The 66142-nt window shown below is 40.3% G+C and overlaps 3 protein-coding genes across 3 annotated transcripts; all 3 read left to right on the forward strand.

Annotated features, from left to right (window-relative positions):
• The first annotated feature begins 16660 nt into the window (after window positions 1-16660).
• Window positions 16661-28839, forward strand: LOC139354271 (GRB10-interacting GYF protein 2-like). The gene is made up of 6 exons (XM_070998491.1): window positions 16661-16719; window positions 16959-17217; window positions 17426-17858; window positions 27258-27439; window positions 28217-28649; window positions 28745-28839. Exons 1-6 carry the CDS (start codon window positions 16661-16663, stop codon window positions 28837-28839), a joined length of 1461 nt encoding a protein of 486 aa, XP_070854592.1.
• A 5781-nt stretch (window positions 28840-34620) lies between these two features.
• Window positions 34621-39425, forward strand: LOC139354272 (serine/arginine repetitive matrix protein 5-like). Its single transcript, XM_070998492.1, has 4 exons — window positions 34621-34679; window positions 36132-36517; window positions 38433-38475; window positions 38717-39425. The coding sequence occupies exons 1-4, from the start codon at window positions 34621-34623 to the stop codon at window positions 39423-39425; spliced, it is 1197 nt and encodes a 398-aa protein (XP_070854593.1).
• Window positions 39426-41383: 1958 nt separating this feature from the next.
• LOC139354273 (serine/arginine repetitive matrix protein 2-like) lies at window positions 41384-56649 on the forward strand. The gene is made up of 6 exons (XM_070998493.1): window positions 41384-41442; window positions 41684-41942; window positions 42269-42575; window positions 45851-45906; window positions 47886-48233; window positions 56239-56649. Exons 1-6 carry the CDS (start codon window positions 41384-41386, stop codon window positions 56647-56649), a joined length of 1440 nt encoding a protein of 479 aa, XP_070854594.1.
• The last annotated feature ends 9493 nt before the right edge of the window (window positions 56650-66142 follow it).

Raw genomic sequence — 66142 nt, forward strand, 5'->3', positions numbered from 1 at the left:
TGTGCATGTGTCCCTTTTATTGCGGTCAGGTAATTGACAGGTGCGCATGTTCGGGTAGCACTTGCTTGAATCCCTTTTATGACATGTTTATGACCCATTTGTGGAAAGGAGAGAATCTTAGACATTAATATGCTAATTGTCCCAAAACCCGCCTTTCCCTACTACTGTAATAGATTTCGAGTTATGACAAAAAGTTATTTTTTAAAACCACTTTTTGACTATTTTGTCAAAATTGAGTCAAACGATTTCTTTTTAAATTTCAAATCATATAGCCCTTGAGATTCCTCAACTTTTGATTTATAACACTTTTTGCCCTAAAAATTACCGTTTGGAAGATATTAAGAGATAAGAAGTGCAACTCGTTTCAGCCCCGTGTACAAAATATTTCATACTTATTGGAATAAGCAAGAAAAAAACCAATTTGATGAAAAATATTCTTATTAGATTTTTTAAACGGAAAATCTGTTATGGTTTTAGGGTCCTTTACTTGCATGAAGCTAATCGAAATAGGAAACTTGATCTATTTGTTCTACCACTTTGGAATAACCCGCTAGTTCTGCGGGAAATATAAGAAACGAAAGGTTTCTCTTGGAATCTGAAACTATACAGCCCTTGAGATTCCAAACATGTGCTATTAAAACAGGTAATTGAAGCGATAAAACTTGTTATTAAACAGTTTAATATTCATTGGGACGACTCCTAGTCTGATATCAAACAAAAACACCTCTTAAATTTCTGATATCAACAATTGTGACGAAAAATGATATTACATTCGATAAAATAAATAAGCTATATTAAATTTTTGTATTCGGCACGCTACAACAGAAAATTTACGTGTAGGTAAATAAATATTTACTATTGCGGGCCGAAATCATAAATTTAATATAGTTTATGAAACAAATTATAGCTTCGGTGTTTCTTGACATATTATCTTATGCTATTGGGAATAAAATTTTTTGTATTTTTAAGAATTTCGAATTAAATTTAAGAAAAAACGGATGACTCTAACATATAGCTGTCAAAGAAACGGTCAGAGAAATAATAAGATAAATAATTATTTTTAAAAAAATGTTGCTTTGTTGATTTTGATCGTATTTTCTTATATTCTGGGTATAGAATATTTTATCTGTTCAGAATTACGTATTTATTTTCACACAAAAATCTGACGACTATAATATTTTGCTGAATGAGGTGGTGTTGGGAATAACATGGACACAGGTGTTTAAATTATAAGGTAGGTATCCTACCTTATAATATACCCGTTTTTTCTATTTTAGATTACAGAAAAAACCATAACAAGGTTGCCACGAAGCTAGATAACAGGTAATATTGCAGTTACTACGCAATCCTTAAATTAGGTAATCAACATGTCCTTAAAATCAGGAATTGCCCGCCATCGAAAGGGTTATACGAAGGTTGATAGCAGGTATGATTCAAACCTATATATTGACTCGTAATCCCAATCCCCGGATTAGTCTGTAAAAACCAGTTGCCGAGTGACAACGTATACATTGTTGTGTGTATGTTTTATACTCAATTAATATAAACACATCGAAAGTGTATGGTGAAAAGTGAATGAAAATTCACCAAAAAGTATAAGGTAAAATGTGAATATAAGTCCATAAAAAACAAGGAAGAACGCTATAGTCGAGTACCTCGACTATCAGATACCCGTTACTCAAAGGGAAATTGAGATATGCAAGCAGCAAAGCGAAATTAAAATGCGCCACCTACCGGCGGTAGACAGATTTAAGCGTTGTGGGCGTTAGAGTGGGCGTGGCAAGATCATTCAAGATCATTACGAATATCTTTATAAAAATCTTCAGTTTTTATTGTATAGATAAATGAATCAGTATCCATATAATTTAAGAGTAACTTTTCCTGAAACTTTGGCTTCATATATTGATAGTGAAAATCATACATTTTCCATTTCGATAAGTCTAATACTGCAAATCCTAAATACATTGGCTTTTTAAATAGAACGGACAATCTTTTCATTTGAATTGCATAGAAATTATCATTTATTTTAGTTGCACTATGAAAATTGGATTTTGAAATAAAAGTTTTGGCACAATGTGCTTTTCGTCCAGTCTTCGAGCTATCCGGAGCTTCCCATGTACTAACAAGCTTAATATCGACCCTGAGCTCGGGATCTTCCATTGTTTTTCCGTAAACAGAATGTTCATTAATTTAAAAAATCTTTTTCAAAGTTATGTTTTTGCATTTTGCCTATGTAAAGTATTTAGATCAATGTAATTCTTTAACCAAGGCTTTTGTAAAAACTGAACATAGAGGTGTTCAGTTTCTTCTTCTTTTCCAATACTAACCCATTCTGTATACATTGTTGCAAATTCCGATAATGAATTACATAATTTTTCTTATTTCCCAGGTCAGCAATTAATTTTTTTACCTTATCCTCTTTTGAGGCCAGACAATTTGACGGACAAAATGGAAGATCATTATGAAGATCATGTAAACGGTATGGATATATTAAGTCCACTTCCAAAAAATAATCGTATTTGCTATCGATTGGAATATTATTAATATCAAAATTGTCTATGTCTGTGGTAGACATCCACTTAAAATCTTTATATGGTAAAGGTTGTGACATTGCCCAACCATACAAGTTATTCGCATCTACATACATTAAAAATGAAGACTCCTTCGAGGAATCATAATCTGACAAATATTTGTTATTTGCTTTTGTATATCTATGACAACATTGAACTAAACCACCTCGAATGCTACTTTGAATAAATCTATACATATCTATATCTGTCAGCAATTCAAGTTGAATATTTGTAGATTTCAACATTGCCTCCCAAGATAGACCTGGTGTCGTAAAATACTGAGCTGGGTCAAGTAAATAAATAAGCATACAAATTTTTCGGAAGTTTTCAAAAATGGCGGGTAAAAGAAATACATCTGTTTTTAAATATATTTCTAAATAATCTTTAAGAGTGGAACAAGAAAAATGCGACCAAACTTTAAGAGCTTGATCATAATCTTCCTGAGAGCATTCCCTTTCCGTTAAATTACTATAGAATGCTTCCCTTGGTGGGAGGGAAGTTTCCTCGAGTCTACTAGCGGAATCTAAATATTCATAGGGAAATATACCCTTCTTACGCATTAGTCGAAATTCTATATCATTACTGAAAAACGATTTTACAGTGTTCAATTGATCGTCAACTAAATTAGAAGCTAGGGTATCTAAACTTGATGGCATAAATCTATATGTATCGAGAAAACGAATTTCAAAACTTTTTCCACTTAAACTTTTTATTTTCTTTGAGACAGAAATATAGTTTTCCTTATTTATTGGTATTACGGAAATTTCACCGGGAATCTTTCCCAACTCTTGAATAAACAAATGACAGTCGTATTTCAAAAAATTATGAAAAAATACTGGTATGAATTTGTTAACTTTATAATCCAAGTTACACTTAGAGTGGGCTGCACCTCTAAAGCGACCTGTGAAATGACAATGATCTCTAACCCTATCAGTCCCTAAATCTTTCTGACAAATAGAAGAATTCAATGAATTATCAAATATTTTCTGGTCATCCAAAGTCATTCTCATAGGAACTATTTTGTTTTAGTAGTCATCACTCAATTTAGTTTAATTTTTTATCAATGAATCTACAAAACTTACTCCCGATTTATCTAGTCTAGAATCAAAAGCACACTTTATATAATACGCATATGATATTGGAATATGTTCATTAATATTAAATAATTTGGGGCTCACTTCAAGATTTTTCGGTTCCAGAATGCATTCAAAATCCGCGTAGACAACGAATGGAACTTGAAGCTGATGTTGAACCAATCCAATGTATTATTGTGGCATCTTTGAGACCTTTTTACTGCAGAGCGTTTTGTGTTTCAATGCAGCTTTCTCAGTTTTGAAAAATTTAAACACACATTGCAGAAATATTGCGCCCTCTTCTGATTTCCTCTCTGAGCAGTCATTAGTCTTTGAAAGAGAAATATATACAAATTATTTAATTGCTTAAAAGAGATAAAAATGAATAAAAGAATTTACCTTGAAATATTTTTAATGTACATGTACACAAACATCATATTGATATGAAGAGGCTTTTCCACTTCCGATCGAAAAAGTGGTCCAATTATTTCCCTCGTCTCTTCATTATACCCGAATACGTTTAAACTCATATGAGTATTCTTCTTTAAAAAATTTTTTATACATTTTATTTCAAGGGGGAAAGTCAACCCTGTGAAATCTAATATTATTTCATCCCTTATACGAATTATCTCCAGCGATATATCAATTTTATATGCCGAACATCTTTGCGGCCTGTTAACAATTTTCAAGGCAGAAATCAAAGCCCATTTAAAACAATAGTGATCATTTTCGTTACAAACGTTATATATTGCTTTTTTCGTTAAAAGGAAACGAGGTAGTGGTATGAAAGATGAACCAGCCATCGGTGTATAATGATTCACATTCGTTTCCAAGCGAATCAATTTTATAAGAGACCATCCACTATCTCTCTCTTGAAATTCTTGTGTTTTTGAAATTATTTGCATGGTATGTTCATGGAAGATGTTTTCTAAGTCAGAATCTTTGTTCATGATCGTCATTTTACTTTGAAAACTTTTCATATCAATTTCTTCAGATTCATCTTTAAAAAGTATATACTCTGCAAACAGTTCAAAGTTGACTTTTGCTGAAGTATAACTTTCTAACAGAATGCTGAGATGAGGTAGCAGGGACAATCCAGCTTCACTCAAGAAACTCTCAGGTAAGATCAAGTCCGATCCATCGTTTACATACATGTAATGTAGTATTCTTCCCTTGAATCCCTCAGAAATTTGTTTAACTCTTCCGTCAAGGGGTTGAGTTGCATTTCGCTTATGCAACTCCGAATGGACATGATTTGCCCACTTATTCTTTAGCAAGAAACACTTGCAGGATTGGACAAAACTGATTTTGGTTATTCATTTTATTTTATTCGTTTTGTTTAAATTCTTTTTTCACGATCACTTTTTCACTTTTACTTAAGTTGTGTTTGACGTAGCAGAGTATCCCACTTCAGGACTATTTTTGGAAGACTAACTATTGTCCTCGATCATTTATAGTGGGCGTGAACGATAATATTGAAGATGAGAGATGCATACTTAAGATTTTTTTAAATTTTAAAATAATATAGGCAACTCTAGTAGGTTACATCGACTATTCATTGGTTAGAAGAGATGATAAGTATTGATTTTGAAAAATATTTGATACAAGTGTAACCAATAGGACACCATCAAATCGATAAAGGAGACACAAAATCATAGAATAAAGGAGAGTGTTGGTTAGAAGAGGTCGCACATACTTTGCTGCAGGTGGGAAAGGAAAGGTCATTTTTAGACACACCATCATACTCAGGTAGCCAATAGGGGACAGTTTGGAAAAAATCATTTCGAGTTTGGGAAAAAACAAAGATTTTCATTTGTTGAATTTTGAGAATGCACATTTTTGGGTAAAAGAAGAGGAAATATCAAAGATTTTTCATTTGTAGAATTTCGAGAATGCATATTTTTGGGTAAAAGAAGAAGATGAAAACCTGTAGAAATTTCCTTATAAATCGAAAGGGTTATACGAAGGTTGATAGCAGGTATGATTCAAACCTATATATTGACTCGTAATCCCAATCCCCGGATTAGTCTGTAAAAACCAGTTGCCGAGTGACAACGTATACATTGTTGTGTGTATGTTTTATACTCAATTAATATAAACACATCGAAAGTGTATGGTGAAAAGTGAATGAAAATTCACCAAAAAGTATAAGGTAAAATGTGAATATAAGTCCATAAAAAACAAGGAAGAACGCTATAGTCGAGTACCTCGACTATCAGATACCCGTTACTCAAAGGGAAATTGAGATATGCAAGCAGCAAAGCGAAATTAAAATGCGCCACCTACCGGCGGTAGACAGATTTAAGCGTTGTGGGCGTTAGAGTGGGCGTGGCAAATTTATTTTTGGATCAATCGATAGGTATTGACGACACCAATACATATCAGTTAAAATTTTTTATCTAGCATGCAAATTGTGGGCGTCACAGGTTTTCGCGATTTGTGGGCGTTTAAGTGGGCGTGGCAAACTTTTTTTTAGGTCAATCGATAGGTATTGATGAGAACAATACATTTCAGTTAAAATTTTTTATCTAGCATCAAAACTGTAGGAGTTACAGTTTTGGGTGGTTTGTGGGCGTTAGAGTGGGCGTGGCAGTCTACTGAAACAAACTTGCGCTGCGTAAGAAGCTCAGGAATCTGTACGCCAAATCTCAATAGCCTAGCTCTCATAGTTTCCGAGATCTCAGCGTTCATCCGGACAGACAGACGGACAGACGGTCAGACGGACAGACGGACATGGCTAGATCGACTCGGCTAGTGATCCTGATCAAGAATATATATACTTTATGGGGTCGGAAACGCGTCCTTCTGCCTGTTACATACTTTCCGACGAATCTAGTATACCCTTTTACTCTACGAGTAACGGGTATAAATATAAGGTGAAAAGTGATCGCGCTAGGGACGCTGAAGCGCACGCAAGCGCCAGGTCGGATTCCGAAGAGCGACGACGACAGCAGGTGCAAAAGACTGCTGACCGTGCTACGTTCAGATCGGTCGAGGAAAATCGAGGACAAGAGTGCGCACGTGACGCTGTAGCGCGCGCAATAGTCAGGTCGGATTCCGAGGAGCGACGACGAGAGCAGTCTCGAAACACTGCTGATCATGCTACCTGGAGATCGATCTGGAAAAATCGAGGACCCGAGTGCGCACGGGACGCTGCAGCGCGCGCAATAGTCAGGTCGGATTCCGAGGTGCGACGACGAGAGCAGTCGCGAAACACTGTTGATCATACTACCTGGAGATCGGTCGAGGAAAATTGAGGACTCGAGCGCGCACTGGACGCTGCAGCGCACGCAAGCGCCAGGTCGAATTCGGAAGAGCACAGACGACAACAGTTGCTAAATACTGCTGTCCATGCTACGTGGAGATCGATCGAGGAAAATCGAGAGACCGAGCGCGCACGGGACGCTGCAGCTCGGGGTCGGGTTCCGAGGAGCGACGACGAGAGCAGTCGCGAAACACTGCTGATCATGCTACCTGGAGATCGATCGAGGAAAATAGAGGACCCGAGCGTTCACGGGACGCTGCAGCTCATAGGATCACTAGGAACAACCCTATCACTAAGACACAGGAGCAAAGGACCAGCACAGTGCATCATCGGAACATAAGACTTCAGCAAAGACTTCGGGATCAACAAATTCAAATTAAATAAAATGGAAATGAACGTGGTTTCCATCTCAGGTAATGGTTTGAATATACGTACTATTTCTTCTAAATACATGTCGTCAAGGCGTTTCCAAAGGTAAGATGTCTCTCTAATGGCTTCGACTTTCCAGAGATACCTGAATGCCTTAAAAACTTTACATATCTTGTGAAGCGCCTTATTTTACATCGAATTCCCTTCATGCGCAATATATCCCTTGGATATGGAAGGCAATGCGGAATAAGAGGCGCTGTAGAAAATGTTCCAATTTCAGTACCGGATACTGTAAGCGGACTTTCGCGCACCTTTGATTCGGCCCATGTAATCCAGGTTCATTTAAAAAGAATGTAAGAATATTCCCATAATTTAATGACGGAAACTATTCGACCCGCTCGGGTTATTCAAGCTGTCCGATACTTGGTTAAGACTGAGCTCTACAGAAAGCACAACATTTCTTTTGTATGGGATGCATACAAAGTTAGTTTTGGAAACCCTATGGGTGTATAAAGTAGCTTAAATTAGAAAACGTTTGTTCTACGACTTTTGGAAAAACTCGCTAGTTTAGCGGAAAATCAAAAAAAAACTAGATTTAAAATGCTTATAGTATCTAAACAACTAATGCTACAGAAACGTGCTATATATCTCTGATAAGATAATTTAATTTGCTAAATACCCTTCATATAGTAAAGTGTAAAGTGAATATAATAGATTTCGAGTTATGACAGTAAAGTTATTTTTTAAAACCACTTTTTGACTATTTTCTCAAAATTGAGTCAAACGATTTCTTTTTAAATTTCAAATCATATAGCCCTTGAGATTCTTCAACTTTTGATTTATAACACTTTTTGCCCTAAAAATTACCGTTTGGAAGATAAGAAGTGCAACTCGTTTCAGCTTTCATACTTATTGGAATAAGCAAGAAAAAAACCAATTTGATATATAGATATTCTTATTAGATTTTTTAAACGGAAAATCTGTTATGGTTTTAGTGTCCTTTACTTGCATGAAGCTAATCGGAATAGGAAACTTGATCTATTTGTTCTACCACTTTGGAATTACCCGGTAGTTCGGCGGGAAATATAAGAAACGACAGGTTTCTCTTGGATTCTGAAACTATACAGCCCTTGAGATTCCAAACTTGTGCTATTAAAACAGGTAATTGAAGCGATAAAACTTGTTATTAAACAGTTTAATATTCATGGGGACGACTCATAGTCATGGTATTGGGGTACTTAAGCTCTTGTGCAAAAAAAAACTTCTGATATCAAACAAAAACACCTCTTAAATTTCTGATATCAACAATTGTGACGAAAAATGATATTACATTCGATAAAATAAATAAGCTCTATTCAATTTTTGTATTCGGCACGCTACAACAGAAAATTTACGTGTAGGGAAATAAATATTTACTGTTGCGGGCCGAAATCATAAATTTAATATAGTTTATGAAACAAATTATAGCTTCGGTGTTTCTTGACATATTATCTTATGCTATTGGGCATAACATTTTTTGTATTTTTAAGAATTTCGAATTAAATTTAAGAAAAAACGGATGACTCTAACATATAGCTGTCAAAGAAACGGTCAGATAAATAATGATTTTTAAAAAAATGTTGCTTTGTTGATTTTGATAGTATTTTCTTTTATTCTGGGTATAGAATATTTTATCTTTTCAGAGTTACGAAATTATTTTCACACAAAAATCTGACGACTATAATATTTTGCTGAATGAGGTGGTGTTGGGACACGAATAACATGGACACAGGTGTTTAAATTATAAGGTAGGTATCCTTTAGCTGAGTAACGTGTATCTGATAGTCGAGATACTCGACTGTATCGTTTTTCCTTTCTTAACATATAACCTATATAAAACAAATTAAAAAAAAGGGAGAACGCTATAGTCGAGTACCTCGACTATCAGATACCCGTTACTCAGCTAAATGGAGATATGCAAGCAGCAAAGCGAGATTAAAATGCGCCACCTACCGGCGGTATACAGATTTAAGCGTTATGGGCGTTAGAGTGGGCGTGGCAAATTTTTTATCTAGCATGAAAATTGTGGGCGTCACAGGTTTTTGCGGTTTGTGGGCGTTAAAGTGGGCGTGGCAAACTTTTTTTGGGTCAATCGATAGGTATTGATGAGAACATTACATTTCAGTTCAAATTTTCTATCTAGCATCAAAACTGTAGGAGCCACAGTTTTGGGCGGTTTGTGGGCGTTAGAGTGGGCGTGGCAGTCTACTGAAACAAACTTGCGCTGCGTAAGAAGCTCAGGAATCTGCACGCCAAATCTCAATAGCCTAGCTCTCATAGTTTCCGAGATCTCAGCGTTCATCCGGACAGACGGACAGACGGACAGACAGACAGACGGACATGGCTAGATCGACTCGGCTGGTGATCCTGATCATGAATATATATACTTTATGGGGTCGGAAACGCTTCCTTCTGCCTGTTACATACTTTCCGACGAATCTAGTATACCCTTTTACTCTACGAGTAACGGGTATAACAAGGAAGAACGCTATAGTCGAGTACCTCGACTATCAGATACCCGTTACTCAAAGGGAAATGGAGATATGCAAGCAGCAAAGCGAGATTAAAATGCGCCACCTACCGGCGGTAGAAAGATTTAAGCGTTATGGGCGTTAGAGTGGGCGTGGCAAATTTTTTTTTGGATCAATCGATAGGTATCGACGACACCAATACATTTCAGTTAAAATTTTTTATCTAGCATGCAAATTGTGGGCGTCACAGGTTTTCGCGGTTTGTGGGCGTTAGAGTGGGCGTGGCAGTCTACTGAAACAAACTTGCGCTGCGTAAGAAGCTCAGGAATCTGTACGCCAAACCTCAATAGCCTAGCTCTCATAGTTTCCGAGATCTCAGCGTTCATCCGGACAGACGGACAGACGGACATGGCTAGATCGACTCGGCTAGTGATCCTGATCAAGAATATATATACTTTATGGGGTCAGAAACGCTTCCTTCTGCGTGTTACATACTTTCCGACGAATCTAGTATACCCTTTTACTCTACGAGTAACGGGTATAAAAATTATATCTTTGGTGTTTTTTAGCGTATAACCTCCTACGCTTGGAAATAACATTTTTTAATTAGTTCTGAATTTCGAATTAAATTTTATCAAAATCAAAAGACTATCACTGTGGACGGCAGTACACGTAGTGGCGAAGCGCGAGGGAGAGCGAGCCGCAGAATTTAAAATCTGCCATTGTGGTCCGATCGTAACGAGTGATACACCAATCGAAAGGTATCGCACTAACTAAGAAGATTGCATACCAAGACTTTCGAAATATATACTGTGTTTATGCAATGCCGAATTCACGCTTTCATTTCGCGATTTCAGCAGATTCGTGTGTGCATAAACGCCATTTCGTGAATTCGGCAACACACGAAAGTTGACTATGAATTCAACCTGAAAGCGTGAAATGGTCACAATTAAACTCCGGTAACTCTATATAATTATCGATCGATATAAATACATAAATACACCTTAATTTTAAGAAATTATTTTTTAATTCCGTGCCAATGGAAACTAGTTTTTATCTTTTATTTTGATGGTAGAAAAAATGTTATAGTGGCTTGCACACACTTTATCTTTAATACTAGCAAGATTAGTTCATGCGAATCGAAAAAAAAAATCGGTTTAATAATCGCTAACACCATTTTCCACCGGTCCGGCATCTCTGTCAGCTGTGTAAGTGTAAACGTAAAAATTTAGAGAATTGGAGCTGCTGGATACGGTGTGGATAAAGGCCGCCGGCTGTTTAGCTAGTTCTATTCTTACTGAGAAGACGCGTCGAATGACACCTCATTTGTTGAAATCCGATGTCCCGTTCAAAAGTAATTCAAACAAGAAAGGAAGTTAGCTTCGGCAAGCCGAAGCTTATATACCCTTGCAGCTATAATTATTAAATTTAAAAAAAATCAAAAAATTATATTCCCGAAAGTATAAGATAATATGTCAAAAAACACCGAAGCTATAATTTGTTTCATATTATTTTCCTACCAATTTTCCGATCGTTCCTATGGCAGCTATATGATATAGTCGTCCGATTCGAAATTCAGAACTAATTAAAAAATGTTATTTCCATGCGTTGGAGGTTATATGTTGAAAAACACCGAAACTATAATTTGTTTCATATTATTTTTCCACCAACTTTACGACCGTTCCTATGGCAGCTATATGATATAGTCTTCCGATTTTTATAAAATTAAATTCGAAATTCAAAACTAATTAAAAAATGTTATTTCCAAGCTCAGGAGGTTATATGCTAAAAAACACCAAAGATATATTTTTTTAAATTTGTTTTTCCTGTTATTCCTATGGGAGCTATAAGATATAGTTGTCTGATCCGGCTGGTTCCGATTTATATACTACCTGCAAAAGATATAAGACTTTTGGGAAAGTTTCAGCCCGATAGCTTTAAAACTGAGAGACTAGTTTGCGTAGAAACGGACGGACAGACGGACATGGCTAGATCGACTCGTCTAGTGATGCTGATCAAGAATATATATACTTTATGGGGTCGGAAACGTCTCCTTCACTGCGTTGCAAACTTGTGACTGAAATCATAAACCCTCTGCAAGGGTATAAAAACACCGAAGCTATAATTTGTTTCATATTATTTTCCCACAAATTCTACGATCGTTCCTATGGCAGCTATATGATATAGTCGTCCGATTTTGATAAAATTAAAATCGAAATTCAGAACTAATAAAAAAATGTTATTTCCAAGCGTAGGAGCTTATATGTTAAGGAACACCGAAGCTATAATTTGTTTCATATTATTTTCCCACCAATTTTACGATCGTTCCTATGGCAGCTATATGATATAGTCGTCCGATTTTGATAAAATTAAAATCGAAATTCAGAACTAATAAGAAATGTTATTTCCAAGCGTAGGAGGTTATATGTTAAAAAACACCGAAGCTATAATTTGTTTCATATTATTTTCCTACCAATTTTCCGATCGTTCCTATGGCAGCTATATGATATAGTCGTCCGATTTAGATAAAATTAAATTCGAAACTCAGAACTAATTAAAAAATGTTATTTCCAAGCGTTGGAGGTTATATGTTGAAAAACACCGAAGCTATAATTTGTTTCATATTATTTTTCCACCAATTTTACGTCCGTTCCTATGGCAGCTATATGATATAGTCTTCCGATTTTGATAAAATTAAATTTGAAATTCAAAACTAATTAAAAAATGTTATTTCCAAGCTTAGGAGGTTATATGCTAAAAAACACCAAAGATATAATTTTTTTAAATTTGTTTTTCCTATTATTCCTATGGGAGCTATAAGATATAGTTGTCCGATCCGGCTGGTTCCGACTTATATACTACCTGCAAAAGATATAAGACTTTTGGGAAAGTTTCAGCCCGATAGCTTTAAAACTGAGAGACTAGTTTGCGTAGAAACGGACGGACAGACGGACATGGCTAGATCGACTCGTCTAGTCATGCTGACCAAGAATATATATACTTTATGGGGTCGGAAACGTCTCCTTCACTGCGTTGCAAACTTCTGACTGAAATCAATATATCCTCTGCAAGGGTATAAAAACAAGATTTTCTTCTTCCCAAAATGAAAATGTTTGTCCCTTTGTTTGTGGGTTTGTATGGGATGCATACAAATTTAGTTTTGGAAACCCTATGGGTGTATAAAGTAGCTTAAATTAGAAAAAGTTTGTTCTACGACGTTTGGAAAAACCTGCTAGTTTAGCGGAAAATCAAAAAAAAGCTAGATTTAAAATGCTTATAGTATCTAAACAACTAATGCTATAGAAACGTGCTATATATCTCTGATAAGATAATTTAATTTGCTAAATACCCTTCATATAGTAAAGTTGTCTGAATGTAATAGATTTCGAGTTATGACAAAAAGTTATTTTTTAAAACCACTTTTTGAATATTTTTTCAAAATTGAGTCGAACGATTTCTTTTTAAATTTCAAATCATATAGCCCTTGAGATTTCTTAACTTTTGATATATAACACTTTTTGCCCTTTCAGCTCCGTATAAGAAATATTTCATACTTATTGGATTAAGCAATAAAAAAACCAATTTGTTGAAAAATATGTTACGTGGGCATATTAGTGCCCGAGTCCTGACAAGGACTTGGGCCGAGGGAGAGGCGTCCGATGTTCAGGCACCATTTGCCGGCATAAGCTACGTCGTATTCGGGTCGTGGGATCTTGGTAAGCCTCCTTCCTCTCCAACATAACGAGAATAAATATTGAAAGTGCCTGGAAAATAATATTAGTCATCACGTTCGTCAGTCATCAGTCCACACTGCCCAACAAGCTTAGCTGTCGCTTGATCGCAATACGATCGGGCTGTGTTTTGGCCATATTCCCTCCCCTTCACACATTCGTGTGCCAATGGATCGTCGCGGGCCGCGCAATACGATCCCCTATTGTCAAGGAACCGTGTTCCGACAAACTTACCCTCTTTTTAATCCTGGGCGATGAGATCTCGACGCTCCGGACCCTGGGCTTTGGGAGATTTTATAATTGGTTTATATACATATATACGTGCAAGACTTGAAGGCGGTTTACAAAAACAAAACACAAAAATTATGTTACACAAAAAAAATAACACTATCGCTGTATAGATATGTATGTATGCAAATGAAATTTGTCGTTAGTAGATGATTTAAAAAAATTTATTTTTTATTTTTAAAACTCGGGTGATAAACCTTTATTCTTAAACTCAATTAATACAAGACACTTTTTAAAAATTGTGAACCGATCGCGGTCTCGGATAAAATAGGACTTGCTCTTAATTCTAAAAAATTATCCAATGAACCTCGGCCAGAAGCTTTCATTTTCTTAAGCTTCCAGAACTTTAATTTTTGTTTAAAATAAAAGCTTATGCTGAAACTGTCGCATTTCGTTGTGAAATGAAATTATGCTGACCGATGCAATTTGATTGAAAATCGGAACGCAATATGTTCTGAACTTAGAACGCAATACTGTGGGCTTTGAACGGAAAAGTTTGGGCTTCGAACGGAAGCTTGTGTTTACTTTACGATTGGTTTATTTATCTTAGCAGGACGGTCAAGCGCGGCCCTCGAAGTGAATGGCAAAGGCAAAGGCAGAATCTTAAACAAAGGCAAAGGCAATGTCGCTGAAGGCAAGGGTAACATAGCTGAGATTGAATTCAAAAATTTGTTTATAAATTCCATAAGTGGAACCGTTTCACGGGTTGGATAACAAAGGCAAAGGCAATGTCGCTGAAGGCAAGGGTAACATAGCTGAGATTGAATTCAAAAATTTGTTTATAAATTCCATAAGTGGAACCGTTTCACGGGTTGGATAACTTGCATGCATCGTATGCGAGTTCCACTGCGGCGCACGTCGGTTCCAATGCTCGACTGGGGGCTGGTCGGTGCAGCTCCAATTTCTTGTTCAGCGTATGTAATTGGGGTTCTGTTTACACTTGCATTCAGAAATGCATGTACTCGCAAATTGTTTGTGGTTGTTTGTGGCGATTCACTTTTTGGTTTATAATATTGGAGTGCAATTTATTTATTATTATTTTATTGTTTCTATTGGCTTTTTGCTGCTTCACTTCACTGTATCTGCTTGGCTTATGCTCCAATGTGGGTCACCACTTTTTCCAGGACGTGATGTTGGTTGCGGCGTCTCTGAACCGAGCGCTTGTACATCTTAACCACCTTAAGGATCACTATAACCAGTATTAGTCCAGCTATGAGCTTCAGGGTCTTGTTGACATCTTGAATATCCTTCCTGTGGTCAACGATCTCTACGTGGTTAATCACATTGGCGGTGCTGTCGGCCACTTTGGAAGTTTCGCCGCCCGTCTTGGGGTCCTTAGGCCATACACTTGGATCACTAGTTCTTTTCGTCCTTCGGGATTTTGCAGGTTGACTTCCTCCAGATTGTGGTCGATCGCAGGACCGGTTATCGGGACTTTCTCCTGGGTGAAGTTGATCCTAGGGAAACGTCAAGACATCCTTCTGGACACCAGCCTTATTCCAGTCGTGGTCTGTGTTGATGGGAGTTGTACTTCTAGACCACTGTCAGGGAGAGATCAGAACAATTTCTGTCTTCCTTCTCTATTTGGCTGGGGTCTTTTATACCGGACTAGAGCTTTCGCTAGCTCCCCATATTGGAAGAGTTAACTAAGTGTTCCCACCTAGGGGTACTGTTTCTCTATTTCCCTATTTTAGGAGTCAACGGCCGGCTGGTGCACTTTGCCACCTTACTGGAGTATGGTTTCGAGCAGGTCGATCGTGGTTGTTGTTCTGGCCACGCGACACCCATGAGTTGCCGATTTGTTTTTGCTGCTTTGCCCTTATCAATCGGAGTGTGGTTAGTCATTAGGGGCCCCTGCCCTCAACTTATGGCATTTGTTTTGCCGGGGTTAATCTTGTATGGGGGAAGGGCGTACGTAACAAATATTCTTATTGGATTTTTTAAACGGAAAATCTGTTATGATTTTAGGGTCCTTTACTGCATGAAGCTAATCGAAATAGGAAACTTGATCTATTTGTTCTACCAATTTGGAATAACCCGCTAGTTCTGCGGGAAATATAAGAAACGACAGGTTTCTCTTGGAATCTGAAACTATACAGCCCTTGAGATTCCAAACTTGTGCTATTAAAACAGGTAATTGAAGCGATAAAACTTGTTATTAAAAAGTTTAATATTCATGGGGACGACTCCTAGTCATGGTATTGGGGTACTTAAACTCTTGTGCAAAAAAATTGTGAATCACTGATATAAAACAAAAACATCTCTTAAATTTCTGATATCAACAATTGTGACGAAAAATGATATTACATTCGATAAAATAAATAAGCTATATTAAATTTTTGTATTCAGCACGCTACAACAGAAAATTTACGTGTAGGTAAATAAATATTTACTGTTGCGGGCCGAAATCATAAATTTTATATAGTTTATGAAACAAATTATAGCTTCGGTGTTTCTTGACATATTATCTTATGCTATTGGAAATAAAATTTTTTGTATTTTTAAGAATTTCGAATTAAATTTAAGAAAAAACGGATGACTCTAACATATAGCTGTCAAAGAAACGGACAGAGAAATAATAAGATAAATAATTATTTTTAAAAAATGTTGCTTTGTTGATTTTGATCGTATTTTCTTATATTCTGGGTATAGAATATTTTATCTTTTCAGAATTACGAAATTATTTTTACACAAAAATTAGACGACTATAATATTAAGCGAATGGGGTGGTGTTGGGACACGAATAACATGAACACAGGTGTTTAAATTATAAGGTAGGTATCCTACCATGCCACGAAGCTAGATAACAGGTAATAATGCAGTTACTACGCAATCCTTAAATTAGGTAATCAACATGTCCTTCAAATCAGGAATTGCCCGCCATCGAAAGGGTTATACGAAGGTTGATAGGAGGTATGATTCAAACCTATATATTGACTCGTAATCCTAATCCCCGGATTAGTCTGTGAACCAGTTGCCGAGTGACAACGTATACATTGTAGTGTGTATGATTTATACTCAATTAATATAAACACACCGAAAGTGTAAGGTGAAAAGTGAATGAAAATCCACCAAAAAGTATAAGGTAAAATGTGAATATAAGTCCATAAAAAAATATAAGGTGAAAAGTGATTAAAAAATGATCGCGCTAGGGACGCTGAAGCGCACGCAAGGGCCAGGTCGAGTTCGGAAGAGCGACAACGACAGCAGGTGCAAAATACTGCTGACCATGCTACCTGGGAATCGATCGAGCAAAATCCAGGACTCGAGCGCGCACGGGACACTGCAGTGGACGCAAGCGCCAGGTCGGATTCCGAAGAGCGACGACGACAGCAGGTGCAAAAGACTGCTGACCGTGCTACGTTGAGATCGGTCGAGGAAAATCGAGGACAAGAGCGCGCACGGGACGCTGTAGCGCGCGCAATAGTCAGGTCGGATTCCGAGGAGCGACGACGAGAGCAGTCTCGAAACACTGCTGATCATGCTACCTGGAGATCGATCGGGAAAATCGAGGACCCGAGCGCGCACGGGACGCTGCAGCGCGCGCAATAGTCAGGTCGGATTCCGAGGAGCGAGGACGAGAGCAGTCGCGAAACACTGTTGATCATACTACCTGGAGATCGGTCGAGGAAAATTGAGGACTCGAGCGCGCACGGGACGCTGCAGCGCACGCAAGCGCCAGGTCGAAGTCGGAAGAGCACAGACGACAACAGTTGCTAAATACTGCTGTCCATGCTACGTGGAGATCGATCGAGGAAAATCGAGAGACCGAGCGCGCACGGGACGCTGCAGCTCGGGGTCGGGTTCCGAGGAGCGACGACGAGAGCAGTCGCGAAACACTGCTCATCATGCTACCTGGAGATCGATCGAGGAAAATAGAGGACCCGAGCGTTCACGGGACGCTTCAGCTCATAGGATCACTAGGAACAACCCTATCACTAGGACACAGGACCAAAGGACCAGCACAGTGCATCATCGGAACATAAGACTTCAGCAAAGACTTCGGGAACAACAAATACAGGAAATGGAAATGAACGTGGTTTCCATCTCAGGTAATGGTTTGAACATACGTACTATTTCTTCTAAATACATGTCGTCAAGGCGTTTCCAAAGGTAAGATGTCTCTCTAATGGCTTCGACTTTCCAGAGATACCTGAATGCCTTAAAAACTTTACATATCTTGTGGAGCGCCTTATTTTTCATCAAATTCCCTTCATGCGCAATATATCCCTCGGATATGGAAGGCAATGCGGAATAAGAGGCGCTGTAGAAAATGTTCCAATTTCAGTACCGGATACTGTAAGTGTACTTTCGCGCACCTTTAATTCGGCCCATGTAATCCAGGTTCATTTAAAAAGAATGTTAGAATATTCCCATAATTTAATAACGGAAACTATTGGACCCGCTCGGGTTATTCAAGCTGTCCGATACTTGGTTAAGACTGAGCTCTACAGAAAGCACAAATTTCTTTTGTATGGGATGCATACAAAGTTAGTTTTGTAAACCCTATGGGTGTATAAAGTAGCTTAAATTAGAAAACGTTTGTTCTACGACTTTTGGAAAAACCCGCTAGTTTAGCGGAAAATCAAAAAAAACTTAGTTTAAAATGCTTATAGTATTTAAACAACTAATGCTACAGAAACGTGCTATATATCTCTGATAAGATAATTTAATTTGCTAAATACCCTTCATATAGTAAAGTTGTCTGAATGTAATAGATTTCGAGTTTTGACAAAAAGTTATTTTTTAAAACCACTTGTTGACTATTTTCTCAAAATTGAGTCAAACGATTTCTTTTTAAATTTCAAATCATATAGCGCTTGAGATTCCTCAACTTTTTATATATAACACTATTTGCCCTAAAAATTACCGTTTGGAAGATATTAAGCGATAAGAAGTGCAACTCGTTTCAGCTCCGTATACGAAATATTTCATACTTATTGGAATAAGCAAGAAAAAACCAATTTGATGAAAAATATTCTTATTAGATTTTTTAAACGGAAAATCTGTTATGGTTTTAGGGTCCTTTACTTGCATGAAGCTAATCGAAACAGGAAACTTGATCTAAATGTTCTACCACTTTGGAATAACCCGCTAGTTCGGCGGGAAATATAAAAAACGACAGGTTTCTCTTGGAATCTAAAACTATACAGCCCTTGAGATTCAAAACTTGTGCTATTAAAACAGGTAATTGAAGCGATAAAACTTATTATTAAACAGTTTAATATTCATGGGACGACTCGTAGTCATGGTATTGGGGTACTTAAACTCTTGTGCAAAAAAAAACTTCTGATATCAAACAAAAACACCTCTTAAATTTCTGATATCAACAATTGTGACGAAAAATGATATTACATTCGATAAAATAAATAAGCTATATTAAATTTTTGTATTCGGCACGCTACAACACAAAATTTACGTGTAGGTAAATAAATATTTACTGTTGCGGGCCGAAATCATAAATTTAATATAGTTTATGAAACAAATTATAGCTTCGGTGTTTCTTGACATATTATCTTATGCTATTGGGCATAACATTTCTTGTATTTTTAAGAATTTCGAATTAAATTTAAGAAAAAACGGATGACCCTAACATATAGCTGTCAAAGAAACGGTCAGAGAAATAATAAGATAAATAATTATTTTTAAAAAAATGTTGCTTTGTTGATTTTGATCGTATTTTCTTATATTCTGGGTATAGAATATTTTATCTTTTCAGAATTACGAATGTTCAGGCCCACTGTCCGGCGAATCTGGACTGGCCCCGCTATCCAGCTGCACCAGCTGCACCGCTCTACCGCTCTCCCGCTCTCTCGCGCTCCCGCTCTCCTGCGCTGTTCCTAGCTCCCGCCATGAAGTCTCCGCTGCGCTTTGGAGCGCAGAGCGGAGCTTAGACTAAGTCAGTTCGATTTCTGAAGTTCAGTAGAATAAACCGCGGTCGTACCCCCGCCTACTTTTACCCAGTTAACTTTTGTGCACATTTATTTCCGACTAAGGGGCAAATACGCGTTCGAGTGGTTTCTCCCCTACAGCTTCATCAGCACCAGCAGCAAACCGCACCAGCAGCAAGCCACCGAAGCCCAGCGAACCAGCCCGCCGACGCCGGCCGTTTTCCCGCCGTCGCCTCCCACGCCATTCCACCAGCGCCACCACGGTACCCCGCTACCCCCCGGCGTACATTTTGGTCCTTCGAGCCGGATAAGATAAGTAAAGCTTTTCGTCTTATTAATTGCCGGTCTGCAGTCAGCCACTCGAAAATAATTCGTTTGACTTTCTGTACGATTTGTCTAAAATCCTAGTCCGATTAAATCCGACAACGGCAATTAAAAATTACTTCGCCATTTTTTTCTTCGATTTTCCTTTTGCTACGTGCGGCCATATTGCCAATTTTTTCCGACTCCTTTTTTAATTGCATTTGGCCGCTCATCCATACTTACATACACATATACAAAATCGAGAAAAAATTCCAAGCTTAGAAAAAATATTGTGCAAATATAAGCCAAGCATACAGTGAGAAGTATTAAATTTCTAGTGTTCTGCCAATTCAGGCCCCCAAAACTTTTCAAGATTTTTCTCTCTGTATATCCGCAGCCGCTAAAATACTTGCACATATTTTTTCGTTTTTCCAAATACAGTCCACACACAATAAATCGAAAACTTCCACAACAACACATACTCCGCCGGCAATAATTATTTAATAAATTTAAAACCGGCGAAAATTACATACATACAAATTACATACATACAAATATATTACATCCATACAAATATCTACATCCATACAAATATCTACATCCATACAAATATCTACATCCATACAAATATCTACATCCATACAAATATCTACATCCATACACATATCTACATACAGTCACATATAATTTTTAACTCCACCATCCCGTTCCGACTAATTAAAGTTTTCCGTCGGCCATCCGGTAAAAAATAATAAAATACAAAAATTACACCAACCGACGTGAAAATTTTTTTGGTCATTGTGTTTTATTTACCATCAAACTTTTTTAGTATTTTTTTGGTATTTGGTATTTACTCCGTAAAATTTATTTTATTTAAACGGGTAAAATACCAGCACTCCACTGCATGCATAGCATGCTCCGTCCACCATTTTTTTGGTATATTTTTAGTATTTTTATTATTAAATCAAATTAAAGCAATACTCCAATATTAAATAATCAACCGATCGCATCCTCCGACCAACAAATTTTGGTATTTTTTCTTCATTTAGAAGTTTAAATAAAGGCGAAAATATTACAATTACTCCACCGGGGACTATATATATACACATAGTTAATATTTTTCCCCCTCAATTTATCCAAACGCAAAAAAATACCAGCAAAAAATATACCAAACTTGATCCCAACCATAATACATATACCAAAAGGGTTAAATATTATAGTATTACTTCTCAACGGGTGATATTCGAACTCATCACTCACTGTTCCTAATCCGTATTATTGGGTTTAATTCCGCAAAGTAACCAGGTCGGTACTTGCTCCGATCCACTACTTTTTTGTCGACACCTCGTTCCACTGTTCCAGAAGTGGGCCAGGTTTCCTATTTATCCGACATAAACAAAGGCGAACAGATTCAGACCCAAATAAAGGTAATTTCTCTTTAAATGTCCGCTGGAAGTGATAACAACAATTTGTCTATTCCACCTGCCGTAGTCCCAGGCATATCCGTAGATCCGCCCACACCCGAACTAACTGCCAAGACCTCGTCGCCCCGAAAAAGGGTCACCCGTGCAAACGTCAAAATGGCACTAACACCTTCCCAGATCGCTCTAAGCAAATTTACTGAGGTCTCAGATCGGCTGAGTAAGTTTGAATCCAGAGCAAACACTCCTTCGCCGATCCCTCCTACTCTGTCTATGCTGAACATCCGCCGCGAAGAAATACGCGCGTTATGGGACCGCATCAAGGCAGAATACGATGAATGCACCGGGTGCATAGCAGAAGCCGGAGACGGTGCAGCTGATAGTTTGCCAGTTCTCAAGGCTAAATACGGCTACTGCTATTCCGTTTACGAGAGATGTGGGGCTCAGATCGCGGATATGATAGCCCAGGCTCCCCAAGTTCAAGCTGTTCCTACCCAGACTTACATTCCCTCTGGATGTCGGCTGCCTCCGTGCGATACCGAGGTTTTCACCGGAGATTATCTGCGGTGGCCGACCTTTAGGGATCTGTTTACGGCCATTTACATAAACAATCCAAGGCTGACGCCAGTCGAAAAATTGTTTCACCTAAATGCCAAAACAAGCGGCGATGCACACACGATAGTGTCAAACTCCCCCCTTACTAACGACGGCTTTCGCTCAGCTTGGGCTAACCTAACTGAGCGTTTCGAAAACAAGCGGTTGTTAGTAAATAGCCAATTGAAAATACTTTTCAATGTGCAGTCCGTTAATCAGGAATCTGGGTCAGCTATCCGTGAACTTCAACGTACCATCCAGGGTTGCCTTACGGCTTTAGAAATGTCCGGAATTGAAACAGAAAATTGGGATTGCCTCCTAGTGTACATGTGCTCCTCCAAGCTTCCTAAGCTCACGCTATCCTTGTGGGAACAGTCCCTGCACAACAAGGCAGAGATTCCGACGTGGCAGGAACTGAACGCCTTCCTTACTAAGCGTCACCGGACCTTAGAAGCCATAGACGACGTACGGCCGTCGGGATCGAGTCAATCTCTGCCAAAAACATCCGCCCCCACTGCAGCGCCTCGAAGAATAAATTCTTACGAGCCAAAAGGATGTGACCTTTGTAAGAAGGAAAACCATCCTGTCCGCACATGTGCACGGTTCCTCCAGATGACGGTCGACGAGCGTTCGGCATACATAAAGAGGAAGCAGCTGTGTCTAAACTGCTTCGCACGAGGGCACCAGCTGCGTGATTGTGAGAGCACTCATAGTTGCTTTACGTGCCGCGGCCGCCATCACACCTTACTACACAGAGGCAACTCCTCCCAATCGCCTTCGAATCCCGCCCCAAGACCCAGATCAAGACCAAGTACACCAGTTGCCACCGCTTCCCGGTCCACGGACTCTACAGTACAAAATTACTTCGCGACGGGGTATAGATCCGTCTTGCTGGGCACCGCCATAATTGACATATGTCACTTGGGGTCGAATTTTAAAGCTCGTGCCTTGATAGATTCACGATCAGAGGCAACCTTCATTTCTGAACGGCTGTTCAAACTAATTAAGTTGCCTCACCAGGTAATCCGAGCCCAAGTATCAGGCTTAAACCAGACAGTATCCGCTGAATCCAAAAGGCTCTGTCAGTTTACCATCCGTTCTCCGACCAGGCCTGGCTTGCAAATAAACACGACGGCCTATGTTCTTCCTCAATTAGCTAGAAACCTTCCATCTTGTCCGATTCCGCAACAGTTTCTACGGGATCTTCCCGAACTGTCACTAGCGGATCCAAAGTTCTACGAGAGTGCACAGATAGATATTCTGGTCGGGGCCGACATACTGCCATCCATTCTCCTAAGCGGCACCCGGCCGAATATTTGTGGCTCTCTCCTCGGGCAAGAAACCATTTTCGGGTGGATCCTAACAGGACCCGTTCCTGCTCCAAGGGAAAATCAGATTTCCGTTTTTTCCACACGAATCTCCCACACAGTTGACACGTCCCTGGATAGGCTTCTCACCAAATTTTGGGAGGTGGAGGATCTGCAAGTAAAAGTGACAAAATCTTCCGATTTGGCTTGTGAGGAAAATTTTCTCCGAACGACTACGAGAGACGATAACGGCAGGTATGTCGTAAGTCTTCCGTTTCGTGATCCTCAGAACGTAAAATCCGCCCTCGGTCACTCCAGATCTTCCGCGTTGTCGCAGTTCCTAAGAACCGAGCAACGCCTGAAGAGGGACTGTCAGCTGAAAGCCAAATACGACTCCGTGATTCAAGAGTATCTCGACCTCAATCACATGAAAGAGGTCCGTCCTACCCATAATTCTGCCAGTTATTACCTTCCGCATCATGCCGTGCTCAAGCCGGAAAGTACAACCACTAAGTTACGTGTGGTTTTCAATGCCTCCAGCCCTTCAGAGAATGGGGTCAGCTTAAATGATATCCTTCATGCTGGCCCAGTCTTACAGTCCGATCTAACTATCCAGATCCTGAAGTGGCGATATTTCCGATATGTCTACAGTGCCGATATCGAGAAAATGTATCGGCAGATATGGGTAGATCCGAAGCATTCCCCGTTCCAACGCATTTTATTCCGCAACAGCGAGGGGCACATTCGAGATTTCGAATTACAGACGGTAACTTTTGGAGTCAATTGCGCGCCATTCCTGGCCATTCGAGTCCTGCAACAGTTGGCAGCTGACGTGCAGCTCAGCCATCCAAGAGCGAGCAATGTCATTCGAAATAATATGTATGTAGACGATGTCCTTTCGGGAGCTGACTCCGCCGAGGACGCTAAGTCCATTGTTCGCGAGCTACAAAGTGCTCTAGATTCCGCGGGTTTCCACTGAGAAAATGGACCTCCAACAACAAAGAAATATTAGCTCATATCCAAAGCGATCATCTTCTGACAGCCGACTTCCTCGAGATCGACACTGAGAGCACAGCCAAAACTCTCGGCGTACGATGGAAGGCGACGTCCGATGAGTTCTTTTTCGTCCCACCAGATTTAGCAACGGAAATCTCCCACACGAAACGACAAGTCCTTTCCCAAATTGCCAAGCTATTTGATCCAGCAGGCTGGCTCGCTCCATTTGTTGTGTGTGCCAAAATCTTTATGCAAGAGATTTGGCTTCAGGATCTAGGTTGGGACGATAAACTTCCAATTGAGCTGTGCCAAAGGTGGAACAGCTTTCTCCAGAGCTATTCGGTCCTAGACCAGGTCAGAATACCCAGATGGGTTTCCTTCCGTCCAGAGTTCCGCGTAGAGCATCACGGATTCTGTGACGCCTCGCAAAAGGCATACGGTGCTGCGATCTATGTGCGCGTAGAAGTGGGCCATAAGACGATGGTGCACTTGCTCACGGCCAAGACGCGTGTGGCGCCAGTCAAAACGGTGTCCCTTCCCAGGCTGGAGTTATGTGGGGCTCTCCTTTTGTCCGAGATGGCCGAAGCCATTCTTTCAAATATGCGGAGGCTGACCTCAAAATTCCATTGTTGGACCGATTCCACGATTGTGCTAGCATGGTTAGCAAAACCAGCGTGCCATTGGACTACGTTCGTTGCCAACAGGGTGACGAAGATCACCGAGTCCACTGAGGCGGCCAATTGGTCGCACGTTCAATCCGAACATAATCCAGCTGATTTGGCTAGTCGAGGAGTTCCCCTTCAAGAGCTGGTGGATAACCCGCTTTGGTGGCATGGACCCACTTGGCTGCAACGTCCACGCGATCATTGGCCCAGCCAGGGAACCGACCTGCCGGTGACTGAGATCGAAAAGCGTGCCGTTAAAGTCCATGTGGCGTCTATGCCGTCAGAAGATTTCCTAGATCGCTTTTCCAATTTAGATAGAGCTTTTGCGGGTCCTCGCGTATGTCCATCGATTTGTCCAACGATGTCGAAGACAATCACCGCCTTCCGGGGTCCGTCTAGAGGCCCAGGACGTTGCCGCCGCGGAAGAACTCATGACGATTTGCACTCAGCGCAGGTATTTTTCTGAAGAATACCGCTGCTTGAGTCAGAAGCGTCCTGTGCCCGCGGCGAGTTCGATTCTCTCCCTGAACCCCTTTCTAGATAAGAAAGGGGTAATCAGGGCATGCGGCCGCGTAACGGCCTCCGACAGTTTGCGGTATGATGAACGACATCCGATAATCCTGCCGTACGAATGTGCACTCTCGCGGCTTCTGGTCAAATTCACGCATCTCATTACGTTGCATGGTGGCAACCAGTTAGTGGTGCGTCTCACTCGGTCCAGATACTGGGTTCCGAGAATAAAGAACTTGGTGAAGGCAGTGGTTAACTCCTGCAAGGTCTGCGTTATCCACAAAAAGAGATTGCAAGTCCAGATGATGGGAAGTTTTCCGAAAGAGCGAGTGTCCTTTTCCCGCCCGTTCACGTACACAGGGATGGACTACGCCGGCCCGTTTGACATAAAAAATTATACCGGAAGAGCTTGTCTCATTGCGAAAGGGTATGTGTTGGTTTTCGTTTGTTTTTCTACAAAGGCCATCCATCTAGAGCCTACATCCGACTTAACGACTGAAAAGTTTCTGGCCGCTTTCGCTCGTTTCGTCTCTAGAAGAGGGTGTCCTCGCCAAGTCCAATCCGACAATGGAAAGACCTTCGTCGGCGCCTCCACCGTGCTTTCCCGAGACTTCCTGCAAGCCGTTAAGGACTCTGTGACCGATGCCTATAGTCATCAGCAGCTCACCTGGCAATTCATTCCTCCTGGGGCACCCCATATGGGAGGCCTATGGGAAGCTGGTGTCAAGAGCTTCAAGACCTTGTTTTACAAGTCCACCGCTACGCGGAAGTACACCTTTGAAGAGCTGTCCGAAGCTTGTCTGAATTCCAGACCGCTATCTCCCATGTCCGAGGATCCAACTGATCTCTTAGCGTTGACACCAGGGCACTTTCTTGTTGGTGGACCTCTTCTATCCATAGTGGAACCTGAAGTAAAGGGCGAATCCAAGTCCATTCTGAACCGGTGGCAGCACTTAAAGTCTCTCCATCAACAATTCCGCACTCGATGGAAGGATGAGTACCTTAAGGAGCTCCACAAGCGCAACAAGTGGCAAGTCCCCACAGAAAATCTGCGTGTTGGCGATCTGGTCGTCATTAAGGATGACAATTTGCCCTCAAATGAGTGGCGACTCGGAAGAATAGACTCCGTTTTTCCGGGAGCCGATGGTAATGTCCGCGTAGTCGACATTCGTACGACACGCGGCATTGTCAAACGTCCAGTGACCAAGGTGGTTCTTCTTCCAAGAGAGCCGCCCAAAACTACCTCGTAACGAGCCGCGTTTCTTACACACCCTAGTCCGTAGCCATTATCCACGTCAGTGTTAATCAGCCCTGTTTGTTTTTTCCTTATCCACACTCTAAACAGGAAAATGGCTCCCCGTCCACGTAGCGCTCAGGCTCTGGATAGCAGACGTACTCGAGGTACTCAGTCCTACCGATGCCGAGTCTGCCGCGGAATCCATCCTCTTCGGAAGTGTCAGAGGTTCCTAAAGCTGAGCGCAGAGAAGCGGCTGCGGGCAGTGCTTATTAACAAGTACTGCGCGAGCTGTCTCGCACACGAGCACTCCACTGGGAGCTGTCGTAGCGGTTACCGGTGCAGAACGTGCAACCGGGATCATCACACGCTGCTGCACATGCATGACCTTGGTTCCCGGAAAAAGTCCGGCTCCAAGCAATAGTCCCGCTCCAAGCAACAGCCCGCTTCTCCGCAGCGTTCGCGCCGGCAAAATCCGCCAACTCGCCAAACGCCTGCTCCTCCACCGCGCTCAGCATCCTCGACACCAGCTCCGTCGCTCGCCGCACTCATCGATCCGTGCACCCCGACAAGCTCCATTGATGCATCCCTGGCCGCCGCGTTGCGTTTGCCGACAACGAACGTGGGCGACGAGAGCATATGCACGGCGACGATTCGTTCGAAGGTCGACGAGGCCATCAAGCTGGAGGTGGTCCTCAAGATCGAGCCGAACGTGCGCATCCGCACTCCCATCCGTGCGCTCAGTGAGAGCGTCGTCCAAAAATTTAAGAAGCAACCGCTCGCGGATGAGGTTTTCCACCGTCTCCGTTATTTTTTTGCAACGCTAGCGATTGCAAGGGGGGCGGAATGTTCAGGCCCACTGTCCGGCGAATCTGGACTGGCCCCGCTATCCAGCTGCACCAGCTGCACCGCTCTACCGCTCTCCCGCTCTCTCGCGCTCCCGCTCTCCTGCGCTGTTCCTAGCTCCCGCCATGAAGTCTCCGCTGCGCTTTGGAGCGCAGAGCGGAGCTTAGACTAAGTCAGTTCGATTTCTGAAGTTCAGCGCCAGGTCGAATTCGGAAGAGCGACAACGACAGCAGGTGCAAAATACTGCTGACCATGCTACCTGGGAATCGATCGAGCAAAATCCAGGACTCGAGCGCGCACGGGACACTGCAGTGGACGCAAGCGCCAGGTCGGATTCCGAAGAGCGACGACGACATCAGGTGCAAAAGACTGCTGACCGTGCTACGTTGAGATCGGTCGATGAAAATCGAGGACAAGAGCGCGCACGGGACGCTGTAGCGCGCGCAATAGTCGGGTCGGATTCCGAGGAGCGACGACGAGAGCAGTCTCGAAACACTGCTGATCATGCTACCTGGAGATCGATCGGGAAAAATCGAGGACCCGAGCGCGCACGGGACGCTGCAGCGCGCGCAATAGTCAGGTCGGATTCCGAGGAGCGAGGACGAGAGCAGTCGCGAAACACTGTTGATCATACTACCTGGAGATCGGTCGAGGAAAATTGAGGACTCGAGCGCGCACGGGACGCTGCAGCGCACGCAAGCGCCAGGTCGAATTCGGAAGAGCACAGACGACAACAGTTGCTAAATACTGCTGTCCATGCTACGTGGAGATCGATCGAGGAAAATCGAGAGACCGAGCGCGCACGGGACGCTGCAGCTCGGGGTCGGGTTCCGAGGAGCGACGACGAGAGCAGTCGCGAAACACTGCTGATCATGCTACCTGGAGATCGATCGAGGAAAATAGAGGACCCGAGCGTTCACGGGACGCTGCAGCTCATAGGATCACTAGGAACAACCCTATAACTAGGACACAGGAGCAAAGGACCAGCACAGTGCATCATCGGAACATAAGACTTCAGCAAAGACTTCGGGAACAACAAATTCAGGAAATGGAAATGAACGTGGTTTCCATCTCAGGTAATGTTTTGAACATACGTACTATTTCTTCTAAATACATGTCGTCAAGGCGTTTCCAAAGGTAAGATGTCTCTCTAATGGCTTCGACTTTCCAGAGATACCTGAATGCCTTAAAAACTTTACATATCTTGTGGAGCGCCTTATTTTTCATCAAATTCCCTTCATGCGCAATATATCCCTTGGATATTAAAGGCAATGCGGAATAAGAGGCGTTGTAGAAAATGTTCCAATTTCAGTACCGGATACTGTAAGCGTACTTTCGCGCACCTTTAATTCGGCCCATGTAATCCAGGTTCATTTAAAAAGAATGTTAGAATATTCCCATAATTTAATGACGGAAACTATTGGACCCGCTCGGGTTATTCAAGCTGTCCGATACTTGGTTAAGACTGAGCTCTACAGAAAGCACAACATTTCTTTTGTATGGGATGCATACAAAGTTAGTTTTGGAAACCCTATGGGTGTATAAAGTAGCTTAAATTAGAAAACGTTTGTTCTACGACTTTTGGAAAAACCCGCTAGTTTAGCGGAAAATCAAAAAAAAAACTTAGTTTAAAATGCTTATAGTATCTAAACAACTAATGCTACAGAAACGTGCTATATATCTCTGATAAGATAATTTAATTTGAAAAATACCCTTCATATAGTAAAGTTGTCTGAATGTAATAGATTTCGAGTTTTGACAAAAAGTTATTTCTTAAAACCACTTTTTGACTATTTTCTCAAAATTGAGTCAAACGATTTCTTTTTAAATTTCAAATCATATAGCCCTTGAGATTCCTCAACTTTTGATCTATAACACTATTTGCCCTAAAAATTACCGTTTGGAAGATATTAAGCGATAAGAAGTGCAACTCGTTTCAGCTCCGTATACGAAATATTTCATACTTATTGGAATAAGCAAGAAAAAACCAATTTGATGAAAAATATTCTTATTAGATTTTTTAAAAGGAAAATCTGTTATGATTTTAGGGTCCTTTACTTGCATGAAGCTAATCGAAATAGGAAACTTGATCTATTTGTTCTACCACTTTGGAATAACCCGCTAGTTCTGCGGGAAATATAAGAAACGACAGGTTTCTCCTGGAATCTGAAACTATACAGCCCTTGAGATTCCAAACTTGTGCTATTAAAACAGGTAATTGAAGCGATAAAACTTATTATTAAACAGTTTAATATTGATGGGACGACTCGTAGTCATGGTATTGGGGTACTTAAACTCTTGTGCAAAAAAAAACTTCTGATATCAAACAAAAACACCTCTTAAATTTCTGATATCAACAATTGTGACGAAAAATGATATTACATTCGATAAAATAAATAAGCTATATTAAATTTTTGTATTCGGCACGCTACAACACAAAATTTACGTGTAGGTATTTATGTGTATATTTACTGTTGCGGGCCGAAATCATAAATTTAATATAGTTTATGAAACAAATTATAGCTTCGGTGTTTCTTGACATATTATCTTATGCTATTGGGCATAACATTTTTTGTATTTTTAAGAATTTCGAATTAAATTTAAGAAAAAACGGATGACCCTAACATATAGCTGTCAAAGAAACGGTCAGAGAAATAATAAGATTAATAATTATTTTTAAAAAAATGTTGCTTTGTTGATTTTGATCGTATTTTCTTATATTCTGGGTATAGAATATTTTATCTTTTCAGAATTACGAAATTATTTTCACACAAAAATCTGACGACTATAATATTTTGCTGAATGGGGTGGTGTTGGGACACGAATAACATGGACACATGTGTTTAAATTATAAGGTATACCCTTATAATATACCCGTTTTTTCTATTTTAGATTACAGAAAAAACCATAACAAGGTTGCCACGAAGCTAGATAGCAGGTAATAATGCAGTTACTACGCAATCCTTAAATTAGGTAATCAACATGTCCTTAAAATCAGGAATTGCCCGCCATCGAAAGGGTTATACGAAGGTTGATAGCAGGTATGATTCAAACCTATATTTTGACTCGTAATCCTAATCCCCGGATTAGTCTGTGAAAACTAGTTGCCGAGTGACAACGTATACATTGTTGTGTGTATGTTTTATACTCAATTAATATAAACACACCGAAAGTGTAAGGTGAAAAGTGAATGAAAATCCACCAAAAAGTATAAGGTAAAATGTGAAAATAGGTCCATAAAAAAATATAAGGTGAAAAGTGATTAAAAAGTGATCGCGCTAGGGACGCTGAAGCGCTGAAGCGAACGATTTCTTTTTAAATTTCAAATCATATAGCCCTTGAGATTTCTTAACTTTTGATATATAACACTTTTTGCCCTTTCAGCTCCGTATAAGAAATATTTCATACCTATTGGATTAAGCAATAAAAAAACCAATTTGATGAAAAATATGTTACGTGGGCATATTAGTGCCCGAGTCCTGACAAGGACTTGGGCCGAGGGAGAGGCGTCCGATGTTCAGGCACCATTTGCCGGCATAAGCTACGTCGTATTCGGGTCGTGGGATCTTGGTAAGCCTCCTTCCTCTCCAACATAACGAGAATAAATATTGAAAGTGCCTGGAAAATAATATTAGTCATCACGTTCGTCAGTCATCAGTCCACACTGCCCAACAAGCTACGCTGTCGCTTGATCGCAATACGATCGGGCTGTGTTTTGGCCATATTCCCTCCCCTTCACACATTCGTGTGCCAATGGATCGTCGCGGGCCGCGCAATACGATCCCCTATTGTCAAGGTTGTCCGTCGAAAGTTATGTCATTGTTCTTGACCTACTCCACTCCTTGCGTCACCACACCCCTGTTGTTAGAGTTCTAGCACACCATGGTTTTGAATTCTTTTTCACATTATAAATTTATTAAATAATATTTATGTCGGCGTGTGCCGGTGTTGAATAACATAATATTTGCTACTTCATATAGGAATTAAATTAATTGACAATTATTGTTTTAGCGGAGAGTATAGATTTTACCACCTGTGAAGGTGTCTATTGTTTTTGCTAAAGCTTCTGATGTAATCATGGCGCACGGATATATATGTATATATGTATGTATAAGAAAAGGAACCGTGTTCCGACAAACTTACCCTCTTTTTAATCCTGGGCGATGAGATCTCGACGCTCCGGACCCTGGGCTTTGGGAGATTTTATAATTGGTTTATATACATATATACGTGCAAGGCTTGAAGGCGGTTTACAAAAACATAACACAAAAATTATGTTACACAAAAAAAATAACACTATTGCTGTATAGATATGTATGTAAGCAAATTAAATTTGTCGTTAGTAGATGATTTAAAAAAAATTATTTTTTTATTTTTAAAACTCGGGTGATAAACCTTTATTCTTAAACTCAATTAATACAAGACCCTTTTTAAAAATTGTGAACCGATCGCGGTCTCGGATAAAATAGGACTCGCTCTTAATTCTAAAAAATTATCCAATGAACCTCGGCCAGAAGCTTTCATTTTCTTAAGCTTCCAGAACTTTAATTTTTGTTTAAAATAAAAGCTTATGCTGAAACTGTCGCATCTCGTTGTGAAATGAAATTATGCTGACCGATGCAATTTGATTGAAAATCGGAACGCAATATGTTCTGAACTTAGAACGCAATACTGTGGGCTTTGAACGGAAAAGTTTGGGCTTCGAACGGAAGCTTGTGTTTACTTTACGATTGGTTTATTTATCTTAGCAGGACGGTCAAGCGCGGCCCTCGAAGTGAATGGCAAAGGCAAAGGCAGAATCTTAAACAAAGGCAAAGGCAATGTCGCTGAAGGCAAGGGTAACATAGCTGAGATTGAATTCAAAAATTTATTTATAAATTCCATAAGTGGAACCGTTTCACGGGTTGGATAACAAAGGCAAAGGCAATGTCGCTGAAGGCAAGGGTAACATAGCTGAGATTGAATTCAAAAATTTGTTTATAAATTCTATAAGTGGAACCGTTTCACGGGTTGGATAACTTGCATGCATCGTATGCGAGTTCCACTGCGGCGCACGTCGGTTCCAATGCTCGAGCTGGGGGCTGGTCGGTGCAGCTCCAATTTCTTGTTCAGCGTATGTAATTGGGGTTCTGTTTACACTTGCATTCAGAAATGCATGCAAATTGTTTGTGATTGTTTGTGGCGATTCACTTTTTGGTTTATAATATTGGAGTGCAATTTATTTATTATTATTTTATTGTTTCTATTGGCTTTTTGCTGCTTCACTTCACTGTATCTGCTTGGCTTATGCTCCAATGTGGGTCACCACTTTTTCCAGGACGTGATGTTGGTCGCGGCGTCTCTGAACCGAGCGCTTGTACATCTTAACCACCTTAAGGATCACTATAACCAGTATTAGTCCAGCTATGAGCTTCAGGGTCTTGTTGACATCTTGAATATCCTTCCTGTGGTCAACGATCTCTACGTGGTAAATCACATTGGCGGTGCTGTCGGCCACTTTGAAAGTTTCGCCGCCCGTCTTGGGGTCCTTAGGCCATACACCTGGATCACTAGTTCTTTTCGTCCTTCGGGATTTTGCAGGTTGACTTCCTCCAGATTGTGGTCGATCGCAGGACCGGTTATCGGGACTTTCTCCTGGGTGAAGTTGATCCTAGGGAAACGTCAAGACATCCTTCTGGACACCAGCCTTCTTCCAGTCGTGGTCTGTGTTGATGGGAGTTGTACTTCTAGACAACTGTCAGGGAGAGATCAGAACAATTTCTGTCTTCCTTCTCTATTTGGCTGGGGTCTTTTATACCGGACTAGAGCTTTCGCTAGCTCCCCATATTGGAAGAGTTAACTAAGTGTTCCCACCTACGGGTACTGTTTCTCTATTTCCCTATTTTAGGTGTCAACGGCCGGCTGGTGCACTTTGCCACCTTACTGGAGTACGGTTACGAGCAGGTCGATCGTGGTTGTTGTTCTGGCCACGCGGCACCCATGAGTTGCCGATTTGTTTTTGCTGCTTTGCCCTTATCAATCGGAGTGTGGTTAGTCATTAGGGGCCCCTGCCCTCAACATATGGCATTTGTTTTGCCGGGGTTAATCTTGTATGGGGAAGGGCGTACGTAACAAATATTCTTATTAGATTTTTTAAACGGAAAATCTGTTATGATTTTAGGGTCCTTTACTTGCATGAAGCTAATCGAAATAGGAAACTTGATCTATTTGTTCTACCACTTTGGAAAAACCCGATAGTTCTGCTGAAAATATAAGAAACGACAGGTTTCTCTTGGAATCTGAAACTATACAGCCCTTGAGATTCCAAACTTGTGCTATTAAAACAGGTAATTGAAGCGATAAAACTTGTTATTAAAAAGTTTAATATTCATGGGGACGACTCCTAGTCATGGTATTGGGGTACTTAAACTCTTGTGCAAAAAAATTGTGAATCACTGATATAAAACAAAAACATCTCTTAAATTTCTGATATCAACAATTGTGACGAAAAATGATATTACATTCGATAAAATAAATTAGCTATATTAAATTTTTGTATTCAGCACGCTACAACAGAAAATTTACGTGTAGGTAAATAAATATTTACTGTTGCGGGCCGAAATCATAAATTTTATATAGTTTATGAAACAAATTATAGCTTCGGTGTTTCTTGACATATTATCTTATGCTATTGGAAATAAAATTTTTTGTATTTTTAAGAATTTCGAATTAAATTTAAGAAAAAACGGATGACTCTAACATATAGCTGTCAAAGAAACGGACAGAGAAATAATAAGATAAATAATTATTTTTAAAAAATGTTGCTTTGTTGATTTTGATCGTATTTTCTTATATTCTGGGTATAGAATATTTTATCTTTTCAGAATTACGAAATTATTTTTACACAAAAATTAGACGACTATAATATTAAGCGAATGGGGTGGTGTTGGGACACGAATAACATGAACACAGGTGTTTAAATTATAAGGTAGGTATCCTACCATGCCACGAAGCTAGATAACAGGTAATAATGCAGTTACTACGCAATCCTTAAATTTGGTAATCAACATGTCCTTCAAATCAGGAATTGCCCGCCATCGAAAGGGTTATACGAAGGTTGATAGGAGGTATGATTTAAACCTATATATTGACTCGTAATCCTAATCCCCGGATTAGTCTGTGAAAACCAGTTGCCGAGTGACAACGTATACATTGTTGTGAGTATGTTTTATACTGAATTAATATAAACACACCGAAATAAATATAAATAAATATTTACTGTTGCGGGCCGAAATCATAAATTTAATATAGTTTATGAAACAAATTATAGCTTCGGTGTTTCTTGACATATTATCTTATGCTATTGGGAATAACATTTTTTGTATTTTTAAGAATTTCGAATTAAATTTAAGAAAAAACGGATGACATATAGCTGTCAAAAAAACGGTCAGAGAAATAATAAGATAAATAATTATTTGTAAAAAAATGTTGCTTTGTTGATTTTGATCGTATTTTCTTATATTCTGGGTATAGAATATTTTATCTTTTCAGAATTACGAAATTATTTTCACACAAAAATCGGACGACTATAATATTTTGCTGAATGGGGTGGTGTTGGGAATAACATGTACACAGGTGATTAAATTATAAGGTAGGTATCCTACCTTATAACATACCCGTTTTTTCTATTTTAGATTACAGAAAAAACCATAACAAGGTTGCCACGAAGCTAGATAACAGGTAATAATGCAGTTACTACGCAATCCTTAAATTAGGTAATTAACATGTCCTTAAAATCAGGAATTGCCCGCCATCGAAAGGGTTATACGAAGGTTGATAGCAGGTATGATTCAAACCTATATTTTGACTCGTAATCCTAATCCCCGGATTAGTCTGTGAACGTATACATTGTTGTGTGTATGTTTTATACTGAATTAATATAAACACACCGAAAGTGTAAGGTGAAAAGTGAATGAAAATCCACCAAAAAGTATAAGGTAAAATGTGAAAATAAGTCCATAAAAAAATATAAGGTGAAAAGTGATTAAAAAGTGATCGCGCTAGGGACGCTGAAGCGCACGCAAGCGCCAGGTAGAATTCGGAAGAGCGACAACGACAGCAGGTGCAAAATACTGCTGACCATGCTACCTGGGAATCGATCGAGCAAAATCCAGGACTCGAGCGCGCACGGGACACTGCAGTGGACGCAAGCGCCAGGTCGGATTCCGAAGAGCGACGACGACAGCAGGTGCAAAAGACTGCTGACCGTGCTACGTTGAGATCGGTCGAGGAAAATCGAGGACAAGAGCGCGCACGGGACGCTGTAGCGCGCGCAATAGTCAGGTCGGATTCCGAGGAGCGACGACGAGAGCAGTCTCGAAACACTGCTGATCATGCTACCTGGAGATCGATCGGGAAAAATCGAGGACCCGAGCGCGCACGGGACGCTGCAGCGCGCGCAATAGTCAGGTCGGATTCCGAGGAGCGAGGACGAGAGCAGTCGCGAAACACTGTTGATCATACTACCTGGAGATCGGTCGAGGAAAATTGAGGACTCGAGCGCGCACGGGACGCTGCAGCGCACGCAAGCGCCAGGTCGAATTCGGAAGAGCACAGACGACAACAGTTGCTAAATACTGCTGTCCATGCTACGTGGAGATCGATCGAGGAAAATCGAGAGACCGAGCGCGCACGGGACGCTGCAGCTCGGGGTCGGGTTCCGAGGAGCGACGACGAGAGCAGTCGCGAAACACTGCTGATCATGCTACCTGGAGATCGATCGAGGAAAATAGAGGACCCGAGCGTTCACGGGACGCTGCAGCTCATAGGATCACTAGGAACAACCCTATCACTAGGACACAGGAGCAAAGGACCAGCACAGTGCATCATCGGAACATAAGACTTCAGCAAAGACTTCGGGAACAACAAATTCAGGAAATGGAAATGAACGTGGTTTCCATCTCAGGTAATGGTTTGAACATACGTACTATTTCTTCTAAATACATGTCGTCAAGGCGTTTCCAAAGGTAAGATGTCTCTCTAATGGCTTCGACTTTCCAGAGATACCTGAATGCCTTAAAAACTTTACATATCTTGTGGAGCGCCTTATTTTTCATCAAATTCCCTTCATGCGCAATATATCCCTTGGATATGGAAGGCAATGCGGAATAAGAGGCGCTGTAGAAAATGTTCCAATTTCAGTACCGGATACTGTAAGCGTACTTTCGCGCACCTTTAATTCGGCCCATGTAATCCAGGTTCATTTAAAAAGAATGTTAGAATATTCCCATAATTTAATGACGGAAACTATTGGACCCGCTCGGGTTATTCAAGCTGTCCGATACTTGGTTAAGACTGAGCTCTACAAAAAGCACAACATTTCTTTTGTATGGGATGCATACAAAGTTAGTTTTGGAAACCCTATGGGTGTATAAAGTAGCTTAAATTAGAAAACGTTTGTTCTACGACTTTTGGAAAAACCCGCTAGTTTAGCGGAAAATCAAAAAAAAAATTAGTTTAAAATGCTTATAGTATCTAAACAACTAATGCTACAGAAACGTGCTATATATCTCTGATAAGAAAATTTAACTTCCCTTCATATAGTAAAGTTGTCTGAATGTAATAGATTTCGAGTTTTGACAAAAAGTTATTTTTTAAAACCACTTTTTGACTATTTTCTCAAAATTGAGTCAAACGATTTCTTTTTAAATTTCAAATCATATAGCCCTTGAGATTCCTCAACTTTTGATATATAACACTATTTGCCCTAAAAATTACCGTTTGGAAGATATTAAGCGATAAGAAGTGCAACTCGTTTCAGCTCCGTATACGAAATAATTCATACCTATTGGAATAAGCAAGAAAAAACCAATTTGATGAAAAATATTCTTATTAGATTTTTTAAACGGAAAATCTGTTATGGTTTTAGGGTCCTTTACTTGCATGAAGCTAATCGAAACAGGAAACTTGATCTATTTGTTCTACCACTTTGGAATAACCCGCTAGTTCCCCGGGAAATATAAGAAACGACAGGTTTCTCTTGGAATCTAAAACTATACAGCCCTTGAGATTCCAAACTTGTGCTATTAAAACAGGTAATTGAAGCGATAAAACTTATTATTAAACAGTTTAATATTCATGGGACGACTCGTAGTCATGGTATTGGGGTACTTAAACTCTTGTGCAAAAAAAAACTTCTGATATCAAACAAAAACACCTCTTAAATTTCTGATATCAACAATTGTGACGAAAAATGATATTACATTCGATAAAATAAATAAGCTATATTAAATTTTTGTATTCGGCACGCTACAACACAAAATTTACGTGTAGGTAAATAAATATTTACTGTTTCGGGCCGAAATCATAAATTTAATATAGTTTATGAAACAAATTATAGCTTCGGTGTTTCTTGACATATTATCTTATGCTATTGGGCATAACATTTTTTGTATTTTTAAGAATTTCGAATTAAATTTAAGAAAAAACGGATGACCCTAACATATAGCTGTCAAAGAAACGGTCAGAGAAATAATAAGATAAATAATTATTTTTAAAAAAATGTTGCTTTGTTGATTTTGATCGTATTTTCTTATATTCTGGGTATAGCATATTTTATCTTTTCAGAATTACGAAATTATTTTCACACAAAAATCTGACGACTATAATATTTTGCTGAATGGGGTGGTGTTGGGACACGAATAACATGGACACAGGTGTTTAAATTATAAGGTAGGTATCCTACCTTATAATATACCCGTTTTTTCTATTTTAGATTACAGAAAAAACCATAACAAGGTTGCCACGAAGCTAGATAACAGGTAATAATGCAGTTACTACGCAATCATTAAATTAGGTAATAAACATGTCCTTAAATTCAGGAATTGCCCGCCATCGAAAGGGTTATACGAAGGTTGATAGCAGGTATGATTCTAACCTATATATAGACTCGTAATCCTAATCCCCGGATTAGTCTGTGAAAACCAGTTGCCGAGTGACAACGTATACATTGTTGTGTGTATGTTTTATACTGAATTAATATAAACACACCGAAAGTGTAAGGTGAAAAGTGAATGAAAATCCACCAAAAAGTATAAGGTAAAATGTGAAAATAAGTCCATAAAAAAATATAAGGTGAAAAGTGATTAAAAAGTGATCGCGCTAGGGACGCTGAAGCGCACGCAAGCGCCAGGTCGAATTCGGAAGAGCGACAACGACAGCAGGTGCAAAATACTGCTGACCATGCTACCTGGGAATCGATCGAGCAAAATCCAGGACTCGAGCGCGCACGGGACACTGCAGTGGACGCAAGCGCCAGGTCGGATTCCGAAGAGCGACGACGACAGCAGGTGCAAAAGACTGCTGACCGTGCTACGTTGAGATCGGTCGAGGAAAATCGAGGACAAGAGCGCGCACGGGACGCTGTAGCACGCGCAATAGTCAGGTCGGATTCCGAGGAGCGACGACGAGAGCAGTCTCGAAACACTGCTGATCATGCTACCTGGAGATCGATCGGAAAAAATCGAGGAACCGAGCGCGCACGGGACGCTGCAGCGCGCGCAATAGTCAGGTCGGATTCCGAGGAGCAAGGACGAGAGCAGTCGCGAAACACTGTTGATCATACTACCTGGAGATCGGTCGAGGAAAATCGAGAGACCGAGCGCGCACGGGACGCTGCAGCTCGGGGTCGGGTTCCGAGGAGCGACGACGAGAGCAGTCGCGAAACACTGCTGATCATGCTACCTGGAGATCGATCGAGGAAAATAGAGGACCCGAGCGTTCACGTGACGCTGCAGCTCATAGGATCACTAGGAACAACCCTATCACTAAGACACAGGAGCAAAGGACCAGCACAGTGCATCATCGGAACATAAGACTTCAGCAAAGACTTCGGGAACAATAAATTCAGGAAATGGAAATGAACGTGGTTTCCATCTCAGGTAGTGGTTTGAACATACGTACTATTTCTTCTAAATACATGTCGTCAAGGCGTTTCCAAAGGTAAGATGTCTCTCTAATGGCTTCGACTTTCCAGAGATATCTGAATGCCTTAAAAACTTTACATATCTTGTGGAGCGCCTTATTTTTCATCGAATTCCCTTCATGCGCAATATATATGCTTTGATATGGAAGGCAATGCGGAATAAGAGGCGCTGTAGAAAATGTTCCAATTTCAGTACCGGATACTGTAAGCGGACTTTCGCGCACCTTTGATTCGGCCCACGTAATCCAGGTTCATTTAAAAAGAATGTACGAATATTCCCATAATTTAATGACGGAAACTATTCGACTCGCTCGGGTTATTCAAGCTGTCCGATACTTGGTTAGGACTGAGCTCTACAGAAAGCACAACATTTCTTTTGTATGGGATGCATACAAAGTTAGTTTTGGAAACCCTATGGGTGTATAAAGTAGCTTAAATTAGAAAACGTTTGTTCTACGACTTTTGGAAAAACCCGCTAGTTTAGCGGAAAATCAAAAAAAACTAGATTTAAAATGCTTATAGTATCTAAACAACTAGTGCTACAGAAACGTGCCATATATCTCTGATAAGATAATTTAATTTGCTAAATACCCTTCATATAGTAAAGTTGTCTGAATGTAATAGATTTCGAGTTATGAAAAAATATATTTTTTAAAACCACTTTTTGACTATTTTCTCAAAATTGAGTCAAACGATTTCTTTTTAAATTTGAAATCGTATAGCCCTTGAGATTCCTCAACTTTTGATATATAACACTATTTGCCCTAAAAATTACCGTTTGGAAGATATTAAGCGAGAAGAAGTGCAACTCGTTTCAGCTCCGTATACGAAATATTTCATACTTATTGGAATAAGCAAGAAAAAACCAATTTGATGAAAAATATTCTTATTAGATTTTTTAAACGGAAAATCTGTTATGGTTTTAGGGTCCTTTACTTGCATGAAGCTAATCGAAACAGGAAACTTGATCTATTTGTTCTACCACTTTGGAATAACCCGCTAGTTCGGCGGGAAATATAAGAAACGACAGGTTTCTCTTGGAATCTGAAACTATACAGCCCTTGAGATTCCAAACTTGTGCTATTAAAACAGGTAATTGAAGCGATAAAACTTATTATTAAACAGTTTAATATTCATGGGACGACTCGTAGTCATGGTATTGGGGTACTTAAACTCTTGTGCAAAAAAAACTGCTGATATCAAACAAAAACACCTCTTAAATTTCTGATATCAACAATTGTGACGAAAAATGATATTACATTCGATAAAATAAATAAGCTATATTAAATTTTTGTATTCGGCACGCTACAACACAAAATTTACGTGTATTTACTGTTGCGGGCCGAAATCATAAATATAATATAGTTTATGAAACAAATTATAGCTTCGGTGTTTCTTGACATATTATCTTATGCTATTGGGCATAACATTTCTTGTATTTTTAAGAATTTCGAATTAAATTTAAGAAAAAACGGATGAACCTAACATATAGCTGTCAAAGAAACGGTCAGAGAAATAATAAGATAAATAATTATTTTTAAAAAATGTTGCTTTGTTGATTTTGATCGTATTTTCTTATATTCTGGGTATAGAATATTTTATCTTTTCAGAATTACGAAATTATTTTCACACAAAAATCTGACGACTATAATATTTTGCTGAATGGGGTGGTGTTGGGACACGAATAACATGGACACAGGTGTTTAAATTATAAGGTAGGTATCCTACCTTATAATATACCCGTTTTTTCTATTTTAGATTACAGAAAAAACCATAACAAGGTTGCCACGAAGCTAGATAACAGGTAATAATGCAGTTACTACGCAATCCTTAAATTAGGTAATCAACATGTCCTTAAAATCAGGAATTGCCCGCCATCGAAAGGGTTATACGAAGGTTGATAGCAGGTATGATTCAAACATATATTTTGACTCGTAATCCTAATCCCCGGATTAGTCTGTGAAAACTAGTTGCCGAGTGACAACGTATACATTGTTGTGTGTATGTTTTATACTGAATTAATATAAACACACCGAAAGTGTAAGGTGAAAAGTGAATGAAAATCCACCAAAAAGTATAAGGTAAAATGTGAAAATAAGTCCATAAAAAAATATAAGGTGAAAAGTGATTAAAAAGTGATCGCGCTAGGGACGCTGAAGCGCACGCAAGCGCCAGGTCGAATTCGGAAGAGCGACAACGACAGCAGGTGCAAAATACTGCTGACCATGCTACCTGGGAATCGATCGAGCAAAATCCAGGACTCGAGCGCGCACGGGACACTGCAGTGGACGCAAGCGCCAGGTCGGATTCCGAAGAGCGACGACGACAGCAGGTGCAAAAGACTGCTGACCGTGCTACGTTGAGATCGGTCGAGGAAAATCGAGGACAAGAGCGCGCACGGGACGCTGTAGCGCGCGCAATAGATTCCGAGGAGCGACGACGAGAGCAGTCTCGAAACACTGCTGATCATTCTACCTGGAGATCGATCGGGAAAAATCGAGGACCCGAGCGCGCACGGGACGCTGCAGCGCGCGCAATAGTCAGGTCGGATTCCGAGGAGCGAGGACGAGAGCAGTCGCGAAACACTGTTGATCATACTACCTGGAGATCGGTCGAGGAAAATTGAGGACTCGAGCGCGCACGGGACGCTGCAGCGCACGCAAGCGCCAGGTCGAATTCTGAAGAGCACAGACGACAACAGTTGCTAAATACTGCTGTCCATGCTACGTGGAGATCGATCGAGGAAAATCGAGAGACCGAGCGCGCACGGGACGCTGCAGCTCGGGGTCGGGTTCCGAGGAGCGACGACGAGAGCAGTCGCGAAACACTGCTGATCATGCTACCTGGAGATCGATCGAGGAAAATAGAGGACCCGAGCGTTCACGGGACGCTGCAGCTCATAGGATCACTAGGAACAACCCTATCACTAAGACACAGGAGCAAAGGACCAGCACAGTGCATCATCGGAACATAAGACTTCAGCAAAGACTTCGGGAACAACAAATTCAGGAAATGGAAATGAACGTGGTTTCCATCTCAGGTAATGGTTTGAACATACGTACTATTTCTTCTAAATACATGTCGTCAAGGCGTTTCCAAAGGTAAGATGTCTCTCTAATGGCTTCGACTTTCCAGAGATACCTGAATGCCTTAAAAACTTTACATATCTTGTGGAGCGCCTTATTTTTCATCGAATTCCCTTCATGCGCAATATATATGCTTTGATATGGAAGGCAATGCGGAATAAGAGGCGCTGTAGAAAATGTTCCAATTTCAGTACCGGATACTGTAAGCGGACTTTCGCGCACCTTTGATTCGGCCCACGTAATCCAGGTTCATTTAAAAAGAATGTACGAATATTCCCATAATTTAATGACGGAAACTATTCGACTCGCTCGGGTTATTCAAGCTGTCCGATACTTGGTTAGGACTGAGCTCTACAGAAAGCACAACATTTCTTTTGTATGGGATGCATACAAAGTTAGTTTTGGAAACCCTATGGGTGTATAAAGTAGCTTAAATTAGAAAACGTTTGTTCTACGACTTTTGGAAAAACCCGCTAGTTTAGCGGAAAATCAAAAAAAACTAGATTTAAAATGCTTATAGTATCTAAACAACTAGTGCTACAGAAACGTGCCATATATCTCTGATAAGATAATTTAATTTGCTAAATACCCTTCATATAGTAAAGTTGTCTGAATGTAATAGATTTCGAGTTATGAAAAAATATATTTTTTAAAACCACTTTTTGACTATTTTCTCAAAATTGAGTCAAACGATTTCTTTTTAAATTTGAAATCGTATAGCCCTTGAGATTCCTCAACTTTTGATCTATAACACTATTTGCCCTAAAAATTACCGTTTGGAAGATATTAAGCGAGAAGAAGTGCAACTCGTTTCAGCTCCGTATACGAAATATTTCATACTTATTGGAATAAGCAAGAAAAAACCAATTTGATGAAAAATATTCTTATTAGATTTTTTAAACGGAAAATCTGTTATGGTTTTAGGGTCCTTTACTTGCATGAAGCTAATCGAAACAGGAAACTTGATCTATTTGTTCTACCACTTTGGAATAACCCGCTAGTTCGGCGGGAAATATAAGAAACGACAGGTTTCTCTTGGAATCTGAAACTATACAGCCCTTGAGATTCCAAACTTGTGCTATTAAAACAGGTAATTGAAGCGATAAAACTTATTATTAAACAGTTTAATATTCATGGGACGACTCGTAGTCATGGTATTGGGGTACTTAAACTCTTGTGCAAAAAAAAAACTTCTGATATCAAACAAAAACACCTCTTAAATTTCTGATATCAACAATTGTGACGAAAAATGATATTACATTCGATAAAATAAATAAGCTATATTAAATTTTTGTATTCGGCACGCTACAACACAAAATTTACGTGTATTTACTTTTGCGGGCCGAAATCATAAATATAATATAGTTTATGAAACAAATTATAGCTTCGGTGTTTCTTGACATATTATCTTATGCTATTGGGCATAACATTTCTTGTATTTTTAAGAATTTCGAATTAAATTTAAGAAAAAACGGATGAACCTAACATATAGCTGTCAAAGAAACGGTCAGAGAAATAATAAGATAAATAATTATTTTTAAAAAATGTTGCTTTGTTGATTTTGATCGTATTTTCTTATATTCTGGGTATAGAATATTTTATCTTTTCATAACAAGGTTGCCACGAAGCTAGATAACAGGTAATAATGCAGTTACTACGCAATCATTAAATTAGGTAATAAACATGTCCTTAAATTCAGGAATTGCCCGCCATCGAAAGGGTTATACGAAGGTTGATAGCAGGTATGATTCTAACCTATATATTGACTCGTAATCCTAATCCCCGGATTAGTCTGTGAAAACCAGTTGCCGAGTGACAACGTATACATTGTTGTGTGTATGTTTTATACTGAATTAATATAAACACACCGAAAGTGTAAGGTGACCGCTCCGGGACCTCGCAAGTCGAATCCGTAGGGCTCTCCTGGACAATTCCACTCGAGACCTTACCGATCGACCGCTCTCCCTTCTGGCTTGTTATACTCTTTCCAGGCGTAACGCCAGGACTTTGTGGACAGGGTTAATCGACCGCCTTGACCTAGCCGTGTGATGCCCTCTGGATCTCAGCTACCTGCGTCTCAATTCGGAGATTCCTGGTATCCCAATTCCGAACGTCTCGACGTCGCAATCTCGCTCCTTGTAGGCTCCCACGGCGCTGCTTCTCTGGCGACACGACTTGCTGCTGCTCCCTTGTAGATTATCTGGTTGTTTGATTGTTCACTTTGGTATCTGAGTGATCTTGACGGTTTGACTCCTTGTGATCGACTGAACCAGCTGCCAGCGCTCTGCGGCCTTATATAGGGCCTCCGGGAACCGTTATTTCCCTTTTGCGCACGGCCCGCTGGATCTCTCCACTCTGGGTCCAAAGTCCGTGCCTCCTGGATGACCCACTTGTCGTTCCCGTACCGCTTCCAATCGATGCTCCGCCCACTGCTGCCATCCCGCTGATTCCCGTTATGCTTGTGGCACGCCTGTGTGCCGCTCCACCGCCGAGATGTGGCACTTCCTCTCCCGGTCCAAAGTTCACGGGAGAGTCCAAAGTCCGGTGGAGTTCCGTTACCCGCTTTTGCACACGGCACTCTTGCCTTGCCCGCGAAGTCTCCACTCTCTCTCGATCTCCATCCTTGGTCTCCAAACTCTCTCGCTCTCCTTCATTGGTCTCCAAACTCTCTCGCTCTCCTTCGTTGGTCTCCAAACTCTCTCGCTCTCCTCGCCGCGCAGTTACTACGCGAATTCGCCGCGTATCTGGCAAGCGGCCGGCCATCTGATGCTGTTTCTATTTGTGGGGAGTTATTCAACTCCTCACAGTGGTTAATCACATTGGCGGTGCTGTCGGCCACTTTGGAAGTTTCGGCGCCCGTCTTGGGATCCTTAGGCCATACACCTGGATCACTAGTTCTTTTCGTCCTTCGGGATTTTGCAGGTTGACTTCCTCCAGATTGTGGTCGATCGCAGGACCGGTTATCGGGACTTTCTCCTGGGTGAAGTTGATCCTAGGGAAACGTCAAGACATCCTTCTGGACACCAGCCTTCTTCCAGTCGTGGTCTGTGTTGATGGGAGTTGTACTTCTAGACCACTGTCAGGGAGAGATCAGAACAATTTCTGTCTTCCTTCTCTATTTGGCTGGGGTCTTTTATACCGGACTAGAGCTTTCGCTAGCTCCCCATATTGGATGAGTTAACTAAGTGTTCCCACCTAGGGGTACTGTTTCTCTATTTCCCTATTTTAGGAGTCAACGGCCGGCTGGTGCACTTTGCCACCTTACTGAAGTACGGTTACGAGCAGGTCGATCGTGGTTGTTGTTCTGGCCACGCGACACCCATGAGTTGCCGACTTGTTTTTGCTGCTTTGCCCGTATCAATCGGAGTGTGGTTAGTCATTAGGGGCCCCTGCCCTCAACTTATGGCATTTGTTTTGCCGGGGTTAATCTTGTATGGGGGAAGGGCGTACGTAACAAATATTCTTATTAGATTTTTTAAACGGAAAATCTGTTATGATTTTAGGGTCCTTTACTTGCATGAAGCTAATCGAAATAGGAAACTTGATCTATTTGTTCTACCACTTTGGAATAACCCGCTAGTTCTGCGGGAAATATATATACAGCCCTTGAGATTCCAAACTTGTGCTATTAAAACAGCGATAAAACTTGTTATTAAACAGTTTAATAATACAAAAACACCTCTTAAATTTCTGATATCAACAATTGTGACGAAAAATGATATTACATTCGATAAAATAAATAAGCTATATTAAATTTTTGTATTCGGCACGCTACAACAGAAAATTTTCGTGTAGGTAAATAAATATTTACTGTTGCGGGCCGAAATCATAAATTTAATATAGTTTATGAAACAAATTATAGCTTCGGTGTTTCTTGACATATTATCTTATGCTATTGGGCATAACATTTCTTGTATTTTTAAGAATTTCGAATTAAATTTAAGAAAAAACGGATGACTCTAACATATAGCTGTCAAAGTAACGGTCAGAGAAATAATAAGATAAATAATTATTTTTTAAAAAAATGTTGCTTTGTTGATTTTGATCGTATTTTCTTATATTCTGGGTATAGAATATTTTATCTTTTCAGAATTACGAAAATATTTTCACACAAAAATCTGACGACTATAATATTTTGCTGAATGGGGTGGTGTTGGGACACGAATAACATGAACACAGGTGCTTAAATTATAAGGTAGGTATCCTACCTTATAATATACCCGTTTTTTTCTATTTTAGATTACAGAAAAAACCATAACAAGGTTGTCACGAAGCTAGATAACAGGTAATAATGCAGTTACTACGCAATCCTTAAATTAGGTAATCAACATGTCCTTAAAATTAGGAATTGCCCGCCATCGAAAGGGTTATACGAAGGTTGATAGCAGGTATGATTCAAACCTATATATTGACTCGTAATCCTAATCCCCGGATTAGTCTGTGAAAACCAGTTGCCGAGTGACAACGTATACATTGTTGTGAGTATGTTTTATACTGAATTAATATAAACACACCGAAAGTGTAAGGTGAAAAGTGAATTGAAAATCCACGAAAAAGTATATGGTAAAATGTGAATATAAGTCCATAAAAAAATATAAGGTGAAAAGTGATTAAAAAGTGATCGCGCTAGGCACGCTGAAGCGCACGCAAGCGCCAGGTCGAATTCGGAAGAGCGACAACGACAGCAAGTGCAAAATACTGCTTACCATGCTACCTGGGAATCGATCGAGCAAAATCCAGGACTCGAGCGCGCACGGGACGCTTTAGCGCGCGCAATAGTCAGGTCGGATTCCGAGGAGCGACGACGAGAGCAGTCGCGAAACACTGTTGATCATACTACCTGGAGATCGGTCGAGGAAAATTGAGGACTCGAGCGCGCACTTGACGCTGCAGCGCACGAATTCGGAAGAGCGACAACGACAGCAGGTGCAAAATACTGCTGACCATGCTACCTGGAAATAGATCGAGCAAAATCCAGGACTCGAGCGCGCACGGGACACTGCAGTGGACGCAAGCGCCAGGTCGGATTCCGAAGAGCGGCAACGACAGCAGGTGCAAGAGCGCGCACGGGACGCTGTAGCTCGCGCAATAGTCAGGCCGAAGCAGTCTCAAAACACTGCTGATCATGCTACCTGGAGATCGATCGGCAAAAATCGAGGACCCGAGCACGCACGGGACGCTGCAGCGCGCGCAATAGTCAGGTCGGAATCCGAGGAGCGACGACGAGAGCAGTCTCCAAATTCTGCTGATCATGCTACCTGGAGATCGATCTGGAAAAATCGATGACCCGAGCGCGCACGGGACGCTGCAGCGCACGCAAGCGCCAGGTCGAATTCGGAAGAGCACAGACGACAACAGTTGCAAAATACTGCTGTCCATGCTACGTGGAGATCGATCGAGGAAAATCGAGAGGCCAAGCGCGCACGGGACGCTGCAGATCGGGGTCGGGTTCCGAGGAGCGACGACGAGAGCAGTCGCGAAACACTGCTGATCATGCTACCTGGAGATCGATCGAGGAAAATAGAGGACCCGAGCGTTCACGGGACTCAGCAGCTCATAGGATCACTAGGAACAACCCTATCACTAGGACACAGGAGCAAAGGACCAGCACAGTGCATCATCAACAAATTCAAATTAAATAAAATGGAAATGAACGTGGTTTCCATCTCAGGTAATGGTTTGAACATACGTACTATTTCTTCTTAATACATGTCGTCAAGGTGTTTCCAAAGGTAAGATATCTCTCTAATGGCTTCGACTTTCCAGAGATACCTGAATGCCTTAAAAACTTTACATATCTTGTGGAGCGCCTTGTTTTTCATCGAATTCCCTTCATGCGCAATATATCCCTTGGATATGGAAGGCAATGCGGAATAAGAGGCGCTGTAGAAAATGTTTCAATTTCAGTACCGGATACTGTAAGCGGACTTTCGCGCACCTTTGATTCGGCCCATGTAATCCAGGTTCATTTAAAAAGAATGTAAGAATATTCCCATAATTTAATGACGGAAGCTATTCGACCCGCTCGGGTTATTCAAGCTGTCCGATACTTGGTTAAGACTGAGCTCTACAGAAAGCACAACATTTCTTTTGTATGGGATGCATACAAAGTTAGTTTTGGAAACCCTATGGGTGTATAAAGTAGCTTAAATTAGAAAACGTTTGTTCTACGACTTTTAGAAAAACCCGCTAGTTTAGCGGAAAATCAAAAAAAGCTAGATTTAAAATGCTTATAGTATCTAAACAACTAATGCTACAGAAACGTGCTATATATCTCTGATAAGATAATTTAATTTGCTAAATACCCTTCATATAGTAAAGTGTAAAGTGAATGTAATAGATTTCGAGTTATGACAGTAAAGTTATTTTTAAAAACCACTTTTTGACTATTTTCTCAAAATTGAGTCAAACGATTTCTTTTTAAATTTCAAATCATATAGCCGTTGAGATTCCTCAACTTTTGATTTATAACACTTTTTGCCCTAAAAATTACCGTTTGGAAGATATTAAGCGATAAGAAGTGCAACTCGTTTCAGCTCCGTATACGAAATATTTCATACTTATTGGAATAAGCAAGAAAAAACCAATTTGATGAAAAATTTTCTTATTAGATTTTTTAAACGGAAAATCTGTTATGGTTTTTTGGGTCCTTTACTTACATGAAGCTAATCGAAACAGGAAACTTGATCTATTTGTTCTACCACTTTGGAATAACCCGCTAGTTCGGCGGGAAATATAAGAAACGACAGGTACAACGACTATACAGCCCTTGAGATTCCAAACTTGTGCTATTAAAACAGGTAATTGAAGCGATAAAACTTGTTATTAAACAGTTTAATATTCATGGGGACGACTCCTAGTCATGGTATTGGGGTACTTAAACTCTTGTGCAAAAAAAACTGCTGATATCAAACAAAAACACCTCTTAAATTTCTGATATCAACAATTGTGACGAAAAATGATATTACATTCGATAAAATAAATAAGCTATATTAAATTTTTGTATTCGGCACGCTAAAACAGAAAATTTACCTGTAGGTAAATAAATATTTACTGTTGCGGGCCGAAATCATAAATTTAATATAGTTTATGAAACAAATTATAGCTTCGGTGTTTCTTGACATATTATCTTATGCTATTGGGCATAACATTTTTTGTATTTTTAAGAATTTCGAATTAAATTTAAGAAAAAACGGATGACTCTAATATATAGCTGTCAAAGTAACGGTCAGAGAAATAATAAGATAAATAATTATTTTTAAAAAAATGTTGCTTTGTTGATTTTGATCGTATTTTCTTATATTCTGGGTATAGAATATTTTATCTTTTCAGAATTACGAAAATATTTTCACACAAAAATCTGACGACTATAATATTTTGCTGAATGGGGTGGTGTTGGGACACGAATAACATGAAAACAGGTGTTTAAATTATAAGGTAGGTATCCTACCTTATAATATACCCGTTTTTTTCTATTTTAGATTACAGAAAAAACCATAACAAGGTTGTCACGAAGCTAGATAACAGGTAATAATGCAGTTACTACGCAATCCTTAAATTAGGTAATCAACATGTCCTTAAAATTAGGAATTGCCCGCCATCGAAAGGGTTATACGAAGGTTGATAGCAGGTATGATTCAAACCTATATATTGACTCGTAATCCTAATCCCCGGATTAGTCTGTGAAAACCAGTTGCCGAGTGACAACGTATACATTGTTGTGTGTATGTTTTATACTCAATTAATATAAACACACCGAAAGTGTAAGGTGAAAAGTGAATTGAAAATCCACCAAAAAGTATATGGTAAAATGTGAATATAAGTCCATAAAAAAATATAAGGTGAAAAGTGATTAAAAAGTGATCGCGCTAGGCAGGAAGAGCGACAACGACAGCAAGTGCAATATACTGCTTACCATGCTACCTGGGAATCGATCGAGCGCAATCCAGGACTCGAGCGCGCACGGGACGCTGCAGCGCGCGCAATAGTCAGGTCGGATTCCGAGGAGCGACGACGAGAGCAGACTCCAAATACTGCTGATCATGCTACCTGGAGATCGATCTGGAAAAATCGAGGAACCGAGCGCGCACGGGACGCTGCAGCGCACATAAGCGCCAGGTCGAATTCGGAATAGCACAGACGACAACAGTTGCAAAATACTGCTGTCCATGCTACGTGGAGATCGATCGAGGAAAATCGAGAGGCCAAGCGCGCACGGGACGCTGCAGATCGGGGTCGGGTTCCGAGGAGCGACGACGAGAGCAGTCGCGAAACACTGCTGATCATGCTACCTGGAGATCGATCGAGGAAAATAGAGGACCCGAGCGTTCACGGGACTCAGCAGCTCATAGGATCACTAGGAACAACCCTATCACTAGATACTTCAGCAAAGACTTCGGGATCAACAAATTCAAATTAAATAAAATGGAAATGAACGTGGTTTCCATCTCAGGTAATGGTTTGAACATACGTACTATTTCTTCTTAATACATGTCGTCAAGGCGTTTCCAAAGGTAAGATATCTCTCTAATGGCTTCAACTTTCCAGAGATACCTGAATGCCTTAAAAACTGTACATATCTTGTGGAGCGCCTTGTTTTTCATCGAATTCCCTTCATGCGCAATATATCCCTTGGATATGGAAGGCAATGCGGAATAAGAGGCGCTGTAGAAAATGTTTCAATTTCAGTACCGGATACTGTAAGCGGACTTTCGCGCACCTTTGATTCGGCCCATGTAATCCAGGTTCATTTAAAAAGAATGTAAGAATATTCCCATAATTTAATGACGGAAGCTATACGACCCGCTCGGGTTATTCAAGCTGTCCGATACTTGCTTAAGACTGAGCTCTACAGAAAGCACAACATTTCTTTTGTATGGGATGCATACAAAGTTAGTTTTGGAAACCCTATGGGTGTATAAAGTAGCTTAAATTAGAAAACGTTTGTTCTACGACTTTTGGAAAAACCAGCTAGTTTAGCGGAAAATCAAAAAAAGCTAGATTTAAAATGCTTATAGTATCTAAACAACTAATGCTACAGAAACGTGCTATATATCTCTGATAAGATAATTTAATTTGCTAAATACCCTTCATATAGTAAAGTGTAAAGTGAATGTAATAGATTTCGAGTTATGACAGTAAAGTTATTTTTAAAAACCACTTTTTGACTATTTTCTCCAAATTGAGTCAAACGATTTCTTTTTAAATTTCAAATCATATAGCCGTTGAGATTCCTCAACTTTTGATTTATAACACTTTTTGCCCTAAAAATTACCGTTTGGAAGATATTAAGCGATAAGAAGTGCAACTCGTTTCAGCTCCGTATACGAAATATTTCATACTTATTGGAATAAGCAAGAAAAAACCAATTTGATGAAAAATTTTCTTATTAGATTTTTTAAACGGAAAATCTGTTATGGTTTTTTGGGTCCTTTACTTACATGAAGCTAATCGAAACAGGAAACTTGATCTATTTGTTCTACCACTTTGGAATAACCCGCTAGTTCGGCGGGAAATATAAGAAACGACAGGTACAACGACTATACAGCCCTTGAGATTCCAAACTTGTGCTATTAAAACAGGTAATTGAAGCGATAAAACTTGTTATTAAACAGTTTAATATTCATGGGGACGACTCCTAGTCATGGTATTGGGGTACTTAAACTCTTGTGCAAAAAAAACTGCTGATATCAAACAAAAACACCTCTTAAATTTCTGATATCAACAATTGTGACGAAAAATGATATTACATTCGATAAAATAAATAAGCTATATTAAATTTTTGTATTCGGCACGCTAAAACAGAAAATTTACCTGTAGGTAAATAAATACTTACTGTTGCGGGCCGAAATCATAAATTTAATATAGTTTATGAAACAAATTATAGCTTCGGTGTTTCTTGACATATTATCTTATGCTATTGGGCATAACATTTTTTGTATTTTTAAGAATTTCGAATTAAATTTAAGAAAAAACGGATGACTCTAATATATAGCTGTCAAAGTAACGGTCAGAGAAATAATAAGATAAATAATTATTTTAAAAAAAATGTTGCTTTGTTGATTTTGATCGTATTTTCTTATATTCTGGGTATAGAATATTTTATCTTTTCAGAATTACGAAAATATTTTCACACAAAAATCTGACGACTATAATATTTTGCTGAATGGGGTGGTGTTGGGACACGAATAACATGAAAACAGGTGTTTTAATTATAAGGTAGGTATCCTACCTTATAACATACCCGTTTTTTTCTATTTTAGATTACAGAAAAAACCATAACAAGGTTGTCACGAAGCCAGATAACAGGTAATAATGCAGTTACTACGCAATCCTTAAATTAGGTAATCAACATGTCCTTAAAATTAGGAATTGCCCGCCATCGAAAGGGTTATACGAAGGTTGATAGCAGGTATGATTCAAACCTATATATTGACTCGTAATCCTAATCCCCGGATTAGTCTGTGAAAACCAGTTGCCGAGTGACAACGTATACATTGTTGTGTGTATGTTTTATACTCAATTAATATAAACACACCGAAAGTGTAAGGTGAAAAGTGAATTGAAAATCCACCAAAAAGTATATGGTAAAATGTGAATATAAGTCCATAAAAAAATATAAGGTGAAAAGTGATTAAAAAGTGATCGCGCTAGGCAGGAAGAGCGACAACGACAGCAAGTGCAATATACTGCTTACCATGCTACCTGGGAATCGATCGAGCGCAATCCAGGACTCGAGCGCGCACGGGACGCTGCAGCGCGCGCAATAGTCAGGTCGGATTCCGAGGAGCGACGACGAGAGCAGACTCCAAATACTGCTGATCATGCTACCTGGAGATCGATCTGGAAAAATCGAGGAACCGAGCGCGCACGGGACGCTGCAGCGCACACAAGCGCCAGGTCGAATTCGGAATAGCACAGACGACAACAGTTGCAAAATACTGCTGTCCATGCTACGTGGAGATCGATCGAGGAAAATCGAGAGGCCAAGCGCGCACGGGACGCTGCAGATCGGGGTCGGGTTCCGAGGAGCGACGACGAGAGCAGTCGCGAAACACTGCTGATCATGCTACCTGGAGATCGATCGAGGAAAATAGAGGACCCGAGCGTTCACGGGACTCAGCAGCTTATAGGATCACTAGGAACAACCCTATCACTAGATACTTCAGCAAAGACTTCGGGATCAACAAATTCAAATTAAATAAAATGGAAATGAACGTGGTTTCCATCTCAGGTAATGGTTTGAACATACGTACTATTTCTTCTTAATACATGTCGTCAAGGCGTTTCCAAAGGTAAGATATCTCTCTAATGGCTTCAACTTTCCAGAGATACCTGAATGCCTTAAAAACTGTACATATCTTGTGGAGCGCCTTGTTTTTCATCGAATTCCCTTCATGCGCAATATATCCCTTGGATATGGAAGGCAATGCGGAATAAGAGGCGCTGTAGAAAATGTTTCAATTTCAGTACCGGATACTGTAAGCGGACTTTCGCGCACCTTTGATTCGGCCCATGTAATCCAGGTTCATTTAAAAAGAATGTAAGAATATTCCCATAATTTAATGACGGAAGCTATTCGACCCGCTCGGGTTATTCAAGCTGTCCGATACTTGCTTAAGACTGAGCTCTACAGAAAGCACAACATTTCTTTTGTATGGGATGCATACAAAGTTAGTTTTGGAAACCCTATGGGTGTATAAAGTAGCTTAAATTAGAAAACGTTTGTTCTACGACTTTTGGAAAAACCAGCTAGTTTAGCGGAAAATCAAAAAAAGCTAGATTTAAAATGCTTATAGTATCTAAACAACTAATGCTACAGAAACGTGCTATATATCTCTGATAAGATAATTTAATTTGCTAAATACCCTTCATATAGTAAAGTGTAAAGTGAATGTAATAGATTTCGAGTTATGACAGTAAAGTTATTTTTAAAAACCACTTTTTGACTATTTTCTCCAAATTGAGTCAAACGATTTCTTTTTAAATTTCAAATCATATAGCCGTTGAGATTCCTCAACTTTTGATTTATAACACTTTTTGCCCTAAAAATTACCGTTTGGAAGATATTAAGCGATAAGAAGTGCAACTCGTTTCAGCTCCGTATACGAAATATTTCATACTTATTGGAATAAGCAAGAAAAAACCAATTTGATGAAAAATTTTCTTATTAGATTTTTTAAACGGAAAATCTGTTATGGTTTTTTGGGTCCTTTACTTACATGAAGCTAATCGAAACAGGAAACTTGATCTATTTGTTCTACCACTTTGGAATAACCCGCTAGTTCGGCGGGAAATATAAGAAACGACAGGTACAACGACTATACAGCCCTTGAGATTCCAAACTTGTGCTATTAAAACAGGTAATTGAAGCGATAAAACTTGTTATTAAACAGTTTAATATTCATGGGGACGACTCCTAGTCATGGTATTGGGGTACTTAAACTCTTGTGCAAAAAAAACTGCTGATATCAAACAAAAACACCTCTTAAATTTCTGATATCAACAATTGTGACGAAAAATGATATTACATTCGATAAAATAAATAAGCTATATTAAATTTTTGTATTCGGCACGCTAAAACAGAAAATTTACCTGTAGGTAAATAAATATTTACTGTTGCGGGCCGAAATCATAAATTTAATATAGTTTATGAAACAAATTATAGCTTCGGTGTTTCTTGACATATTATCTTATGCTATTGGGCATAACATTTTTTGTATTTTTAAGAATTTCGAATTAAATTTAAGAAAAAACGGATGACTCTAATATATAGCTGTCAAAGTAACGGTCAGAGAAATAATAAGATAAATAATTATTTTAAAAAAAATGTTGCTTTGTTGATTTTGATCGTATTTTCTTATATTCTGGGTATAGAATATTTTATCTTTTCAGAATTACGAAAATATTTTCACACAAAAATCTGACGACTATAATATTTTGCTGAATGGGGTGGTGTTGGGACACGAATAACATGAAAACAGGTGTTTTAATTATAAGGTAGGTATCCTACCTTATAACATACCCGTTTTTTTCTATTTTAGATTACAGAAAAAACCATAACAAGGTTGTCACGAAGCTAGATAACAGGTAATAATGCAGTTACTACGCAATCCTTAAATTAGGTAATCAACATGTCCTTAAAATTAGGAATTGCCCGCCATCGAAAGGGTTATACGAAGGTTGATAGCAGGTATGATTCAAACCTATATATTGACTCGTAATCCTAATCCCCGGATTAGTCTGTGAAAACCAGTTGCCGAGTGACAACGTATACATTGTTGTGTGTATGTTTTATACTCAATTAATATAAACACACCGAAAGTGTAAGGTGAAAAGTGAATTGAAAATCCACCAAAAAGTATATGGTAAAATGTGAATATAAGTCCATAAAAAACTATAAGGTGAAAAGTGATTAAAAAGTGATCGCGCTAGGCAGGAAGAGCGACAACGACAGCAAGTGCAATATACTGCTTACCATGCTACCTGGGAATCGATCGAGCGCAATCCAGGACTCGAGCGCGCACGGGACGCTGCAGCGCGCGCAATAGTCAGGTCGGATTCCGAGGAGCGACGACGAGAGCAGTCTCCAAATACTGCTGATCATGCTACCTGGAGATCGATCTGGAAAAATCGAGGAACCGAGCGCGCACGGGACGCTGCAGCGCACACAAGCGCCAGGTCGAATTCGGAATAGCACAGACGACAACAGTTGCAAAATACTGCTGTCCATGCTACGTGGAGATCGATCGAGGAAAATCGAGAGGCCAAGCGCGCACGGGACGCTGCAGCTCGGGGTCGGGTTCCGAGGAGCGACGACGAGAGCAGTCGCGAAACACTGCTGATCATGCTACCTGGAGATCGATCGAGGAAAATAGAGGACCCGAGCGTTCACGGGACTCAGCAGCTCATAGGATCACTAGGAACAACCCTATCACTAGGACACAGGAGCAAAGGACCAGCACAGTGCATCATCGGAACATAAGACTTCAGCAAAGACTTCGGGATCAACAAATTCAAATTAAATAAAATGGAAATGAACGTGGTTTCCATCTCAGGTAATGGTTTGAACATACGTACTATTTCTTCTTAATACATGTCGTCAAGGCGTTTCCAAAGGTAAGATATCTCTCTAATGGCTTCAACTTTCCAGAGATACCTGAATGCCTTAAAAACTGTACATATCTTGTGGAGCGCCTTGTTTTCATCGAATTCCCTTCATGCGCAATATATCCCTTGGATATGGAAGGCAATGCGGAATAAGAGGCGCTGTAGAAAATGTTTCAATTTCAGTACCGGATACTGTAAGCGGACTTTCGCGCACCTTTGATTCGGCCCATGTAATCCAGGTTCATTTAAAAAGAATGTAAGAATATTCCCATAATTTAATGACGGAAGCTATTCGACCCGCTCGGGTTATTCAAGCTGTCCGATACTTGGTTAAGACTGAGCTCTACAGAAAGCACAACATTTCTTTTGTATGGGATGCATACAAAGTTAGTTTTGGAAACCCTATGGGTGTATAAAGTAGCTTAAATTAGAAAACGTTTGTTCTACGACTTTTGGAAAAACCAGCTAGTTTAGCGGAAAATCAAAAAAAGCTAGATTTAAAATGCTTATAGTATCTAAACAACTAATGCTACAGAAACGTGCTATATATCTCTGATAAGATAATTTAATTTGCTAAATACCCTTCATATAGTAAAGTGTAAAGTGAATGTAATAGATTTCGAGTTATGACAGTAAAGTTATTTTTAAAAACCACTTTTTGACTATTTTCTCCAAATTGAGTCAAACGATTTCTTTTTAAATTTCAAATCATATAGCCGTTGAGATTCCTCAACTTTTGATTTATAACACTTTTTGCCCTAAAAATTACCGTTTGGAAGATATTAAGCGATAAGAAGTGCAACTCGTTTCAGCTCCGTATACGAAATATTTCATACTTATTGGAATAAGCAAGAAAAAACCAATTTGATGAAAAATATTCTTATTAGATTTTTTAAACGGAAAATCTGTTATGGTTTTAGGGTCCTTTACTCGCATGAAGCTAATCGAAATAGGAAACTTGACCTATTTGTTCTACCACTTTGGAATAACCCGCTAGTTCGGCGGGAAATATAAGAAACCACAGGTTTCTCTTGGAATCTGAAACTATACAGTGCTATTAAAACAGGTAATTGAAGCGATAAAACTTGTTATTAAACAGTTTAATAATACAAAAACACCTCTTAAATTTCTGATATCAACAATTGTGACGAAAAATGATATTACATTCGATAAAATAAATAAGCTATATTAAATTTTTGTATTCGGCACGCTACAACAGAAAATTTTCGTGTAGGTAAATAAATATTTACTGTTGCGGGCCGAAATCATAAATTTAATATAGTTTATGAAACAAATTATAGCTTCGGTGTTTCTTGACATATTATCTTATGCTATTGGGCATAACATTTCTTGTATTTTTAAGAATTACGAATTAAATTTAAGAAAAAACGGATGACTCTAACATATAGCTGGCAAAGAAACGGTCAGAGAAATAATAAGATAAAAAATTATTTTTAAAAAAATGTTGCTTTGCTGATTTTGATCGTATTTTCTTATATTCTGGGTATAGAATATTTTATCTTTTCTGAATTACGAAATTATTTTCACACAAAAATCTGACGACTATAATATTTTGCTATGGGGTGGTGTTGGGACACGAATAACATGGACACAGGTGTTTACCCGTTAATAATATACCCGTTTTTTCTATTTTAGATTACAGTAAAAACCATAACAAGTGTTTGTGCCTAACCGAAGTAGACACTTCCGGGTCACACCGCGGGACAAGGGGGTAATGAGCACTTGTCGCTGGCACGGGGACGCTTTGATGGCAGGACGATCGCGTCGCGGCAATGGTAACGATGGTTACTACGATGCCGGACCACAGGCGATGCTGGAGCTGCGCTGAGGGTGAGCTAACGTGGTTAGCTGCTAGTTGAGATAGTGTATTACGAGCCCTATTCCCAGATGTAGGAAGTAGAACCTCGGAGTTAAGAGGTGTGTTGATAACTGATTTATTCTTCATTTGATACCTGCTTATATACTACTTGGAACACGGAAGTTTAGTGGAATGATTAGTGAAGTGCGCTATATTCTAAAGTAGGTAGGTAGGTCAGGGAGTTTTGATTATGGTAGCAGTTTGTGTGGTTAGCTCGGCAGACACTGCAAAATGTGCTGACTGCATTGGCCGGTCAGTGTGCCGTTGAGTCGGTGAGACGGTGAGTTAGTGAGACATATAATATGCTGATCAGCCATTCTCATATGCAGTGGGTGCTACTGAGCGCCTGGTACTGTTCCCAACTTGGCTACTGCTTGATTTGTTGGGTGTGGTCATGTTGAGTACCTTTGGGTACGAACATTCTCCCCCCCATTGAGGGGTACCCTCAATAAGGTCGTGATGTCGGTCAGCCCTTGACCGAATTGTATCGGAAGAACCTAACAAATCATTGACCAAGGTGGATCTTTCCTTCAACTGCGGTTTGTGATTCAGGTCCTTCACATCTTCTTGATGCTGCTTAACACTCCCCTTTGCGATAAAATTGACATTACCGTGGGGACTGAAATTGTGCTCTCGTAGAACTTGATCATTTGGCACGTCTATGGTATGTGGACATTCTGCAATAAAACTAAGATATTTCTTGGTTAGGTTTGGACATGTTGAACCAAAGTCAGCCTTCTTGTAGGTTTTAGATTGATGAGAAGTCGGTTCTATATTCATCGGATTTTTATCTTTTGTTGGCTCATAAGCAGCGTTCGGTCCTGCAAAATCACCTCTGCCTTCTACCAGATTAGTGTTGATTTCCGTATCAGATGAGGTTTCTTTATTGAGATAACCTGTGATTACATAACCAAGCCTAGTGCCTTGTGCCAAAGGTTTATTAGGTCCTAGTTCAAGAAGTTCACCGGTTATTACTCGAGAATACACCTCAGCCCCTAAGGTTAGGTCAATGGGTCCAGGTTGCCGAAAGTCAGGATCTGATAATGGCAGTCCCTCGGGAATATTAAGATCGGTTGTAATCGGTACTGACGGTTGGTCTGTAATGACTGTGGGCATAATAAATACCTCTAATAGTTTTTCAAACCCTGATGTACAGGATGAGAGCTTTAGTGTTGATCTAATTGCTGTTGATATCTTTCCTCCGATTCCAGATATTTCAATCGGTGAACCTTCCTTAAGAGATAGCAGATCTGCCATTCTCCTTGAGATAAGATTCACCTGTGATCCACCATCTATTACAGCGCGACATGTTTGTAATTGACCGTTTGGCCCTTGTAATGAGACCTTCGCGGTCGCGAGCAGAGTATATCCTCCTACGTTGTCGTAGCCTGCAATGGTTACTGCGCCGGCCACTGGATTGCTAGTTGGTCCTTTGTGTAACAGTGAATGGTGCCGTTGCTGGCAGACTCGACAATTGGTCGGTGATCCACAGTTTTCAACCATATGAGCTGTAGACAAACAATTTGTGCATGCTCCTATTTGAATAATGGCTTGGCGCCGTGTTTTGGGGTCCATTTCCTGGAACCGGCTACATGCTCTAAGATTATGTGGTCCTAGGTGACAAATCTTACAGCTCTCTTCGTTATGAACTGACTGATGGCGTAGTGTTGCTGTAGGTTAAGCGCTTATCGTCTCCAGCATGCAAGCGCGCCGTTCAATAAACGTTAGTACACTCCTTAACGTTGGAATTTCCGTTGGTGCATCCGCTGAATTTTCTAGAGCAGCTAGAGATTGCTGGTCTAGTTTTCTTCTGATAAGAAAACACAGGATTGGATCCCAGGATTTTGTGCTGATATCGAGGTTTTTAAGAGTACTCATTGAGTTTTTTATAGTGTCATGTAAGGCCCTTAGTTGGCGCGAGGAGCCGTCTATAGGCCTATGGTCAATAATTTTAGCTATGGCGGCGAATACTTATATTTTGCCGTTCTGGTACCTGGCCTTCAACCGCAACCAGGTGTCGTCATAGCCACCCTGTGAGAAGGCTGTGTCTGTCAAGACGTTCCTCGCTTCACCACGAAGCGAACTCTGTAGAATATGTAGTTTTTGACTGGCCGAATATGGTTTGTTATGTACCAATTCCACAAAGAGATCATGGAACCGTGGCCAGTCTAGATACTCGCCGTTGAACTCCGGAATGCTAATTGGCGGAAGTGCCAAGTTTAGGCTCATTGGCGCGTCGTTTTCTCGTAGCAGGTTCATTTCGTATTCCTCGTATAATGTGTGGGATTGGGCTAGCTCTGCTTCTGCCAGAGCTGCGGCCCCAGGTGTGCTATCCAATTCGTCGTGGGCTTGCCTCAGTAACGCCCAATGGAGATCCAGGTGCCTTTGTAAGGCTGGGGTGACAGTTGGGGCGTTCGAGGCTAATGTTAATGATGACTCCAATTCGTTGCATCTTCTCTGCAACTGTCGGATCACCGTGTCAATTGCGGAATCTCCTTTGACTTGATCTCTTGTTGTAAGCTTGATGTTGGCCGAAGTTCGTCTGGGGGCCTTCGGAAGCCCGCTTCCAGTCGGCACGTTGTCCAGAAAGATATTCTGATATTTTTCGACCAGCTCTTTAAGTGCTACTAGTCGTGAAGAGTACTCACTTCCAGTGGGTAATGCCGCTTGCTGGACTTCTTCATCTAGGTCGCAAAACTGCTGCCAGAGATCGTTTAACTGATTAAGCTTACCGGAATAGTAGCCGTCTCGGTGGCGTCGGTCGGCAGAATCCTTGCCATAATTCTTAATGAGCTGTTAGATTTTCCCTTGCAGCTCGTTTTGGGTGTCTAGTAATCGATTGTGTAGATCGATTCTTGTGTGACTTGTTTCCTCTATGAATGAAGTAGACATATTGTGTGTCTTGGAAACAAAGAATCTTGTGAAGCTGGATGAAGCTGAGTATCCTGTGAAGCTGGATGCAGCTGAGTATCCTGTGAAGCTGGATGAAGCTGAGTATCCTGTGAAGCTGGATGAAGCTGAGTATCCTGTGAAGCTGGATGAAGCTGAAGTTCCTGTGACGCTGGAAGAAGAAGCGTATCCTGTGAAGCTGGATGAAGCTGAAGTTCCTGTGACGCTGGAAGAAGAAGCGTATCCTGTGAAGCTGGATTAAGCTGAAGTTCCTGTGACGCTGGAAGAAGAAGCGTATCCTGTGAAGCTGGATTAAGCTGAAGTTCCTGTGACGCTGGAAGAAGAAGCGAATCCTGTGAAGCTGGATGAAGCTGAAGTTCCTGTGACGCTGGAAGAAGAAGCGAATCCTGTGAAGCTGGATGAAGCTGAAGTTCCTGTGACGCTGGAAGATGAAGCGAATCCTGTGAAGCTGGATTAAGCTGAAGTTCCTGTGACGCTGGAAGACGAAGCGTATCCTGTGAAGCTGGATTAAGCTGAAGTTCCTGTGACGCTGGAAGAAGAAGCGAGTCCTGTGAAGCTGGATGAAGCTGAAGTTCCTGTGACGCTGGAAGAAGAAGCGAATCCTGTGAAGCTGGATTAAGCTGAAGTTCCTGTGACGCTGGAAGAAGAAGCGAGTCCTGTGAAGCTGGATGAAGCTGAAGTTCCTGTGACGCTGGAAGAAGAAGCGAATCCTGTGAAGCTGGATTAAGCTGAAGTTCCTGTGACGCTGGAAGACGAAGCGTATCCTGTGAAGCTGGATTAAGCTGAAGTTCCTGTGACGCTGGAAGAAGAAGCGTATCCTGTGAAGCTGGATAAAGCTGTGAGTCCTTTAGTGGGAAGGGGGTTGCTTGAGTGTGATCCTTTGTTGTTAAAGGATCACGTCGGGGTCACCAATGTTTGTGCCTAACCGAAGTAGACACTTCCGGGTCACACCGCGGGACAAGGGGGTAATGAGCACTTGTCGCTGGCACGGGGACGCTTTGATGGCAGGACGATCGCGTCGCGGCAATGGTAACGATGGTTACTACGATGCCGGACCACAGGCGATGCTGGAGCTGCGCTGAGGGTGAGCTAACGTGGTTAGCTGCTAGTTGAGATAGTGTATTACGAGCCCTATTCCCAGATGTAGGAAGTAGAACCTCGGAGTTAAGAGGTGTGTTGATAACTGATTTATTCTTCATTTGATACCTGCTTATATACTACTTGGAACACGGGAGTTTAGTGGAATGATTAGTGAAGTGCGCTATATTCTAAAGTAGGTAGGTAGGTCAGGGAGTTTTGATTATGGTAGCAGTTTGTGTGGTTAGCTCGGCAGACACTGCAAAATGTGCTGACTGCATTGGCCGGTCAGTGTGCCGTTGAGTCGGTGAGACGGTGAGTTAGTGAGACATATAATATGCTGATCAGCCATTCTCATATGCAGTGGGTGCTACTGAGCGCCTGGTACTGTTCCCAACTTGGCTACTGCTTGATTTGTTGGGTGTGGTCATGTTGAGTACCTTTGGTACTCTTTTAAATTTCTTTTTAAATTTCAAATCACATAGCCGTTGAGATTCCTCAACTTTTGATTTATAACACTTTTTGCCCTAAAAATTACCGTTTGGAAGATATTAAGCGATAAGAAGTGCAACTCGTTTCAGCTCCGTATACGAAATATTTCATACTTATTGGAATAAGCAAGAAAAAACCAATTTGATGAAAAATATTCTTATTAGATTTTTTAAACGGAAAATCTGTTATGGTTTTAGGGTCCTTTACTCGCATGAAGCTAATCGAAATAGGAAACTTGACCTATTTGTTCTACCACTTTGGAATAACCCGCTAGTTCGGCGGGAAATATAAGAAACCACAGGTTTCTCTTGGAATCTGAAACTATACAGCACTTGAGATTCCAAACTTGTGCTATTAAAACAGGTAATTGAAGCGATAAAACTTGTTATTAAACAGTTTAATAATACAAAAACACCTCTTAAATTTCTGATATCAACAATTGTGACGAAAAATGATATTACATTCGATAAAATAAATAAGCTATATTAAATTTTTGTATTCGGCACGCTACAACAGAAAATTTTCGTGTAGGTAAATAAATATTTACTGTTGCGGGCCGAAATCATAAATTTAATATAGTTTATGAAACAAATTATAGCTTCGGTGTTTCTTGACATATTATCTTATGCTATTGGGCATAACATTTCTTGTATTTTTAAGAATTACGAATTAAATTTAAGAAAAAACGGATGACTCTAACATATAGCTGGCAAAGAAACGGTCAGAGAAATAATAAGATAAAAAATTATTTTTAAAAAAATGTTGCTTTGCTGATTTTGATCGTATTTTCTTATATTCTGGGTATAGAATATTTTATCTTTTCTGAATTACGAAATTATTTTCACACAAAAATCTGACGACTATAATATTTTGCTATGGGGTGGTGTTGGGACACGAATAACATGGACACAGGTGTTTACCCGTTAATAATATACCCGTTTTTTCTATTTTAGATTACAGTAAAAACCATAACAAGTGTTTGTGCCTAACCGAAGTAGACACTTCCGGGTCACACCGCGGGACAAGGGGGTAATGAGCACTTGTCGCTGGCACGGGGACGCTTTGATGGCAGGACGATCGCGTCGCGGCAATGGTAACGATGGCTACTACGATGCCGGACCACAGGCGATGCTGGAGCTGCGCTGAGGGTGAGCTAACGTGGTTAGCTGCTAGTTGAGATAGTGTATTACGAGCCCTATTCCCAGATGTAGGAAGTAGAACCTCGGAGTTAAGAGGTGTGTTGATAACTGATTTATTCTTCATTTGATACCTGCTTATATACTACTTGGAACACGGAAGTTTAGTGGAATGATTAGTGAAGTGCGCTATATTCTAAAGTAGGTAGGTAGGTCAGGGAGTTTTGATTATGGTAGCAGTTTGTGTGGTTAGCTCGGCAGACACTGCAAAATGTGCTGACTGCATTGGCCGGTCAGTGTGCCGTTGAGTCGGTGAGACGGTGAGTTAGTGAGACATATAATATGCTGATCAGCCATTCTCATATGCAGTGGGTGCTACTGAGCGCCTGGTACTGTTCCCAACTTGGCTACTGCTTGATTTGTTGGGTGTGGTCATGTTGAGTACCTTTGGGTACGAACATTCTCCCCCCCATTGAGGGGTACCCTCAATAAGGTCGTGATGTCGGTCAGCCCTTGACCGAATTGTATCGGAAGAACCTAACAAATCATTGACCAAGGTGGATCTTTCCTTCAACTGCGGTTTGTGATTCCTTCACATCTTCTTGATGCTGCTTAACACTCCCCTTTGCGATAAAATTGACATTACCGTGGGGACTGAAATTGTGCTCTCGTAGAACTTGATCATTTGGCACGTCTATGGTATGTGGACATTCTGCAATAAAACTAAGATATTTCTTGGTTAGGTTTGGACATGTTGAACCAAAGTCAGCCTTCTTGTAGGTTTTAGATTGATGAGAAGTCGGTTCTATATTCATCGGATTTTTATCTTTTGTTGGCTCATAAGCAGCGTTCGGTCCTGCAAAATCACCTCTGCCTTCTACCAGATTAGTGTTGATTTCCGTATCAGATGAGGTTTCTTTATTGAGATAACCTGTGATTACATAACCAAGCCTAGTGCCTTGTGCCAAAGGTTTATTAGGTCCTAGTTCAAGAAGTTCACCGGTTATTACTCGAGAATACACCTCAGCCCCTAAGGTTAGGTCAATGGGTCCAGGTTGCCGAAAGTCAGGATCTGATAATGGCAGTCCCTCGGGAATATTAAGATCGGTTGTAATCGGTACTGACGGTTGGTCTGTAATGACTGTGGGCATAATAAATACCTCTAATAGTTTTTCAAACCCTGATGTACAGGATGAGAGCTTTAGTGTTGATCTAATTGCTGTTGATATCTTTCCTCCGATTCCAGATATTTCAATCGGTGAACCTTCCTTAAGAGATAGCAGATCTGCCATTCTCCTTGAGATAAGATTCACCTGTGATCCACCATCTATTACAGCGCGACATGTTTGTAATTGACCGTTTGGCCCTTGTAATGAGACCTTCGCGGTCGCGAGCAGAGTATATCCTCCTACGTTGTCGTAGCCTGCAATGGTTACTGCGCCGGCCACTGGATTGCTAGTTGGTCCTTTGTGTAACAGTGAATGGTGCGAGGAGCTATGGCGGCGAATACTAATATTTTGCCGTTCTGGTACCTGGCCTTCAACCGCAACCAGGTGTCGTCATAGCCACCCTGTGAGAAGGCTGTGTCTGTCAAGACGTTCCTCGCTTCACCACGAAGCGAACTCTGTAGAATATGTAGTTTTTGACTGGCCGAATATGGTTTGTTATGTACCAATTCCACAAAGAGATCATGGAACCGTGGCCAGTCTAGATACTCGCCGTTGAACTCCGGAATGCTAATTGGCGGAAGTGCCAAGTTTAGGCTCATTGGCGCGTCGTTTTCTCGTAGCAGGTTCATTTCGTATTCCTCGTATAATGTGTGGGATTGGGCTAGCTCTGCTTCTGCCAGAGCTGCGGCCCCAGGTGTGCTATCCAATTCGTCGTGGGCTTGCCTCAGTAACGCCCAATGGAGATCCAG

The sequence above is a fragment of the Drosophila suzukii genome (assembly GCF_043229965.1).
Source record: "Drosophila suzukii chromosome 2 unlocalized genomic scaffold, CBGP_Dsuzu_IsoJpt1.0 scf_2c, whole genome shotgun sequence".
Classification (NCBI taxonomy): domain Eukaryota; kingdom Metazoa; phylum Arthropoda; class Insecta; order Diptera; family Drosophilidae; genus Drosophila; species Drosophila suzukii.

What these genes read in the sequence shown, in the direction of transcription:
- LOC139354272 (XM_070998492.1), top strand. Translation starts at nt 34,621, where the DNA reads ATGTCCTTCAAATCAGGAATTGCCCGCCATCGAAAGGGTTATACGAAG. An exon ending in TATACGAAGGTTGATAGGAG is followed by an intron (nt 34,680 to 36,131) that starts GTATGATTTAAA and finishes GGGACGCTGCAG; the next exon opens with CGCACGCAAGCGCCAGGTCG. An exon ending in TATACGAAGGTTGATAGCAG is followed by an intron (nt 38,476 to 38,716) that starts GTATGATTCTAA and finishes TGATCGCGCTAG; the next exon opens with GGACGCTGAAGCGCACGCAA.
- LOC139354273 (XM_070998493.1), top strand. Translation starts at nt 41,384, where the DNA reads ATGTCCTTAAAATCAGGAATTGCCCGCCATCGAAAGGGTTATACGAAG. An exon ending in AAGAGCGCGCACGGGACGCT is followed by an intron (nt 41,943 to 42,268) that starts GTAGCGCGCGCA and finishes TGCTACGTGGAG; the next exon opens with ATCGATCGAGGAAAATCGAG. An exon ending in TGAAGTACGGTTACGAGCAG is followed by an intron (nt 45,907 to 47,885) that starts GTCGATCGTGGT and finishes TGCTACCTGGAG; the next exon opens with ATCGATCTGGAAAAATCGAT.
- LOC139354271 (XM_070998491.1), top strand. Translation starts at nt 16,661, where the DNA reads ATGTCCTTCAAATCAGGAATTGCCCGCCATCGAAAGGGTTATACGAAG. An exon ending in TATACGAAGGTTGATAGGAG is followed by an intron (nt 16,720 to 16,958) that starts GTATGATTCAAA and finishes TGATCGCGCTAG; the next exon opens with GGACGCTGAAGCGCACGCAA. An exon ending in GAACGTGGTTTCCATCTCAG is followed by an intron (nt 28,650 to 28,744) that starts GTAATGTTTTGA and finishes TCGACTTTCCAG; the next exon opens with AGATACCTGAATGCCTTAAA.